The sequence below is a fragment of the Phacochoerus africanus genome, chromosome 5, assembly GCF_016906955.1.
Source record: "Phacochoerus africanus isolate WHEZ1 chromosome 5, ROS_Pafr_v1, whole genome shotgun sequence".
Lineage (NCBI taxonomy): Eukaryota > Metazoa > Chordata > Mammalia > Artiodactyla > Suidae > Phacochoerus > Phacochoerus africanus.
The window spans coordinates 6277018-6332027 of NC_062548.1; the positions used below are offsets into that span (position 1 = coordinate 6277018).

General features: G+C 49.7%; 2 protein-coding genes across 5 annotated transcripts; both read right to left on the reverse strand.

Annotated features, from left to right (window-relative positions):
• Positions 1-4722: 4722 nt before the first annotated feature.
• INTS15 (integrator complex subunit 15) lies at positions 4723-22870 on the reverse strand. Of its 3 annotated transcripts, none has more exons than XM_047779492.1 (6): positions 22852-22870; positions 20532-20753; positions 16487-16652; positions 11091-11615; positions 9974-10013; positions 4723-5493 (listed from the first exon to the last, which is right to left on the reverse strand). In XM_047779492.1, exons 1-6 carry the CDS (start codon positions 22858-22860, stop codon positions 5292-5294), a joined length of 1164 nt encoding a protein of 387 aa, XP_047635448.1. In that variant the 5' UTR covers positions 22861-22870; the 3' UTR covers positions 4723-5291. The 3 variants fall into 3 exon arrangements, with proteins under 3 accessions (XP_047635448.1, XP_047635447.1, XP_047635449.1); XM_047779491.1 differs by lacking the exon at positions 22852-22870 and adding an exon at positions 21160-21632; XM_047779493.1 differs by lacking the exon at positions 22852-22870 and adding an exon at positions 20851-21150.
• Positions 22766-36626, reverse strand: ZDHHC4 (zinc finger DHHC-type palmitoyltransferase 4). Of its 2 annotated transcripts, XM_047779496.1 has the most exons (8): positions 36547-36626; positions 35887-36080; positions 34905-35027; positions 34035-34108; positions 33395-33573; positions 30618-30743; positions 28972-29216; positions 23031-23377 (listed from the first exon to the last, which is right to left on the reverse strand). In XM_047779496.1, the coding sequence occupies exons 3-8, from the start codon at positions 35019-35021 to the stop codon at positions 23087-23089; spliced, it is 1032 nt and encodes a 343-aa protein (XP_047635452.1). In that variant the 5' UTR covers positions 35022-35027; positions 35887-36080; positions 36547-36626; the 3' UTR covers positions 23031-23086. The 2 variants fall into 2 exon arrangements, with proteins under 2 accessions (XP_047635450.1, XP_047635452.1); XM_047779494.1 differs by lacking the exon at positions 36547-36626 and having other exon boundaries at positions 22766-23377; positions 35757-36080.
• Between the last annotated feature and the right edge of the window lie 18384 nt (positions 36627-55010).

Below are 55010 nucleotides of genomic sequence, written 5' to 3' on the forward strand. Positions count from 1 at the left end.
ACCAGACGCAGGCTTCTCTTGCTTAAGTCAGGGGCTGGCTCAAGCCCTTCATTATGACTCAGAATATTTTTAAAATTGAGAATTAAAATAACCAAATGGAAACTTTCAAACTGTACAGACAAGGCGAGGTCTCCTTGGGCTGTCAGCCCACTTGCAGGACCCTCCCCAGAGGTCTCCACTGTCTTCAGCTTGGTGTCTGTCACCTTCTAATGCACTTACATACACAGCCGTGGGCATACGTACCGGTGGGAAAGCTGTAGCATCATCTTGTCTGAGTTTTTATTTTTTTGTCTTTTTGCCTTTTCTAGGGCTGCTCCTGTGGCACATGGAGGTTCCCAGGCGAGGGGTCGAATCGGAGCTGTAGCCGCCCGCCTACGCCACAGCCACAGCCACGCAGGGTCTGAGCCGCGTCTGCAACCCACACCCCAGCTCCACAATGGGAACTCTTTGTCTGAGCTTTTACATTGTACCTGTGTGGCATGAGGTAGTACCCTTTTTTTCTTTTGGCCGCACCTGCAGCACGTAGAAATTCCTGGGCCAGGGATCGAACCCATGCCACAGCGGGAGCCGTGCCAGATCTCTAACCCGCTGTGCCACAAGGAAGTTCCGAGGCGCTACACCCCTCATAATGGTACCCAAGCTTTGACTGAGCAATGCTTCTGGAGGATCTTCCCATGTCCGGAGCCCAACAGGCAGAAAAGGAAATCTGGTTAGTGAGTATGGTAAGAACAGCCCAGGCAGTGCTGTAGGGCTTCGTGGGGAGAAGCACCTGTTAATATAATATGTGGAAAAGCACACACACCCGTGTAACCAGCCTTGTCCAAGTCACGACCCACCCTCCACCACCATCTTCACTTTGAACAGCATAGACTCTTTTCCCAACGTGGTTTTTATTTTTATTTATTTGTATTTATTTATTTATTTTTGTCTTTTTGCCTTTTCTAGGGCTGCTCCTGCAGCATATGGAGGTTCCCAGGCTAGGGGTCCAATCGGAGCCTACGCCACAGCCACAGCCACAACCACGCCAGATCCGAGCCACGTCTGCGACGCACACCACAGCTCACGGCCATGCCACATCCTTAACCCACTGAGTGAGGCCAGGGATCGAACCCGCAACCTCATGGCTCCCAGTCGGATTCGTTAACCACTGTGCCACGACGGGAACTCCCCAACATGGTTTTTAAATTAAGAAAATACAACCCTAAAAATCGTACTTCCATCTTCCCCGAAAACTCAGAAGGCCTGGCAACATTCATTGTCATTAAGCCATGGTGAAGACCAGCTCTGGATGTTCTCAGAACCCAGCCTAGCACAGAACTCAGGCCTCACTGGCGTCTAATTCTGGAAGCTTCACCCATTGACGTCACCCACCTGTTCCTAGAGACGTTGCGTTTACAAGTCCTAGTTGGTCAGTCCTCGACTGATGGCTATTCAAGCTATTGCTATTGTAGACTTTCCTTATCAAAAAATATAACACATCAGCAGAAACGAATCTGACGAGCATCCATGAAGATGCAGGATCGAGCCCTGGTCTCACTCAGTGGGTTAAGGATCTGGCATTGCCATGAGCTGTGGTGAAGGTCGCAGACACAGCTTGGATCTGGCATTGCTGTGGCTGTGGTGTAGGCCGGTAGCTACAGCGATTCGACCCCTAGCCTGGAAAACCTCCAAATGCCGCAGGTGCAGCCCTAAAAAGACCGAAAAAGAAAAAACACGACACACAGCATTTTCATATACGTGTGTACACGTATGTGTGTCTATATATCTCTGTCTCTGAGGGAATCACAAATCTACGTTCACACAAACCTTGTAAACAAACATTCATAGCAGCAATATTCAGAAGAGCCAAAGGGTTCATCTGTCTTATCAACTAATAAATGGATGAACAAAATGTGGTCCATCCATCCCCTGGAACACTACCTGGCCCTCAAAACTCATGAAGAACGGATGCTCTACAAGGTGGATGAAGCTGGTACACACGATGCGAATTGAAACAAGCCAGTCACAAAAGGGCATAGAACGGTATGACTCCATTTAAAGAAAATGCCCAGAAAAGGCAAATCCACAGAGAGACGAAGTAGACGAGCGGACGCCAGCGGCTGGGAGGAGGCGGGGTTGGTGACTAGCAACGGGGACAGGCTTCTTTGGGGGGTGGTGAAGTGTCCTGAGATAGACAGGGGTGATGGCCCCGCAACTCTGTAAATAAACTGAAAAGCACTGAACTGTACGCTTTCAATGAGTGGACTGGGCAGGTGAGCTCTCTCTCCGTGACGCTGTTACTTCAAAAGCAAACAACACGGCCCTGAACAGCCTGCGACGCCTCTGTTTCCAGCGTCACTGGGTCACAGGGTCGTTTAATCTTCGAATTTCCCCAGAGGGGCTAAACCACACACCGTGACCCGTCTCTCCTAACATCCCTGGGCATCTTTTCCACTCTGCGGATTTGATGGGTAAGTGAAAAAAGGGCATCTCGCTCTGTTTCCCTGGTTACCAGTGTTAAGATCTTTTCATATTTATTGGCCGTTTGTTTGTTTCTGTCTTCTGTGCTTTTAGGCCCACACCTGAGGCATATGGAGCTTCCCAGGCTAGGGGTCGAATTGGAGCTGTAGCCACCGGCCTACACCACAGCCACAGCCACAGCCACGCCAGATCCGAGCTGCGTCTGCCATCTACACCACAGCTCACGGCAAGGCCGGATCCTTAACCCACGGAGCGAGGCCAGGGATGGAACCTGCAACCTCATGGTTCCTTGTCGGATTTGTTTTCGCTGCACCACGACGGGAACTCCTATATTTTCTCTTCTGTGAATTTTCTGCTCATGTCCTTCACTCATTTTTTGTTGTTGTTGTTCTCTTTACGGCCACACCTGCAGCATATGGAAGTTCCTGCACCAGGGGTGGAATCTGAGCCAGAGCTGCAAGCTATGTCACAGCAGCAGCAACGCTGGATCCTTAACCCACCGAGTGAGGCCAGGAATCGAAACTGCATCCTCACAGAGACAACGCTGAGCCACAATGGGAACTCTTTTCACTCATTTTTAAAATTCAAATGTCTTGATTAATATGTAGTTTTTACACATCCTGGGCAAATACATTTTACTTTATGCACTGCCTCATATTTTCTCATACATCAATATATATATATATTTTTTTTGGTCACGCCTGCAGCATGTGGAAGTTCCTGGGCCAGGGATTGAACCCTTGCCACGGGAGCAATGGGAGCCACAGCAGCAACAATGCCAGATCCTTACCCTGCGGGGCCACCAGGGAACTCCCTCTCGATGATGTATTTATTTATTTTTTGCTTTTTAGGGCCACACCCGTGGCATACAGAGATTCCCAGGCTAGATTCCCAATCTATAGGAATATAGATTCCCTGTACCACAGCTGCAGCAACACCAGATCCAAGCCACATCTTTGACCTATATACCACAGCTCACAGTAATACCAGATCCTTAACCCACTAAGGCCAGGGATCAAACTTATGTCCTCACGGATACTAGTCGGGTTTGTTACAGCGAAGAGGCCACGATGAGGACTCCCTCATCAATTTTAACGAATGTAAAACACTTAGCAATTGCCTGGCACATAATCACTAAATAGGAGGTAATCATGTTTAATAGGTTGACTTAATTGCCCACAGGCTGCTAAGCACACCACAAAAGAAGTCTGTGGCTCTACTGGCTTTATCCCCTCGGTTTTTTCCCTTCTTTTTTCCCCTAAATTTGGGCACAAATCACCTTGGGCCTGAGGGAAGCTAAGCGCATCTAGCCCTGAACACGGGTGGCGACGGCCACCTTCAGAGACAGAGCCAGGCTCAGAGACCCTCTCTAACCAGGAAGCCATGCGGGAGCTCCCTTTTCAACCTGGGAAACACTTGGTACCAGAGTTAAATACCAAAACCCGGCAGGTGCTCGGCTTCATGGGTGTGTCCCGCCGAGAGGGATGGACGCAGAGACTTGACTTTGGTTCCGGAGCTGACCTCAGTACATTTAGACATCGACAGGCAACACGAGGATAACGAAATTGAACTCCAAGAAAAGGACATTTCCTGTCTGGTGCGTGGCTCTCAAAAGCCAGTGAAGAACAGATTCCTGACCGGCTTCACATGCAGGCCGCGGCCCACGGGAGACCTGAGGACACACGTGGTTGTGGCCCTTGGCAACCAAGGACGCCTGTACAGGGCAACCGCATGGCCCTGAGGAACGCCTTCACCTACAGACAGACAGAAGACACACACAGGTTCGGTCTGACACACACACACAGGTTCGGTCTGGTCGCGGCCCTCAGCCGGCCACACGAGGGGAACCCACCCCCAGGTTAAATTCCATCGCGGGCCTTCACGCCCTGCAGCCCTGGCAGCTGTCGCCAGCTCTCGCCCCTCTCGCCCAGCCTCGGGGTGCCCAGTGGGTGGTTGCTGATTCTCCTCCCTTCCCCCCCCAAACAAGAAAGTGAGAAAGAACTCAAGGGAGACGCCCTCCCATCTTGAGCTAGAGAAGACGCCCCAAGCCTGAGCTTTGCCCCTGAGGGAAGAGACCACCCCCGACCGGAGGCAGACGGGCCCCCGGAGCCTGCCCGGGGCGGGTCGGCGGCGGGGCTGCGGAAGGAGCGGGGAAGCTGCACGCCGTCCTCGCAGCAGGATCTCCGCCGACCGGGAGACCACCAGAGACCCCCGAGGCCTGCGGTTACTGAGATTCTGAAACACATTCCAGACAGTCTATAAAACCGTTTAGAAAAAAATTTATTTGAACATATGAAAGGACAATTTAGAGACCCCAATAAAATGGCCGAGTTCCTTTCCTCGGTGACGGGGCAAGGCTCACAGGTTTCCCCGACTGGCACCCGTGCTGCGGGTAAGCTTGTGATGCCAACGCTTCGGCGTGGAGCTCCCGGGCTGTGCAAGTGGCCTGTGTTTATCGGGGCCGCAGCCCGTTCGCAGGGAGGGAAGCCAGGCGGGTGGACTGCGGACGCTGCTTCCCCGTCGGTGCCCCGACAGCGCAGGCTCAGAGCGTGTGTCTGCAATGACACACCAGGCGACACACAGGCCCACAGACGCCCGCACGGCTCCGCAGACGGCTGGACGTTTTTCCTTTCATCCATCCCGCCTGGACGTTTACGAACGTGGCCGGGTAGCAGGTGCCTGGTTGGCGACGTCGCAGAACTTCTGCCCCAACACAGGTCTGCCAGGGAGGAGGGTCGCCTGCCGCGCCCCCTCCGAGGCCCTCTTCCCCGGGAAGGCTGCCTCCAAGCCAGGCGAGAAGGCACGGGCCGCTCGGCGGTCCTCGGGGCGGCCTAGCGGATGGGCCTGAATGGAAACGTCATGCCCGAGATGAAGGTGTGCCCGGGGTGTGTGGGCAGGGCGGGGTGGGCGGCGGGGTGGGCTGGCACGGCCCCGTAGCCCAGCGGGGGCGTGTGGATGTGGGGGTAGAAGCCGGGAGGGAGCGCCGCGTGGGGCGACTGCTGCACGGGGCCCGAGATCACCAGCTGGAGCAGGCTGCAAACACAGGAGAAGGGTTAGGACACGCCGGATCCACCTGACGCGGGGCGTCGGGCTGGCCCTCGGGACCTGGTGCTCAGCGAGGCGTGGGAGAGAAGGCTGGCACACCCTGGTGACCCCCCCGGCTCCGCAAGCGCAGGGACAGGCACCAGATCGGGCACAGGGCAGGAAGCTTTCCAGTCGGGGCAAACTGAGCCCAGGGAGGATGGGGGGTGGCTCCTGGCCGGGCAGCAGCGAGAGAAGGTGACCTGGAGGTGGCAGGAGCAGACTGGGGCCTGGAGAAAGGGGCCAGGCTGGGAAAAGACAGGACCCGCAGGCAACAAGGGGGAGGTCACAGAAGCTCCGGACGCAGCATCAGCGTCTGCGGCACGGCGACTAGGGCAGGTCAGCATCTGATTCAGCCTTAGGTGTCTACACCTCCGAGCGTCGTGACTGAGGCACCCCAGTGAAAATGACAGAAGGCCACACTCCTCAAAGGCATTTTTTTTCCCTTCCTAGGGCTGCACCTGCAGCATGTGGAAATTCCCAGGCTGGGGTCGAATCAGAACTGCAGCTGCAACACCAGATCTGAGCTGCGTCTGCACCTACGCCACAGCTCATGGCAACGCCTGATCCTTAACCCACTGAGGGAGGGCAGGGATCAAACCCTCGTCCTCACAGACACTGTGTTGGGCTCTTAACCCGCTGAGCCACGATGGGAGCTCCTCCAGGTCTTCTTTTTTTTTTTTTTTTTTTTATCTTTTTCTAGGCCACACTCGCAGCATGTGGAGATTCCCAGTATAGGGGACTAATCGGAGCTGTAGCCACAGACCCACACCACAGCCACAGCAACACGGGAACCAAGCTGCCTCTGCGACTTACACCACAGCTCACGGCAACACCAGATCCTTAACCCACTGAGCGAAGCCAAGGATCGAACCCACAACCTCATGGTTCCTAGTCGGATTCGTTACCCACTGCGCCACAACGGGAACTCCCCTCCAGCTCTATTTTAATGACCGAGTCCTAAGTGAATTCCAAGCAAAGCCATATGAAAGCTGGCATTTCACAGGACCGAGCTATCAAGAATCCTGTACTGGCTTGGACCCACTTTCAGGCCCCCTCCCATCCCCTCTGCCCCCAGGAGCCTAAGTCCCCTCCCCCCCAACCCACCCCCCTTTCGCCCACCCTGTGCCCCCGCCCTCACACTCTTCTCTGTGGTTCAGGACAGGACAGCCTGCCTGCGTCTCCCAGAAGCCTTCCAGCCTCCTGATTTCAATGTCACCTCCAACGCTGGTCCCTTCTGAGACTCCCCAAAGGGTTTCCGCTTATCAGTCTCATCCTTTCTGACGCCACTCTCCCCTCCCGGCCAGCATGATCGGTGTGTAACTTTCTCACCACCTCTAGCTGGTCCGGACTCAGCCTGAACTTAACCAACACCGCTGGTTACGCCCCTTCGGGACAGAAGCTCCTCCGCAGCCCGGCCCGCCCCGCTGCTCCCCCGGCCTCTGCTGCGGACGCACTGGCTCCGCCCCCCCAGCCTCACCCAGGGCCACAGCTCTGGCTGGCTTCTGCGTCTCCAGTGTCTATGCAGGTGGATCTCCCCACATCACCGAGTCCCACCTGCGGGGTCCCATTCATGCCCGCCACTTGCCCCTCGGCCTCCTTTCCCACGCCCTGCACCTGCCCCCTGCACCTGCCCTGCACGGCCAACGACTGCAGCTCCGAGACCAGGTAGGGATGGGGTGGGAGGGCAAGGTCTTTGGCAGAGTGACCTTCACCCTTCCCCGCCTCCAAGTACAGAATCTGGTACCTGGGGCCCCCAGGAGGGGCTCGGGCACAAAACCCAGGCCTGAAGGAAGCTGGCGCCTTTTAGTGGCTCGAAGCTCCTCTGACCCCCTTTTCGCTTACGTTGCTGTATTTTAACTACTCTGGGTTAAAAAGCTCAATCAAATAAGCAGGCAAACAAGTCTGAGGAGGAAGCGGTGTGCAGGTAAAGTGTAGGGCGTATGTTCATTTGAACCCGCGCCCTGCCAGAGACAGAAGGGGTTTCATTCAGCAAGTTTCCGGTCCAGGCGGGAAGATGATTAACACAAAAGAAACTATCACAAGCCAGAGAAGTATTCCAAGCGGCCTGGGCCACGCTCCCTCCCCAGGTCAGGGCCAGTCCGTCCTGGGTGGGGGGGGGGGGCAGCACAGGCTCCTGGGGGTGAGGGGGCCCTTGGGGCTGTTAGAACTTCTAGAGGATTCCATGGGGACCCCCAGTTATAAGACTGACGATAAAGGATTGACACCCTATCACGGTGTTGATGCCCTGAAAGCAGTAAACGTGGGATAAAAGCTGTGCTCCAAGAAGGAAAAGATTATGAAGGGGTCACTGCAGGGAGGGGAGAGGTGCCACTGGCACAAATGATGAGCTCAAGTGCCCAGGGCTTTCTTAGAACCCAGGGGGAAAAAAAAGACAGAAAAGGAGCAGCATGGGCTCCCCAGGGCGAGGTGGCCTCTGGACAAGCCATCCACCTTGCTGCCAGAATACCTCAAGGGTGACACTCAGTGCCCCCAGGAACCACCTCGCCCCCGACTCCCATCACCTACCCAGAGGCTGCCCCGAGCTGCCCTTCCCCCGGAGCCCCACGCTGAGCTCCCGGCTGCAGCTCCTCTGCCGTCAGCCTGGAAGGTAGCATCTGGCCCATTTCTTGGCCTCAAAGGATGCTGTGCTCAGCCTGCCACATCCACCCACACTCCCAGGCCCACACAGGGCTGGTAGGTTGGGCCCCAGGGGCTGGGAGCACACACAGTGCCATGGGCAGGTGGGCTTGCTCACCCTTTGTCCACATGGCCTGCCAACGCCAGCCCTGGAGCCCTGTCCCTGTTAGCGACGTGACTCTGGAGAAAGACTATCACCCGACTAACTTGGCCATTTCACTCCTGTAAACGCTGCCCATGGGCACGCAGGGCAGGGGGCATGGAGCTCTGCCTTCAGCTGTAAACACCTCCTCACACAGCACCCCCGATCCCTATTTCTGGTGGACACGCAATGTTCCCACCTGCCAACAGGTCGCCACTAATTTACTGAGTAGCCCGAGGCTACAGGACCGTTAGGTTGCTTCCAGCCTTTTGCTATAATAATACAGCATTTGCGGGAAGCATTCGGAGCACAAAATTACATCGTTTTTGGCTGCTGCTTCTTTTTCTTTTTTTTTGGAGGGGGACACACCCACAGCATATGGAAGTTCCCGGGCCAGGGATCGAATCTCAGGCGCAGCTGCAACGTACATCTCAGCAACGTTGGATTATGAACCCACTGTGCCACAGTGGAAGCTCCCTTTTTCCTTCTTCTCAGATTCAATGAAATTAAGAGAAACTCCTGGAGTGTCCCCTGCGGCCCAGCGGGATTGGCTGTGTCTCTACAGCACCAGGACACAGATCTGACCCTCGGCCGGGCACAGAGGCTTAAAGAATCTGGCACGGGCGCAGCAGGTCGCAACTGTGGCTCAGAGCCCTGGCCTGGGATTTCCATGTGCCTCGGAGTGGGGCAGAAAAAAGAAGGAAAACTCCTAAGATATACAAGTAACAGTAAAAGCGACAGCAGCTAACACCATACAGCACGTTTTCCAGGCGCTTTCCATCTTTTTACCCCATTCGCTCTCACACAGTCCTACGCCTGGGGCGGGGGAGGGGCCGGGAGCCCTGAGGCGGGTACTATTATTTTCCTGCTTTTACAGAGAAAATGGGGAGAGGGGGGGATGAGGAACCTGCCCGGGGCCGGGTGGACAGGAAGGAGCAAGGCTGGAATTACCAGAAGCTGTGACCACACAGCCCCGCTTTTTACCGCTGCTGTCCCTGCGCCCCCCCAATTTATGACAATAACCACCATTTATGGAGAGGGTCCTGTGCGACCCGGATAAGGAGCTTTGCAAGCACGGCCTCGAGGAACCCTCACTGCAACCCTGGGGGACAGGGGACTTGCTGTCCCCATCTTACAAGGGGGACCGAGCCTCAGCGACAGGCGAAGAGGTGGCCCTGGCGTCACAGCAAACCAGACGGAACCATGCTCGGAACCCAGTCTGATACCAAGGCACCGGCCTTGCCGACACGCTGTGCCCAGCGCTGGCTCTCAAGTGTCTCCCTAAGGGCCCTGCAATTGCAATGCCACCAAGGACGTGGGTGCACCTCCATCAGCCCGTCACACCAGCTGATGCAGCGGCGACAGACACCAGGGTTCGCTCCGGCTTCTTCCTGGCCTCCCGGCAAGAGGCCGCTTTTCCCACCTCTTGGATGCCTTCTCTGCTTGGGCATCCTCTCGCGTGGGTACACTGTCCTATCCACCCCCCCACCCGCTTCACCTTCAGGTTCTTAGGGGGCCCCCCCATATGCAGAAGCCATAGACCCTGCAAACCAGCTCTCCCCCAGGAAGCCAGGACCAGAGGCCATCCCGCTGGGCACCCCCAACCCCACCCGACGCCGGCCCGGCCAGCAATCCCAAGAGGACACTTACTTGTTATGGGGCAGCCTGGAGCACAAGGTTCTGAGGTCATCTGAAATCAAGGAGACCAGAGTAAGGAACAGCCTGGAGACGAGGTGAGACGGTCCCTGACGCTCAAGGACCCGGGGAAGATGTGCGCCTCACACTGCATCTTCCCAGCATCGTTTAGACACGGGTTCCCTTTTCCTTCAATTTTTGCTTTAACGAACTAGCCGCAAACAGAAGCCATGGCTTAGGGAAGGGGGCCGCTCCGTCGGCAAGGTGCCAGTCGGCTGGGCAAGGGCCCAGAGACAGCAGATCCAGACGCCCAAGGCTGAGAGGGAAACCCATCACCAGGGGCCACGGCAGGGGGCCCCAGGCAATGCCTGGGAGCCAACAGTCAAAACGCAACCACAAGTGTGTCATAGTGCCAGCTCATTCTCCTAGGAGAGGGCGAGCACGGAAATGCAGGAGAACCAAGGAGCCCTTAACACGGGTGAAGGGAATGGTTTATGCACTTACACACGTGCATCTCACTGTATGTAAATTATGCCTCAATTAAAAAAAAAAAAACAAAACTGCACAGAGTTCCCCTCGTAGCTCAGGGGTGAACGAACCTGACTAGCATCCATGAGGACACGGGTTCGATCCCTGGCCTCGCTCAGTGGGTTAAGGATCCGGCGTTGCCGTGAGCTATGGTGTAGGTCGCAGGTACGGCCCGGATCCCTGGCTGCTGTGGCTGTGGTGTAGACTGGCGGCTACATTCCGATTCAACCCCTAGCCCAGGAACCTCCATGTGCTGCCGGTGCGGCCCTGAAAAGAAAAAAAAGACAAAAGCCAAAAAAAAAAGAAAGAAAAGAAAAGAAAAACCATGCAGTGAAAGAAAAGATTCCAAAAAGGAAGGCTATTAAGCCATTATTATCCACACTCTGGAGGAGCCCCCGGGCCCAAGCGAGTGCGCCAGGAGGCACAGAGCCGCCGCGTCCACCTGCGATCTGCGACTCCCGCCCTCTCCCCGTGCTCACTAAGAGGAAAGATGTCTTAAAAGCAGCAGCAAACAGCATCTGTCCAGGAGCCCCTCTTTTCTTTCCGACAGGTGGTGCTCTCCCCGCCCCCAGGGAGGCCCGCCTGCCGGCCCGGGACCACCCACCTCTTGTGCACAGCAGGGCTCCGGAGGCCATGGCCACCTGCAGAGCCTGTGCCAGCCGGTCCAGGGAGAGCTCGATCTCCTGGGAGGCGTTGAGGGGGTTCAGTTCATCCGCCAATCTGTTGATCTCCTCCACCAGCGGGACCATGTGGTCAAAGAGGATGAGCCCCAGGCGCCCGTACAGGTTCTTCTCGGTCAAGTGCACCTGCAGCATCATGAGGACCTGCAGGACGCTGAGGTGGAGCTTGGAGTACAAGAGGTGGGAGTCTCTGTCCATCCCCGCCGAGTCCTTCGTGACTTTGGCGGGGACGTGGCCGTTGGCTAAGGAGGGCTTCTTCTTCCGTTTATAAGCCAGAGGGGCCTTCACACACCAGCGGATCAATCCAGTGAGCGGGGTGAGCTCCAAAAATCCTATTGGGAGGTTGGCTGCAATTGGCGTGTTCAAAAAAGTGATGAGAATCAACCGCGGGTCCTCAAAAATCCAGGTGACAATCACTTCAAGCAAGTCCAACGGGGGGATGAGCTCATCTGCAAACCGAGAGGCGTTTGGTCAGGAGGGTTTTCAGCTGCGGGGACAGGAGCCGGGCGGCTGGCGGGGAGGGCGCCGGACCTCCCGGCCCACAGCGCTCACCTCTGACACCCGGGTTGCACCCCACTGTCCTCGTCTGTTCTCTCTCCTTCCCCAGAACGCCCCCTCCGAGAGGCCGGGGTCCGACTCAGAGTGTGGGCCACGGTGCCAGGACTGCCCGGCCGCGGGAGGGCTCGAAAAATGGTGGTTAGGAGTTCCCGTCGTGGCGCAGTGGTTAACGAATCCGACTAGGAACCATGAGGTTGCGGGTTCGGTCCCTGCCCTTGCTCAGTGGGTTAAGGATCCGGCGTTGCCGTGAGCTGGGGTGTAGGTTGCAGACGCGGCTCGGATCCCACGTTGCTGTGGCTCTGGCGTAGGCCGGTGGCTACAGCTCCGATTGGACCCCTAGCCTGGGAACCTCCATATGCCGCGGGAGCGGCCCAAGAAATAGCAAAAAAAGACAAAAAAAAGAAAAATGGTGGTTAAATCAATAATTCCCTAGAACTCCAGTATGCCTTGAGGATCCTATGTTAATTAAATAAAAGTCCTCTTTTTTTTTTTTTGTCTTTTTGTGCAGTACATGGAGGTTCCCAGGCTAGGAGCTGAATCAGAGCTGCAGCTGCCGGCCTGTACCACAGCCACAGCCACAGCCACGCCAGATCCGAGCCGCATCTGCCATCTATGCCACAGCTCATGGCAACACGGGATCCTTAACCCACTGATCGAGGCCAGGGATCAAACCTCAGCCCTCACGGATACTAGTCAGATTCGTGAACTGCTGAGCCATGACAGGAACTTCCACTTTTTTTTTTTTTCTCATGGCCACATCCACAGCACATGGAAGTTCCTGGACCAGGGACTGAGTCCTAAGCCACGACTTAGGCTGAGCTTCGAACTGAGCTGGGACCTATGCCAGATCCTTTGACCCGCTGTGCTGGGCCTGGGGTGGAACCTGTGCCTCTGCAGAGACCCAAGCCACTGCAGTCAGATTCTTAACCCACTGCAGCACAGTGGGAACGCCAAAAGTTTACCTTTTCTGGCTGAAACTACTAGCACACTTGCTTCCCTTGTGAGGAGGTTTTGTCCCTGTGGCTGGGGTCTCCCCCACGGCATGGTGGCAGCTGTGGTGGCTGCAGGGAGCAGCTCAGGGTCCTGTCAATATCTGTCAGCTGCCAAGATCCGTCCCAGCCCCAAACCTGGAAACTTTGTCTAAGCAAAGCCGGGCCACCTGTGACCCCTGAGACCGGGCACGCTCTATGGCCAGACAGAGAACATTAATGCCAAACATAAACACTGACACGGACTCCGAGTTTACGACGTGCCAGGCACGGGCAAAGCCCTTTACCCAGATTAACTCACTCAACCCTCTAACAACCCGTCTATTACACCACCGAGGAGGAAGGCGAGGCACAGAGATGTTAGGTAATTTCCTCTAGACTCATGGAAAGTGTGCAGTGGGGAGTTCCCGCTGCGGATCAGTGGTAACGAACCCGAGTGTACATCCATGAGGATGCAGCTTCAATCCCTGGCCCCACTCAGTGGGTTAAGGATCCAGCGTTGCTGTGGCTGTGGTGTAGGCCGGTGGCTGCAGCTCCGATTAGACCCCTAGCCCTGGAACCTCCATATGCCACGGGTGTGGCCATAAAAGCAAAAAAAAAAAAAAAAGAAGGCATGTGGTGGACCCAGATCTGACCCTAGCGGCTGGGCTCTTAGGCACTAGGCTGCACGGCCACCTGGGACCAGCGCACACTGCCCTTAGGCTGGCTGTGTGCCCGGGACTGGGTCCCCAGCCTCCCATCTCAGGGCTGTGCACCCCTCGACTCAGCTCATAAAAGTGCTTAAGGAGGATGGAGCCCCTCTGGGCTGCTGAGGCCCAGAGCCAAACATAAGGGGGGAGGGGGGAGCCCCAAGTCAGGGCAGGGCCCCAGCTGCTCTTTCTCAGGACACACTGGCCTTTCTCCTGAGACCGTTTGGGGCTGAACCGTCCCTCTCCCTTCGCTATGAAAGGACAGTGACAGGAGGCAGCAGTTGTCTCTGAGCTTTTCCTGGGAAATTACAGTGGTGACTGTGGCCCCTCGATTCCCTGAGATGTTTCTGTGTGGGCAACGCCCGTCTCAGGCCCACTCCTCCGGCACCCAGCCCCTCCCCGCGCCACACACGTCTAAGCTGAGCCTGAGGCAGCGTGTGCACACGTGCTCTGTGTCCACAAGTGCTCAAGTCCTCTGCACGATTCGGGCCAGAGAGGGTGCTGCTTGGTTAGGTGAGCTTCTTCCGCCATGATCTTGGGGACACAGACGCCCGAGGCATGTGCTCCTCTCGAAGCCCCAAGAGCAGTGGCAGCGGCCATGCTGACCGTGGACTCAGACCCGCCGTCTGAGCCACCGCTGGGCAGCCAGGGATTTCCGCATCTCCAAACACATCGAGTTGTGTGTATATACACACACGTGCCGCTGTCTGTATGTCAACCGTACCTCGGGAGAGTGGTGTCAAGACAAAAAAAGAAATCGGTGACATCTCCGACTGGCGAATTGACTTAAGAGAAAAACGGCACGGGAGCGGGGTTCTCTGAACAGTATTGCCTTCCCCCATGTGAGTTACGCCATTCCCAACGGCAAGACCAGTTTCTGTCCTTAACTGATGGCCTGCGAGGGCACCTTCTGCTATAAACTGGGTTTAACAGGATCCTTCCTCCGTGGAAACAAAAGGCCTGAACACAGGTCCCAGCTCTTAGCGGCTCTCAGGAAGCCGGGCCGGACAGCGCGCTGCTGCTGCTGCAAAAGGCAAGTACGTGATTCCACGTGGGCACGACACAACTCAAACGATCATGCTATGTCCACGCAAACTTTCTCAGAGAAGAAAAAGGTCTAGCGGCAAGGAAGGGGTTACAGAGGGAAGGCGACTCCACTGTCAGTGGGGTGCTGGTGGGAGACGCTGCTGAGGGCTGAGCTGTCAGACCTGTCGGCCCTCTGAGCCCCTCTGAGCGCAGAGGAGGAGGAACCTGAACTAAAAAGCGGGCTTTGGGTCTGCCCTGCAGGGAGCGCTGCTCGCCAGGGTAAAAGGCCTATAACTTCCCCACGTGGAAAGCAAGGGCCGCCGCCCCGGGGCAGAGGCCGCACGGGCTGTGGGGGTCACACAAGGACACAGAGGTAGAGGGACTCCGTGCTTGTCCGTGTTCCCTGGAACCACCCCCGGGGGAGGAGAGTGGGTGGGAGAGCCCAATGGGTGGGCTCGGAGACCCCTGCCCAATTCAACCGGGGCTGCTCGATTTGTACCCGTTTTCTTTTTGGGGGAGTCTGCAGAAAATATTCTGAGCAGGGGGCTCAGCTGCTGGACAGGCCCAAGGGACATGGGGTCTCCCAACTGAACGTGGCCTCCCGACGACCTCTCCCGGCATCAGTCTAGGGACGTGGCTCAGCAGGAACGAACCCAACTAGTATCAATGAGGACATGGGTTCGATCCCTGGCCTCGCTCAGTGGGTTAAGAGTCTGGTGTTGCCATGAGCTGTGGTGTAGGTCCCAGATGTGGCTGGGATCTGACGTTCTATGGCCGTGGTGGAGGCCGGCAGCTACCGCTCGGATTCGACCCCTGGCCTGGGAACCGCCATGTGCCACGGGGGCGGCCCTGGAGAAGACAAAAAACAAAACAAAACAGAACAAACATCACCAACAGTGGAACTGACACCGACACCCAAGGTCTCCTGGAGAGAGCAACACACTCGGCCTGGGTAACATTGTTGCCGCAAGCGTTTAACCTGAATCTTTCTTCAGGAAACAATCAGACAAACATAAGTGGAGGCACGTTTTGCAAGGTCAACATGAACTCTCAAAATACCTCAAGGTCATAGGAATCTTTTTAAATCTATGCTAGGGACTAAACGACCCAAGTGACTCGACAACCATCGCTGACTGGATCCCGAATTCTCTGGATCCCTCAGGGGGCGGGCGGAAGCCGAGCAGGGAGATAAAAGACACACTCAAGGAAATCTGAACACCGGCTAGAGAATTCCGTCAGCAAGCAACCTCTGAGATGTGAAAACGGCATCGTGGCTACGTGGGGAAACGCTCTTGGTCTTAGGAGACACACATTTAAGTACCTGGTGCACGAGACGGGCGACAAACTCAATAGTTCAGGGAAAAATCTTTGTGTGTGCGCCTAAGTGGGGACAGAAAAGGAGGAAAAGGGAAACAGAACACACGGCAAATGGGACGAGCTGGTGGATCTCGGTGAGAGAGGGGTCTATCAAGGTTTGGTGCAATATTCTTGCAACTCTCCTGAGCTTTTGAAAATTTTCAAAATAAAACGTGAGGGATAAAAAAGCAAGTCATGGAGTTCCTGTTGTGGCGCAGCGGAAACAAATCCGACTAGGAACCATGAGGTTGCGGGTTCAATCCCTGGCCTTGCTCCGTGGCTTAAGGATCCGGCGTTGCTATGAGCTGTGGCGTAGGTCGCAGACGTGGCTTCCATCTGGTGTTGCTGTGGCTGTGGTGTAGGCCGGCGGCTACAGCTCCAATTACACCCCCAGCCTGGGAACCTCCATACGCCGCAGGTGTGGCCCTAAGAAGAAAAAAAAAAAAAAGAAGCGAGTCATGTCTAGGGAGAGAGCCACCTCTCTCCCAACTCCCAGTCGTTTGCTCTCTATCACCTGGACCATTCTGAGTCAGGCACGTGGGACTGGCTAAGGAGAGGTCCCTACAGGCGAATTCCAAAAGTCCAGGTGGCCCACCCCTTCAGCTTTCGGCCTGAAATAAGCTACACATTTCAGAGAACAAAACACCCAAGTACCTGCTGGCTGGTAGAAATACACCTGGCAACCACCTGTCTGAAGCTTACCTGATGACAGGTCGTACAGCGCAGTGACCGAAGTTATGAACTGGCAGCAGAAGCGGGGGCTGGCACTGAATATCTGCTTCAGCGTCTGCACGGATCCCGGCACCAGGCAGCAGTAGTCGTCTACCAGGGCCCTGGCCAACCTCACACAGTAGACCACGGGCGTCCGCTGCAAAGAAGCCACAGCCCACGTGACCACAGGTGTCCTGAGCCGGAGCGACCAGGTACGCGCGGTGATCACCACTGGCAGAACCCCTTCCACGAGGGGAAGAGGTTAACAGCTTACCCTGAAGCAGGGCTGGGCCGGCTAAAGCCCCCCCCCCCCCCCCCCCGCCCCGCACCACCAAATCCAAACTGCCCCGTTTTTTTAATTTTTTATTTATTACTTTTTTTTTCTTTTTATGGCCATGCCTGCGGCATATGGAAGTTCCCAGGCTAAGTGTCGATTCAGAGCTTCAGCTGCTGGGCTACACCACAGCCACAGGAACACTGGATCCGAGTCGTGTCGGCGACCTACACCTCAGCGCACAGCAACGCCAGATCCTTAACCCACGGAGCGAGGCCAGGGATCCGACCTGCATCCTCACAGACACTATGTCAGTCTCTTAACCCGCTGAGCCACAATGGGAACTCCTGATAAATAAAGGTTCATGGAAACAGAGCCCCAAGAGTTCCCGTCACGGCTCAGCGGAAGCGAATCTGACTAGTGTCTGCGAGGACGCGGGCTCGACCCCTGGACTTGTTCAGTGGGTCGAGGATCCTTTACTTTGAAGTTTACTTGCGAAAAATCATTCCCGGATTCCAGCAAAGAAATGACAACTTTCGTAATGGTTCCGGCAAGACTCTACAGGTAAAAATTAACAGTTGCTGCAACCGCTTTGATGGGGTTTAGGAGAGTCTGAATTATCATGAGACCTAGAGCAGTACTTTCTCAATTTGGCTCTCAATCTTCTCCCAGGATGGACTCTCTTAGTACTTTTTTTCCTTTTCACGGTTGCACCTGCAACATATGGCAGTTTCTGGGCTAGGGGTCGAATCGGAGCTACAGCTGCAGGCCACAGCCACGGCAAGGCCAGATCCAAGCCATGTCTGTGACCTACACCACGTCTGCGACCTACACCACAGCTCACAGCAATGCTGGATCCTTAACCCACTGAGGAAGGCAAGCGATCAAACCCTGCAACCTCATGGTTCCTAGTCGGATTCGTTTCTGCTGAGCCATGACGGGAACTCCCCCTTAATGCTTTTGATCCCTACAACCCCATCCTCTCCTTGTCCCTTCCTGCTCAGATGGCACTCTGCAGCTACACTTAACATCTGCTCAGGATGGCTAGTTCTGGGGCTGCAGCATGGCCTGCAGGGGAAACTGCAAGGGGCATCAGGCCAGGCTGTTCATTCAGGCACCAGACCAGAGCCCCCCACCACCTTTCTCAGGAGGAAGCTGCAGCTCCAGATCCCAGTGGGGCAAACCCTGACCCAAACCACAAGTTCCTTTCCTGCTGTTCACATCTGCTTTCACTTTGCCAAAATGCCAGCACAACAGCATCCCAAGAAAGAAAGGGAAGAGGTTCCCACTGTGGCTCAGCAGAAACAAATCTGACTAGCACCCACGAGGTTCGATCCCTGGCCTCGCTCAGTGGGTTAAGGATCCAGAGCTGTCATGAGCTGTGGTGTAGGTCGCAGACACGGCGAGGATCTGGTATTGCAGTAGCTGTGGTGTAGGCCGGAGGCTACGGCTCCGATTCAACCCCTCGCCTGGGATCTTCCATATGCCTTGGGTACGGCGGCTCCCAAAAATAAATAAATTAAATTAAAAATGTTTAAAGTTTGGAGTTCCCGTCGTGGCTCAGTGGTTAATGAATCCGACTAGGAACCATGAGGTTGTGGGTTCGATCCCTGGCCTTGCTCAGTGGGTTAAGGATCCAGCGTTGCCATGAGCTGTGGTGTAGGTTGCAGATGCGGCTTGGATTCCGAGTTGCTGCGGCTCCGGCGTAGGCCAGCGGCTACAGGTCCGATTAGACCCCTAGCCTGGGAACCTCCATATGCCGCGGGAGCGGCCCTAGAAAAGGCAAAAAGACAAAAAAAAAAAGTTTAAAGTTTAAAAAAAAAGAAAAAGGGAAAATTATATGATGAATTACAAGATGCTAAACTTGACTTCAGGAGGTTGTCAAAGAACAGAGGTAACCTTTTTCTCTGCCTTGATCATCTTGAATTATTATTGGTTGGAAAAATTAGATTTAGACATCAAAGAGGGAACGCTCAATTGTCGAAACCATTATCTTGACACAGTCAAGAAGGAATTCTTGGGAGGTTCCACTGTGGTGGAGCGGCGTTAAGGATCTGGTGTTGCAGCTGCAGCTTGGATTCAATCCCTGGCCTGGGAAACTCCATATGCTTTGGATTCAGCCGGAAAAAGGAAAAAAAAAGAAAAAAGAAAAAATGCTTTTTTTTGAAATATTCCTTTTTTAATATTCCTTTCCATCACGGTCTCTCCCAGGAGACTGGATCTCCCCCCTGTGCTACACAGGGGGACCTTACTGTTGATCCATTCTAAATGTCTAGTTTGTATCCACTAACTCCCAACTCCCCGGCCACCCCACCCTCCTGCCTCCCACCCCTTGGCAACCACAAGTTCCCTTCTCTACGTGTGCAAGTCTGCTTCCGTTTCGTCAATTGGTTTATCTGGGCCATATTTCAGACTCCACATTTAAGGGGTATCACAGGGAGAAAAATAATCTTGAGGTTAAATACAGCCCAAAAGATCAATTCGGATGCCTCAGAAATCAGAATGGGGACAATCAAGACACAGATTTTACTGATATTTACCTGTACACTACAAAAAACAATATATATATACATATATAGGTACATGTATATATACGTGTGTGTATGTACATATACTTTTTTATTTCTTTTGCCTACGCCCGCACATAGTATCTGGGCCAGGGATCAAACCTGCGCTATAGCAGGTCCTTAAACTGCTGAGCCACGAGGGATCTCTCGAATAACATTTACATAAACTGAAAAAACCCAAATGATTTCAAGTCCTTGGGAATGAAGCAGGTTTGAGAAACTGAATTAGTAAATTCTGTTAGCTTAGCTGAGGATGATATTAATCAACATTTTCGGTTAATAATTACTGTAAGTGGATTATCCATTTTTCAAAGATTTTCAGTAATGAAAAAGCAAAACATCTTCCAAAAAAACTATCTAATACAAAATCTACTATAAAAGTCCATTTTCCTTTGATATTTAAAAACACTCTAGAAGCTTTTTTTTTTAATCAAAGTATAGTTGATGCAAAAGGTGCCAGTAGAAGGCTCTCATGTCCTCATCCATTAGAAGAGCCATCAGCTTTGTTAATAGCACCCTGAAACAATTCACACGCTTAGTCATCTAACTATAAAAAACAAGCAAACGAGTTCCCATCATGGCTCAGCAGTAACGAACCCAAGAGGACTCCTGAGGACATGGGTTCAATCCCTGGCCTGCTCAGTGGACTGGGGATCCAGGGTTGCCATGAGCTGTGGTGTACGTTGCAGACGCAGCTCCAATCCCCAGTTGCTGTGGCTGTGGTGTAGGCCGGCAGCAGTAGCCTGGGAACCTAGCCTGAGAACTTGACCCCTAGCCTGGGAACTTCTATATGCCACAGCTGCAGCCCTATAAGCTAAAAGCAAAACAAACAAACAAGCAATGTCACAATCTGACATATAATGATCCTTAAAAAAAAAAAAAAATCCTATTTTTGAGGCTGTGTGCACAGCTGTTTCCGAAATCCTACCTTATTGTTTTCAACTAAGAAAAATAATCTGTCGCTTGTTCTGAAGATGGAACCTTTTAAAATTCACCTACCATTAAGAAACTACTGTTTTCCCAAGTATGGTGCTCACCTGTGAATATAGGTCTGGGTATCAGCAAACAGGGCAGTGAATCAAGGAGCTAACATGTGGAAAGGGCCCCTCTAGAAATCCAATGAAGTTAAAAATCCTGACAGTAAACCCCTCCTCAGAGACCCTCAAGAGAAGAGACTCTATTTCTAGAGAAGTACCTGGAGCCAAGAGGCTGCACACTCCAACACTGGGATTCGACACACAGCTACTGCCATGGAGACCAGTTTTCCCAACAAGCTCATCCTGTTGTCATCGGCTTTGTTCCCTTGGGGGCTGAAAAGGGATGAGAAGATAATCTGCCGGACAGAATCCTTGGTTTGCTCCTGGAAATAATTGCACATGATTTCAAGAAGTTGGAGCTCCTGAAGTGAATTCAATCTCTGCAAAACAAATCCAGGAGAAGCGATGACACATTTAGCCAATCTGTTCACACAGTAAAAACACAAAATACACTACTTTCCCCCGGGAATTGTTCACCTCTTTGAATCCCGGGTCCCCGGAGTGGAACTCTACTCTTAATCTCAGAGAATGTCACTCTATGTCATTACGCATCATCCGGGGGTGTTTTTAGATGACCTACTGCGGCTTAAGATCCTCCGTAACAGGTCTTTAAAGTCTCTTCCTTTTAACACCAAAGAGCCATGGCTGTCACACGCCCCGCAAAACGGAGCAAGGCCAAGCGCGAGAACGGAGCCCCTGATAGCAAGGGAGTGTGTGGTCTGGCCGATGCATGTCACCGGGAGGGGGAAAGGGAGCCCGAGTTGCTGATCCGGCCGCCCGCCGCACCTTGGGCTGCGCGCCGCGCTCCTTGGGCACCTGGAACACGAACTCCTCGAGCAGCTCCACGGGGCCCTTGTCCACGATGGGCAGCGGCGCGCTCTGCAGCTGGCTGCTAAAGTAGATGTCCAGGTGGTACAGCACCTCCTTGGCGGCGCTGAGCGCGTCGCGGCGCAGCAGCGAGTGACGGATGTCGCTCATGGTGCGGCCGCGGCGGCCCGGGGCGCCGGGAGCGCGTCGGGACTTCCGCCCCGGGCCCCGCGGTCGCGCCCGCCGCGGCGGAGACAAAGAGGTCGCGACCCGGACTCCACCCGCCGACCCCGTGCCTGGGCCGCGGCGCCCGCCCGCCCGCCGCTACCCGCTCGGGCTTGCTCAGGGGGCCATCGCCGGCGCCGGCGGCCAGCGGGCGCCCCGGCTGTGCGACTGCGGCGCTACCGAGAGCACTGGGAACCCGCCGCCGCTGAGCCGAACGGCGGCGGAAGACCGAGCGCGGCGACGGCGGCCCGCAGGGGCCAAGCGAAGGCGGGGGCGAGGGCCCGCCCTCGGCAGGGCGCCACCTGGCGGCGCGGCCCGCGGGCGCGGAAGGGGCCGCCCTGCGCCTGGGTTCCGCGCCGCCCCGCCGAGCTGGGGTGCCACACCCACCAGTGAAGGCCCCCGGGTCTTATCGATCCCGACTCCCGCAAGAACCGCCCGAGGCTCCCCTGGCTTCCTCTGCCTGGGGTTCAAAGCATGAGACTGCAGCGAGCTTTTCCAAGGACAGGGATGGGCAGCAGGGCCCTGGCTCAGGCCTCAGCCATTCGTCTTAAAGGTGAAGATTGCATCTCGTCTGAACTCACAGGACTGCAGTGACAGATAATGCAGCCTATCACAGAGTCCCTATTCCCCAGTCCCCTCCAGAGGCCCGGCCTAGCCTGGGAGAGCCATGGGAATCAGGTGTCCTGCTCCTGAGACTAAGACCGGAAAACCTAAAAACCCTCGGCACTTTCTATGAATCTCTTCCTGCCTTCATCCTCTGCAATCAATTCACTGGATGGTTAGTTTGGGATTTTAAAAACAGGGCGGAAATTACGTGAATGTGGCCGCAAGAGGCCAGTGGAGGGCGAGCAAGAAGCCACAGGAATATGCCTTCTGTAAAGGCCCATTGTGGCCTGAGGGTGGGCCTGGGTGAGGATGCTGGATGTGGTTAAGATGAAAAAGAGTCTAGGGGTGGGGGGGAGCCAAGGCCTTTCCCTGGGAAAGATGGAAAGGACATCAAAGAGGGCGCAGCCAAGAGCACCTCCAAGGCACTGAGGGCCTCCGGCCTGTCAGGGGACACAGCCCTAAGGCTCCTCCTGTCCAGGAGCCTAGCAGACCAGAGTCAGCTGGAACCTCTGAGAAGCCAGTGTTGATCCCCTTGGCACCAGGACTTCAGGGATGCTCCTATCCATCTGGCTGAGTGAGCAGAGGGTAAGCAAGCGGCATTTCTGCCACAGGATTTATCAGCCTGGCACCTGGCAGGGATGGAGCCCTCAGCGGACACTAGTTTTCTTTTCCCCTCCTTAGCCACTGAAAGCCGATTCCTAAGTATAGCAGAAACGAGGAAAAAACCCAAAAACCAATGCTTAGAAAGCATACATATGTATAAATAATGTAGACTATATTTAAAAGGCAGTAACACTCTCCCACCCACCCCCCTTTTTTTTCCACTTTTCAGGGCCGCACCTGTGGCATATGGAAGTTCGCAGGCTAGGGGTCCAATCGGAGCTGTAGCCACCGGCCTACACCACAGTCACAGCAACGCCAGGTCTGAGCCGTGTCTTCAACCTACACCACAGCTCACGGCAACGCCGGATCCTTAACCCACTGAGCGAGGCCAGGGACCGAACCCACGAGCTCAGGGATATTAGTTGGGTTCGTTAACCACTGAGCCACGAAGGGAACTCCACTCTTCCCATTCTTATTTCTTCTTCCTTTCATAATGTGCAGCAGCAGGTAGAAAGATCTCCTGAAGGTTGCTCCAAAGCCCACGGCAGTACGTGTTCCGGTAAACCCGGGGCTCTGCTGATGGGGGCCGGGCCATGTGGGGGCAATGCTGGCACCAGGCCCGGTCGCCTCGGTACCACTCGTTCGTGGTCTGGTTGGTGGCAGCCAGGTAGAGAGCAAAGCACAGGTAGCCCCCCAGGAGGAAGCTCAGCACCATGACAAAGCCCAGAAGGAAGACGATCCTCGGGAAGGTCAGGAACAGGTACTGGGGACGAAGAGGAAGCAGCACGTTAGGCAGCTCGGCTGTGACACGCGGCAGGGCCAGCACCCACCAGCCGCGGTCTGATCCACACATCTGCCTCCCCAGCTCCACCTCCGCACACATCCGACCCAGCGACCGCCAGTCAGAACCATCAACGGCCCGGCAAGAAATCCTACTACGTACAGGAGTCTCACATGGGATAAGTGCAGTATGTACAGAGAAGGAAATGGGAGAGGCAGGATCCTCTGCCGGTTAGCTGTTTACAGAGTAAACCGAGAAATAAATGTAGATCTTAGTTCACGCGTTAACGTGAAGTCCAGGTGGACAGAAGAGATCATTTTCTCTGAAAACAATCGGACCACAGAAATATGGGGACAGGGGTATTCACTGTAGCACTGATTTTGTGTGTGTGTGTGCTTTGTCTTTTGAGGGCCACACCCACGGCATTTGGAGGTTCCCAGGCTAGGGGTCCAATCAGAGCTGTAGCTGCCGGCCTACACCACGGCCACAGCAACACAGGATCCGAGCCCAATCTGCGACCTACACCACAGCTCAGGGCGACTCTGGATCCTTAACCCACTGAGCGAGGCCAGGGATCGAACCCACAACCTCATGGATACTAGTTGGGTTCGTTAACCACGATGGGAACTCCCACTGTAGCACTGATTTTAACAGTCCCTCTTTCTGAAAGAAACAAGTTTAATACCCATCTACGGAGTGGCTCCATCACGGTGCAGTGGAAATGAATCTGACTAGGAAACATGAAGTTGCAGGTTCGATCCCTGGCCTCGCTCAGCGGGTAAAGAATTCGGTGTTGCTGTGAGCTACGGTGTAGGTCACAGAGGCGGCTCGGATCCTTCATTGTGGCTGTGGTGCTGGCCAGCAGCTGTAGCTCCGATTGGACCCCTAGCCTGGTAACCTCCATATGCTGCAGGTGCGGCCCTAAAAAGCAAAAAAAAAAAAAAAAAATCCATCCACGAGGAAGAGAAAGATGCTGGACAGTCATATGATGGAACAATAAGGAGACATTACAATGAGATCAATGTCTGTGTACTAATGTGGGAAAGATGTTGGTGATATATTGCCCAATGAGAAAGACAAGATGCAAAAAATCACCATGGAATCCTATTTATATAAAAACAAAAGAAATTCAATGAAGGCGTATGGTATATATACACAGAAGGAAAAAAGCATTAAGTACACACACCAAACTCTACCAACGGTTGCCTCTGGGGAGTGAAACTGTTGGGAGGGGAGGGCCATCACTCCCAGCTTTCACTTCAGTGGTTTTGCAAAATGTTTTCAAGTTTCTTTTTCCCCAGCTTTACTGAGATGTAACTGACATATAATATTGCGAAAGTTCAAGGTGTACCACGTACCACATAAGGACTGCGTATCAGCTCATTAGTTAACACATCTGTCACCTTACAGAGTTACAATGTGTGTATGTGTGTCTGGTGAGAGTGCTTAGGAGCAAGTGTGGAATAGACAGCAAGCGCTGGTAACTATGTTGCGGTGCCTGCCGGGACTCCAGGACTCACTCATCTTCCCGCGGGACTCTGTACCCTCTGACTGCCTTTACTTATTTTTCCCATCACGCCCCCCTCCCCATTTCATTTTAAACTGTTCTGGACCCCTTGCATTTTTTTTTTTTTTTTTTTGCTTTTTAGGGCCACACTTGAGGCATATGGAAGTTCCCAGGCTAGGGGTTGAACTGGAGCTACAGCTGCCGGCCTACGCCACAGCCACGGCATCAGATCCGAGCCAGGTCTGAGACCTACACCACACCTCACGGCAACGCCAGATCCTTACCCCACTGAGCAAGGCCAGGGATCGAACCTGCCAGTTCACGGTTCCTAGTCGGATTCGTTTCCCCTGCACCACAATGGGAACTCCCACTTGGATTTTTACAAACCATTTTTTATGACAGACAAAATAAAGATGTTTGAAAGAGTTCAGTATTTTTTAAAGTTAGCAGAAGAGAAGCAGATATTTACCAAAATTATTTATTTATTTATTTATTTTCGTCTTTTTTTTTTTGCCTTTTCTAGGGCCACTCCCATGGCATATAGAGCTTCCCATGCTAGGGGTCCAGTTGGAGCTGTTGCCACTGGCCTACGCCAGAGCCACAGCAACTCGGGATCCGAGCCGCGTCTGTGACCCGCACCACAACTCACAGCAATGCCAGATCCTTAACCCACTGAGCAAGGCCAGGGGTCGAAACCGCAACCTCATGATTCCTAGTCGGATTTGTTAACCACTGAGCCATGACGGGAACTCCACCAAAATTCTTGATGGGGGAGTATTTTCTAACTGAAGTTACAAAGAAAAGAGATGTGATGAGGAAAAATGTCTAAATATTTTTATACAAACACACACACAAATAGAAAACAGAACAAGAAAGAACTACCATTACAATACAGACTTTCGATCAAAAGTTATCCTAATATCAAATAGATAAACAAAAGATATAACTCACGGAGTTCCTGTCGTGGCGCAGAGGTGAACGAATCTGACTAGGAACCATGAGGTTGCGGGTTCGATCCCTGGCCTTGCTCCGTGGGTTAAGGATCCGGCGTTGCCGTGAGCTGTGGTGTGGGTCACAGATGCGGCTCAAATCCCGCATTGCTGTGGCTCTGGCGTAGGCTGGCAGCTACAGCTCTGATTCGACCCCTAGCCTGGGAACCTCCATATGCCGTGGGAGCGGCCCTAGAAAAGGCAAAAGGCCAAAAAATAAAAAATAAAAATAAGACATAACTCACAAATAAGTGACAAAGAAAGTAATCAAAAGCAAAGAAAGGAGTGCTTGCTGTGGCACAGTGGGTTAAGAATCAGGTCGCTGGCGCGGTGCAGGTTCAGTCCCCGGCCCAGTGCAGTGAGTTAAAGGATCCAGGGTTGCTGTACCTGTGGTGTATGTTGCAGCTGCAGTTAGGATTCAATCCCTGGCCCAGGAAATTGCATTGTGCTGCAGGTACAGCCATTTAAAAATAATAATAATAAGAGTTTAAAAAAGATGCAGGTTTTAAGACTATTGTATGTTTTCCTATATGAAGACAATATCTTTAGTTCCTATAGTCTAAGTGCTTTTCTTACAATGGGAATTGAATTTTGTGAAAGGCTTTTCATTTTTATTTATTTTATTTTTGTTTTTTGCCTTTTCTGGGGCTGCTCCTGTGGCATATGGGAGGTTCCCAGGCTAGGGGTCAAATTGGAGCTGTTGCTGCCAGCCTACACCACCACAGCCACAGCAATGCGGGATCCTAGCTGTGTCTGCAACCCACACCACAGCTCACGGCAACGCCGGATCCTTAACCCACGGAGCGAGGCCAGGGATCGAACCCGCAACCTCATGGTTCCTAGTCGGATTCGTTCACCACTGCGCCACAGCGGGAACTCCAAGGCTTTTTAGCATCTAGAGAAACAGTCATGTCATTGTTCCTTATACTTAATAACGCTGTATAAAGTATTCAATGATTTCCCAATACTGAACCAAACCTGCATTCAGGTAATGCATCCCAATTGCTCATTTTACTTTCTTTGAAACAAAAAAGAAACAAACAAACAAAAGAACCACTAAAGGAGCTATATAACAAAAAGACTGCTCATAAGCAACTGGCTATAAATGAAATAGAAATCTCATATCAATCAAATGAGTCTTTAAAAAAAAGGCTTCAGCTTTTACATTATGGTAAATTAATTTTTGAAAAGCTGTCAAAACAATTCAATAAGCAAAAAATAGCCTTTTCAATAAATGATACTGAAACAACATATCCACAAACTAAAGAATAAAGGTGTAACCCTACCTAACACAATATGTAAAAAGTCACTCAGCGTGAACAAAGACCTAAATGTAAGAGCTAAAATTATAAAACACTTTGAGAATATTTAACTGTAACTCTTCATGATCTTGGATTAAGCAATCATTTCTTGGCTATGACACTAACACAAAAGCAACAAAAAATAAACTGAACATCAAAATTAAAAATTTCTGTGTTTCAAAGAAAACTAACCAAGAAATGAAAAGACAACAAACAGAATGGGAGAAATATTTATAAGTCATGTACCTGATAAGGGCCAAGTGTCCAGAATATAAAAAGAGCTCTTGAAGTTCCTGTCACGGTGCAGTGGAAACGAATCCAACTAGGAACCATGAAATTGTAGGTTCAATCCCTGGCCTTGCTCAGGGGGCTGGGGATCCGGCATTGCCGTGAGCTGTGGTGTGGGTTGCAGACTTGGCTCGGATCTGGCATTGTTGTGGCTGTGGCACAGGCTGGTGGCTACAGCTCTGATTCGACCCCTAGCCTGGGAACCTCCATGGGCCGCAGGTGCAGCCCTAGAAAAGACATACACACAAAAAGTGAGCTTTTTCTTCTCCAAAGAAGATATACTAACGGCCAATAAAAACATGAAAAAAAGCTCAACATCATTAGTCATTAGGACAAATGCAGATCAAACCACAATAAGGTATCGCTTCATGCCCATAAAATGGCTATAGTAAAAAAAAAAAAACAAAAAAACAGATAATAAGTATTGATAAGGATGTGGAGAAATTAGAACCTTCATAAATTGCTGGTGGGAATGCAAAAGATGCAAATGTTTTGGAAATCAGCCAGGTAATTCCTCAATGATTACAACGGAATATTATTTAGCCATAAAAAGGAATGTAGCAGTGATTCATGCTACAACATAAATGAGCTTTGAACATATGGTAAGTGAAAGAAACCAGCTCAAAGGCTACACAGTGTATGATTCCATTTATGTAAATGCCCAGAAAAGGTAAATCCATAGGACAGAAAGTAAATTAGTGGTTGCCAGGGTCTAAGTTAAAAGGAAGGAGGAGTGACTGACTGATTATGAAAAAGAGTGTCGTTTTGGGATGATAAGATGTTCTGAAATTAGGCAGTGGTGATGGTTACATGACTATGTGGATATATTAAAACCACTGAAATTTTTTTTTTAGGCCACACTCATGGCATATGGAAGTTCCCAGGTTAGGGACTGAATCTAAGCCTCAGCTGCAACCTACGCTACAGCTGTGGCAACGTCAGATCCTTAATCCAGTATGCCAGGCCAGGGATGGAACTGCCGCCTCTGCAGCACCATGAGCCACCACAGAGACAATACCAGGTCCTTAACCCAGCAGGCCACAGTGGGAACTCCAAAAACCACAGAATTTTATGGTATGAGAATTACATAGCAACTTTTTAAAATTATATATGAATTTTTTCTAAAGGAATGCCCTCATTTGTTTTCACTGAGAAGACAAATGTCCTTTTTCCATTTTTTTTTTTTTCTTTTTAGGGCCACACTGCAACATATGGAAGTTTCCAAGCCAGGGTCGAATTGGAGCTGCAGCTGCCAACCTACATGACAGCCACAGCAATGGAGAACCTGACCCGTGTCCGCGACCTACACCACAGCTCATGACAATGCCGGATCCTTAACCCACTGAGCAAGGCCAGGGATCAAACCCACGTCCTCATGGATACTAGTCAGGTTCATTAGCACTGAGCCACAACGAGAAGTCCTTTTTCCAGTTCTGAAACCTGACCTCAGAAACATACAGCCCACAACACAATTACTTGATAATTAATTACCTGAATGAGAAAGACAGTGTCGACAACCTGCGAGCGTCCAAGGTCATCAATGTAAGTCTCCAGGTACAAGTCTGACCCCATCACCAACCGGACCAGAAACACGGTGCTCACCACGGCCATGGTGGCAGCCGAGGCCGTCAATGTCAAGAGGTAGAAGAGGAAGTACCTGGTGTTCCAGGCTCCGATGCAATTGTTCACCCACACACAGTGGTGGTCAAAACGGTGCACGCACCGGTTACACACACCTGCAAAGAAACGGGGCGGGGGGTGGGGGCACAGCTGCGAGCTGACTCCTGATAACAGCCCCAGGCAGACCTAGAGGGGGTCCCACCCACGGACACCAGCAGCACGAGCTAAGGAAACAGTGGCTGCTACCAGCACACTCTCGGAACTGCAGGGTCCAATACAGAAGCCCCAGGCCACGTGAAATGTGGCTACAAGAAAAGCCTGGACGAATGCTTTGTGACATTTATAATTTCATAGCTGTTTTTCCACGTATGTAACCCTCCAGTGAGCTCACTAACACTGAGATGACAGTAGTGAGTGAACTCACCTTGGAAGGACCTAATTTTAATACCGATGCTTTTGCTTAAAGTCAAATCACTTTTTCTGACAAAGATGAACATTATGTCAATGCAGATGTGGATACTAAAGGAAAATGATCTTTCAGTACTGATTTAGCCACTGAAAAACTTTTAAGAATGTCTAAAAGAGCCTGGTTATGTGAATCTGCTCTTCCAACTGTAAAGTGTATGCAATCTAAATACAGATCAAGTATTTCCAATAAAAACTTAGTGTCTCGGAGTTCCCGCTGTGGCGCAAGGGAAACGAATCCAACTAGTAACCATGAGGTTGCAGGTTTGATCCCTGGCCTTGCTCAGTGGGTTGGGGATCCTGCAATGCTGTGAGCTGTGACATAGGTTACAGACACAGCCCGGATTCTGCATTGCTGTGACTGTGGTGTAGGCTGGCAGCTGTGGCTCCAATTCGACCCCTAGCCTGGGAACCTCCATGAGCCGCCAGTGCAGCCCTAAAAAAGAGATAAAAAAACCCCACAGAATTTAGTGTCCTAATTGAGTTGTGCTGTAAATATAAGATACATATAGAATTTCGAGGAATTATACGAAAAAGGAATATAAACTATCCATTGAACTGTATTTTTACATTGCTAATGTTAAAATGGTATTTTAAATAGGTTAAACAAAACACATAATTAAAATTAATTTTGCCTCTCTTTTACTTTTGCAATGGGGCTACTCAAAAATTTAAAATCACACATGTGGCTCGTTTCTCTTGGACAGGACTAATCCAGAATCCTGTCCACTCTGCAAAGCAGTAGGCCCTAGCACAACTAAAGTCTGCAACCACAACACCCCACAGAAAATCTCTTGGGCAGCAAGCTCTCCATGTGGCCAAGGGCGGGCTGTTTGGCCCAGAGCCAAAGGTTGCCCACTACACAAGAACATAAGGCTTCACCTCCAGGCACCTCAAACCACTATCTAGCCCCTACTGGCAGTGGCCGCCTCACGTCTGGGGGTCAAAGGGCCCTGCTCCTGGATTTACGTAGCGTTCCCTCGCAGACGAAGGACGAAGCCCACGTGTCTGCCGTGCGAGGGCAGAGCTGGAGCGGCCAGAGCCGGACTCACTGCAGTGCTTGGATCGTGCTGGTTTCCTCAAATCGCAAGTAGAGCAGCTCACGTTCTTCGGGAACATCACTTCATCAAATTCGTAAACCCGAAGAAACACCGATTCATTTTCTTTTGTTATTGCACCTGCAAAAAGGAAGGACAAAAGTCAGTTTTGAGCAATACAGTGGACGGGATGTTCAAACAATCTGTCCTGGGAGTTCCCGAGGTGGCTCAGTGGTTAACGAATCCGACTAGGAACCATGAGGTTGCGGGTTTGATCCCTGCCCTTGCTCAGTGGGTTAAGGATCCGGCGTTGCCGTGAGCTGTGGTGTAGGTCGCAGATGCGGCTCGGATCCTGCGTTGCTGTGGCTCTGGCGTAGGCCGGTGGCTACAGCTCCGATTCGACCCCTAGCCTGGGAACCTCCATATGCCGCGGGAGCGGCCCAAGAAATAGCAAAAAAAAAAAAATCTGTCAAAACACAATCACAACCGCTACATTTAATTCATTTGTTATTAAATGATTTACTAAATAATTTTTTTTACTAAAAAATTCATTTTTTAACTTTTATTTTTTGCTTTTTAGGGCTGCACCCACGGCACAGGGAAGTTCCCAGGCCAGGGGTCCAATTGGAGCTGCAGCTGCCAGCCTACACCACAGCCACAGCAATGCAGGATCCGGGCTGTGTCTGTAACCTATGCCACAGCTCACAGCAATGCAGGATCCTTGACCCACTGGAGCGAGGCCAGAGATTGATCCCGCATCCTCATGGATACTAGTCGGATTAGTTTCTGCCTGTGCCACAACGGGAACTCCCATAATTTATTTTTTAAATCAACAACTTCATTCAGATAATATTCATAACCTCAACTCACCTATTTAGAGTGGACAGTTCAATGGCTTTTATAGTCACAGAGCTGTACAATCCTCACCACCATAAGCAACACCCCAGAAATATTCGCATCACCCCAGAAAGAAATCCGAGCACAGTCCCTCTCCATTTCTCTCTCATCCCACAGCCCCTGGCAACCATGGGTCTCCATTCTGTCTCTCTGGATTGGCCTTTTTTGGGATACTTCTTATAAGTGGATTCATACAATATGTGGTCTTTTGTATCTGGCTTCTTTCATTCACCATAATGTTTTCAAGGCTCATCTGTGTTACAGCATTCAAAAGTACTTCGTTCCTTCTTATTGCTGAATAGCGTTCCATCAAATAGGTAGATCATATTTTATCTACCTGTTCATCAATTAATGGACACTTAGTCCTTCAAGGATAGAAAAGGTCAAAAGTAAAAGGATGAAGAAAAGAAAAACAAGCAAGTATCAATCAAAAAATATGTGGAGTTCCCATTGCGGCTTAGGGGTTAACGAGCCCAACTAGCATCCATGAGGATGCAGTTCGATCCCTGGCCTCACTCAGTGGATTAAGGATCCGGCCACGCTGTGAGCTGTGGTGTAGGTTGCAGATGCGGCTCAGATCCCAAGTTTTTGTGGCTGTGGTGAGGCCAGCAGCTGTAGCTCCAATTGGACCCCCAGCCTAGGAACCTCCATATGCTATAGGTGCGGCCCTAAAAAAATAAAAAGACAAAAAATTTTTAAAAAGGGGTAATAAGGGAGTTCCCACTGTGGCTCAGAGGTAACGAACTCAACTAGCATCCATGAGGACGCGGTTTGATCCCTGGCCTCGCTCAGTGGGTTAAGGATCCGGAGTTGCCGTGAGCTGTGGTGTAGGTCGAAGACTCAGCTCAGATCCCGAGTTGCTGTGGCTGTAGAGTAGGCTGGCAGCTGCAGCTCTGATTCTACCCCTAGTCTGGGAACTTACATTGCCGTCATGGGTGCAATCCTATAAAGACAAAAAAAAAAATAGTGTAATAATATTAACATCAGACAAAGGAGACTTACGAGCACAGAGTATTACTAGTAATGAAGAGGCTTGCTCTATTTTGAAAAGTGACTCAAGAGATAATACTAACTCTAAACTTGAATACATCTGAGTGCGTATAACTATTACACACACTCATGTATGTAATAGCTTCAAAATCCATAAAGGAGAAAGTCTGTCTAATCTACCATCAGAATGAGCTCACATACCTCTCTAGTTGGCCAAAAAAACCAAAAAATTAGTATGAATATACAAGATCTGAACATAATTAACATCCTGATCTGATGGATTTATATGGTTGTCTGTACCCAAAACCTAGAAAACATACCCTCTTTTCAAGCACATATGGATCATTTACAGAAATTGACCACATGCCAGGGCATAATGCAAATATCAGAACAATTTTACTTACTTATTTTTAGGGCCACACCCACCGCAAATGGAAGTTCCCGGGCTAGGGGTGGAATCGGACCTGCAGCTGCTGGCCACAACCACAGCCACATGGGATCCGAGCCACGTCTGCAACCTACACCACAGCTCATGGCAACACGAGATCCCTGACCCACTGAGCAAGGCCAGGGATCGAATCCACATCCTCATGGATACTAGTCGGATTCTCTTCCACTTCACCACAACGGGAACTCCTCATAACAATCTTAAAAAGGAGAGTATCAGACAGACTGCAAGCTCAGTATGTAACACAATGAAGTAAAAGTATTTAAATAGTTGTAAGTAATCTGTGGCACAATGAAGAAAAAAATAAAATTGGAAAACATTCAAAACTGAAAGATCATGCAAACCCCTACATATCAAGTTTTTGGCAACGTCCTCAGAAGGATCGCTACTTGACAGTAGCCCTATCAGTAAGACAGTTCTACTGTCACCTCTTTCTATACTAAGAGCCTCCACTTACCAGGGTCTGTTACGCAAGTTAGGGCAAAAAAAACCAGGTTGATAATCAGCAGCAGGTAAGGCAGAAAAAGGTAGTACAAGGAGAACTCCAGCTCTTGACAGAGGCCGAATATTTCCCAGGTGTATTCAGTATAAACCATTCCTTGCAAGACGAGATGCAGGATAACAAAGGTGTGGTTTCTGAAAGGAGACAGGTACATGACTTGTCCACAGGGGCTTCTCTGTGAAGAAGTCACACCATACTACGGAAGGGAACCAAGGAACAACCACTTCCTTTGGGCTTGAGATAATAGTAAGAATTACAAAGAAATCTAGTGAGACATTTTGCATGCCGCCTACAACAGAGTAAGTACTCAGCAAATGTTATCTACTGTCATCATCCATAATCTTTGCTGGGAATTGAAGTCTCGGCATCAGTGTTTATTTCCTTCTACAGAAATGCGTGTCCATACTTTCTCATTCCTTAAATATTGCTATTTAAAATTAGATATGTCAAAAGCCTGGAGACAAAAGGCAGATTATCTGCGAATAGAGGTTCTGAACCCTGGACGCCTGATCCCTCCTGCACCCTTCCTTCCCTGTACCATGCTGGAAATCGAAATAGAAAAGAAGGTAATATTTAAACTCTGAAGTATAAATACCGTGTATGGAAGAGGTAATGAAGCAATCGCAGCAAGGCTCTCTGAACGCATTCTGGAATTAGATAGGAAAATATCTGGAAAAGAAGAAATGAAAGAGTCGGTTTCATTTCTCATTCCCCCCACTTCTCAACAAATTAGATGCTTCCCTTTCAGCCGGCAATACTGGAGATATTAAGGTGCGTTTCTGCACAGGAGTAGAGAAGAGATTTAAGGGAGAAGAAAGAGAAGGGCTTCCCTCAGCTGGCCTTCCTGTGATGCCAACTCCTTCATTTCCATCCTGACCCCAAACAAGGCACCAAGTTGGGATCTTCAAGCAAAGGGAGGTGAGCAGAAGGGATGGATAAGGTGATGCTAATGCGAACCGTTCAGGTAAACTTCCCTGCCGTGGGTTCAATCCTAGGTTCCGGAGTCCACCTCCAGACCACTGGGCATTAACCCAGGCGCCTCCCGAGCCAATCCCGTCCCAAGGCTGCTCACCCCAATTCTGCTCACTTTGATCCCTGGAGGAGTGTGGGCAGCGCTGTGTTTCCTGCTCATACAACCCCCAGTTTTACCCATTGGGCCCCTCCAGGCAGACACCGCCCACAACCATGCCCAATTACAGGCATCAAAGCCACAGAAAAGCAGCCAATCGTGAGAATGCTATCTTCTCTCAAGGTATCATCAAAACATTACTTTCAACAGTAACAAAATAAAAACAGAAAGACTTTCAAATATTCCACAATTCTCACAAGTGAAAGAACAAGCGAACAAATAAATAAAAATGAAAAAAATTTTTAAATCTTTTGTTGTTGTTGTTCTGACAGAAAACTGGTGAGCCTTGGAAACTGGTGGTATTCCAGTCCCGTGGTCTCTAAGCATCACTGTTACCTGTGCTCCTCCTCTGACCAGGCCTTTCAAGCAATGGATTTTCGAGCAGATGCAAACTGTAATAACACCAATTACCAACAAAGCCAGGTAGAACAAGAAGAGAAACAAAAAGTCCATCCTGGGCTACAAAGGAATAGAAAGAGTGTGACTACTACTGAGGGTTATATTCCAACACATATTCTCAGATATCAATTTCCTAAATGGCTCCCCAAACAATTCACCAGCCTTCAAGCACACACTGTCGGAGTTCCCGTCGTGGCTCAGTGGTTAACCAATCTGACTAGGAACCATGAGGTTGCGGGTTCGATCCCTGGCCTTGCTCAGTGGGTTAAGGATCCAGCGTTGCCGTGAGCTGTGGTGTAGGTTGCAGACATGGCTTGGATCCTGCGTTGCTGCAGCTCCGATTGGACCCCTAGCCTGGGGACCTCCATATACCGCGGGAGCAGCCCCAGAAAAGGGAAAAAAAAAAAAAAAAAAACACACACTGTCAATGGGGCTTCCCAGCTGGTCCTCCTTCAAAAGTTTCCTAATCAAACCACTGTGGTCTGCTCTGCAGCATCTCCTGCCTGAAAATACCAACATTTGAGGGGAATAATATGCAAAATGCACTTGCCTCCCCTGCTCCATCAATAAATCATTCTTTTACTTTCCCAAATATAAATATTCTCAAGGACCTTGATGCAAAATGTACCCCTAAAGAATTTGCTGACGATACTATTGGAAGAAGCATCCACTAGGGGCAGTCAGAGGCCCACAGCCAGAATAAGGCATGGCGTCCCAAAAAACATCCTTCCAGGAAGGGGACCACAACAATCCAGCATCACCCACAGGGACCAAGGCCAACACACAGACCTGTGTTAATAAGCTGGAAACGGTTACTTTTGGCCTTAGCAAATATTCTGGGAGGGACTTCCAACTGAGATAGCTAAACTTAAAAACTCTTCATGAGATAAGATAGGAAACAAAGAGCAGCAATTCTCACGAGGTGATTCAGGATCCCCAGCCTATGTATTTATTTTGTTTGCATAGCTTTCAGCCGGCAGTTCGGACATTCCTCCTTCGAACATTCACTGAGAATTCAAATGGCATCTCCTCTTGTGCAGCGGCGTACGCCTGGCACAACAGGTGGCACCCAAAACTTCAGGAGACATGATTCCTCTAGGAGACTGGATCGGGCTGCAGAGACATCAATTCGACACTCACATAACGTGACAGGCTAGGAGTCAGGGGCTGAATACAGTGTGGACAAGAATCTGGAAGTTGCGGGGGGGGGCGCTGTTGAGACCCCGCAAGGTGAACAGAGTTATGAGATTTCGAGTGGAAAAGCTAATTGGGAGCTTTTGGATCTCTGGTGTTTATTCCTATGCCTGAGGAGTTCCCGCTGGGGACCCAACAGAAAGGCATTTCCAAGGATACTCTTGGTCCGAAGATCCCAGCAGGTGGGCCTGGCCCGTGCTTCCCCGGGGAGCTGGAACCCGGACGGGTGAGAAAAGATTACGCGGAACACTGGAGGTGTTCGGGCGCCGGGCGGGGCGAAGGCGGAGCTGCAGCCCCACACAAAAGAGGGAAGGGCGGGTCAGACAGGGAGACCAACCCCCCTGAGCCAGCAGGGGTACCTAAAAGCTAGCAGAGGCGGACTTACCGCCGGGATCCGCCAACTGCCAACTGCACCCCGCCAGCGCCTCTAGGGCGCGTCCCCAGACTTCCGGCGGAATCGTGACGTCACACGCGACGCTTGGGGGGGAGTCTAGCCCGACTTCCGGTGGCACGCCGCGGAGGGCTGTGGGGCGGGGCCTGCCGCGTTCGTCCCGCCCCTTCGACGCTTCCCGCTGGGGCACCTCCAGACCGCGGTCAGGTGTGACCGCTGGGAGGTCCAGTTTTACAGAACTGTTGCTGGGAGTCTTCTAAAAAGATTGTCATGGGCCTGTGTGGCGAGGACGCCGAGGTTGTGGAGCGGAAGATGCCGCCCAGCGGCCTGGGTAGAGCCCAGTCAGAGCCCGGCTCCTAGCCGAGCAGGGGCCCGGGCGGCCCAGAGCGGGCACATTTGCGGGGCTCGGACACTGTCTTCGTGGTGAACAGCTTGCTTTGCGTTCTGCCAGTCACACCGCTGGGATGTGTCCGAACCGTCCCAGTGTCTTCACTCCTGCTGTCTCGGAACAGCTGTGAACATACTGCTCCTGGGAGCAGGACAATCGCTTGACTCCAAACCTGGGGAATAAGAGAGAGGGCTGTTGAATGATAGTTGAACCTAGAGTGAGAAGAGCTGCTTCCACACATAGCCTTGAGGAGTCCCCTGTGGGGTGTTCATATGCCCCGAACGCCTCCGAATCTGCTGAGACCACCTATTCTCAAAGGCCTCTGAACAGCTGCTTGTAACTGAGCCAGGCCAGTCCTCCCTTTGAGAGGAAATGTCTGATCTCCAAACACGAGCATTAAAGCGCCCCGCTCTTCCTGTTTTTTTGCTGCCTACCCCAGCTTCTTAAGTCCTTTTTTAAAAGCATACCAACCTGGGCACCTTCTGATACATTAGGTAAAAGGCCTGCATGAACTTGTGGACACAGAACTGAAAAACAAAAAGCAAAAACCAGAAAATGTGATACCACCAGGGAACCCTGTGGTTATGGATGGAACCTCATCACCTATTCAGAGGGGCTGGATTTCATCGTGTCTCAGCTGATCTTCACCCTGCTGGTTAATTCTGAGCTGGTGGTTAAGTATTTTGATTAACTTTCTTCACTCATAAATGCAGAACTTTATTTTTATCCCCATTTGTTTTTCTCTGGATGGTTTCAGTTGAGCCTAACTTTAAATCTTGGTTGGTCCCCTAGGATATTTTGTGCTGGGCCACTTTTCTTTCATTTTTAAAAATGTATGCAACTAATGCGATATTATGTTCTCCTGGTAAGAGTCAAACTATATGAAACAAAACCAGAATCTCCCTTGACCATCACTCCTTCCGAATCTCAGCCCCTTGACAGAATTAATCATTTAGTGTGTATCTCCCAACACTTTTACACATTTCTATATATGTACTTATTCAAGACATGTATTTAGTACCGGTATATGCCATGCACTCTTTTAGGCACTGGAACATAGCAATAAAACAGATAAAAATCTCTGAGCTTCAGAGCTTACATTCTTGTGTAAATATACGAATATACAGTTTATTGGTTACCAAAACGGAATTATTTTATACATAGTGGTTCTACGTCTTGCTTTATTTTTTGCACCCAACAATATGTCTTGGTGGTTTTTCCACACCACTACATATAGATCTATGATACTGTGTTTATCTCATTATATGCATTTCATTATTTAACTGAGCTGTAACTCAGCTGTCAGGGTCCAAACTCAAGGGCCTACAGGGGATTTGCAGATAGCAAACCAGTAAAGTGACAATGTGGAGCAGGTGTGTTTTGTCCTAAGCGGAAGTAGATATTTATACAGACCCAAAGGATTGTTCACTTGAATTCCAGTGTTTTAGGAGTATTTGAAAAAATCTAGATTTTTATGACATAAATCTAATTTCCGTTGGCAACTAATTCAAGATTATGAAACACCATTCCAGTTAAACACAACACACCTGCAGGACAAATTTAGTCCATGGGCTGCCAGTTTGCAACCTTTAATATAATTTCCTATTACTAAACATTTCGGTTAATTTCAGTTTCTACTGTCACAAACAGGGCTGCAGTGGAAATACCTCCCTGACTTCATCACCCACAAATAGGTCTATTTTTCTAGGACAGCTACAGGAAGTAGAATTTCTGGGCCACAGAATACATGGGCATTTTTAATTTTAATAAATACTACTAAATTGCACCTCGGCTACACATGTGTGAGAGAGCCCATTTCTCCAAACCCTTGGCAATATTTAATAGATCAGTTCCTTTAATACATACATTCTGATGAGTGAACTGGCATTTTATTTATTTATTTACTGAACACACACTTATGTAAGACTTGTGTTCCCCAGGTACTAAGTAGTTTAAAATATCATTTAATCTTTATAGTAACTTTAGGGGATTATTGTTATTATACCACTCTTATAAGTGAGGAAATAGAGGCATAGAGAAGTGAAAATTTTTCCTAGGATCGTAGAGTTAGAAAGTATTAGAGCCACAGGGCTTAAAAATCAGTGTTCTTGAGGGAGTTCTGGTTGTGGCTCAGCAGAAACGAATCTGACTGGTATCCATGAGGATGCAGGTTTGATCCCTGGCCTTGCTCAGTTTGTTAAGGATCCAGTTGGGAGTTCCTGTCATGGCGCAGCGGAAACAAATCTGACTAGGAGCCATGAGCTTAAGGGTTCGATCCCTGGCCTCGCTCAGTTGCTGTGAGCTGTGGTGTAGGTTGCAGACGGGGCTCAGATTTGGTGTTGCTGCGGCTGTAGCCTAGGCCAGCGGCTACAGCTCTGATTAGACCCCTAGCCTGGGAACCTCCAAATGCCATGGGTGTGGCCCTAAAAAGACTAAATAAATAAAAATAAAATAAATAAATAAATAAATAAATAAAGGATCCGGTGTTGCCATGAGCTGTGGTGTAGGTCAAAGACGCAGCTCAGATCCCATGTAGCTGTGGCTGTGGCTGTGGTGTAGGCCAGCAGCTGCATCTCCGATTTGACCCCTAGCCAGGAAACTTCTATATGCTGCAGGTGCATTCCTAAAAAGTAAAAAAAAAAAAACTGCTCTTGTTTACTTTGCTGGGCTTTCTTAATTACAACTGGCAGGCTTTTGATGATGTTGAACATTTTGTGTGTCGATTGCCCAATCATCTTTTTCCTATTGTGAATTGCTTACAGTTATCCTTTGTCATTTTTATTTGGTTTGTTTACCATCTTCCTATTGCTCTGTGGGACTTACATATTTGATGTGTTTGTTAGGGAACAGGCTTAGCTGCTTCTCTTAGTTTAGGTTCCTCAAGAGCAAATCCCAAGACAAGGATTTAGTAAAAGTTGTTTGTTGGGGGAGATAGTCCCAGAAAACATGATAAGGTGGGGGACGTGAGAAGAAAGAGTGGAAAACCAAGAAAGCAGATGTTGGCCACGTGGGGCTCAGTCCCCCTGAGGGTCCTCTGAGAGGCTCCATGGAACATGCCTCGGGAATTACGCCACTAAGGGGTAGATTGTTCCAGCTGGGATAGTCATGCAGCTTCTCCTGGGGGGGGGGCAGTAACTCCCTAATCCTTCTGATCTGCCCACACATAGGCCGGCCCAGCCCCAAGTAGAGAGCACACCCTCAGCAGACACTCAGGAAGCCCTCAGCATGTACAGGAATGGTCTGCAGGTGACCTCCATGGGAGGCTGTGGGGTTAAGTGTCTACTGTGCTGTGATAACAGAGAGACTCCAAAACACAACAGCTTCAATAGCAAAGAAGTGTACGTCTTTCACAGGCAATAGTCCAGAAGACGTAGGCAGTTCTGCTCCAGGAGATCCACATGTTCACACAGATGAAACCATACAACCCACCACGGGACTTAGTGTAGTTCAGGTTCTCTTTGTCTCCGCACAGCAAGAACTGAGTGAGAGAGAGTGTGATGGGTAAGAAGTAGATTCATGAGTATAGGACACCTGGGAAGCAGAAAACAGGCAGGCAAGAGAGCTCTTTCCCCGAGAACCAAGGTGGCCACACTTTGGGGAGGGACCACCTTCTTCTTCTTCCTTTGTAAAGATGTTGTAGGAAAGTGGGGCACAGAGGATGGTTATATGGAGTGGCCCCAATGGGGTGGTTAGTTTTGATGGCCTGGGTAACTTCAGAGGGAAATGCGTGGGAGGATTATTCCAACTATTTTGGAGGAGGGGGTGGAGATTTCCAGGAATTAGACCATCGCCCACCTTTTGGCCTTCGTGGTCGGCCTTGGAACTGTCAGGACCCCTGTGAGCAAGTCCTTTAGCGTGACGATGTATCCCAGTGAGCGGATAACGACGCTCAGCCTCTGCTGGAAGTCAAATCTTGGGCCTCGCCAGTTCCAACCAGGTTTTGTTAAACCCCAAAGACTGCGTCATTCTTTTACTGTTTGTTTGTTTGTTAGTTTGTTGTTTTTTCATTTTTGGTGGCGCCGAAGCATAGGCAGTTCCTGAGCCAGAGATCGGATCTGAAGCACAGCCATGACCTAAGCCACAGCTGTGGCAACGCCAGATCCTTGACCCACTGTGCCGGGCCTGGGATGGAACCCTCGTCCCAGTGCTCCCAAAGAGACACCCATCCTGTTGTCTCACAGCAGGAACTCCTGTCATTCTTTAAAAGTGGTGCCCTGCCTCCTTTCTTCCTGTCTCACAAGGACCCAGATTCTTCCTAGCTAGTTGCCCCTCCACTAGGTCAAACTTTCCAAACTTTCTCTAATTATAACACCTTCAGTGACTTAGAAATCTTTTTTCACAGAGCTTCTTGGCCAAAAGAAATATCTAACAATCTCATCTCTTAAATAATTAATCTCTGAACAACTTCATAAGTATTTACGTCCTGACGACTTAGTGGCCCTTGCACAATTTATCATACTTTAAAAACAGATTGAAAACTACCATTCTCTAGGAGTTCCCGTCATGGCTCAGTGGTTAACAAATCCGACTAGGAACCACGAGGTCGTGGGTTCGATCCCTGGCCTTGCTCAGTGGGTTAAGGATCCAGCGTTGCTGTGAACTGTGGTGTAGGTCGCAGAGGCAGCTCAGATCTGGCGTTACTGTGGCTGTGGTGTAGGCCAACAGCTACAGCTCCAATTCATCCCCTAGCCTGGGAACCTCCATGTGCCATGGGTGCGGCCCTAGAAAAAGACCAAAAAAAAAGAAAGAAAGAAAGCTACCATTCTCATGCCTGCTCAAAGTAGATATTAATACCAGCAGCACTTGCTTTCCAAATCCATCTTCACCAAGATCAGGAATTTATCCATCTAATGCTGAAAATGTGCACTTAAGATAGTGTTTTATGTACAACACAGTTATTACTTTGTTTCCTCAAATTTTTCAGATATCCCATAGCACCCCCATGAGTTTGTTCTGGCACCCGGGGGGCACTTGGGACACAGTTTGGAACCACAGCACTAGGGTGTTGTCCTTACCCCAAGTCACTACCTCCCAGCCCCTGAGTAGGAGAAAGAAGGGAAAGAAAAGCTGTTTCCTTTCAAGAAAGGAACTTGCAAATTGCACTTAGCCTTTCCTGCTCAGATCCCATTGGCCAGAACTTATTCACATGGCCATACCTGGCTGCAAGGGATGCTGGGAAATGTAGTCTCTGGCGGTACTGCCATGTATGCAGCTAACACTTGGAAGGTTATTATTACTAAAAGGAAGAAATAGAAATTCTTCTCTATCACATTCTGTTTATTAATCCTTGTCTCTGATATAAACTCCAAATATTTTCTCCTACAGGCCCTACATCTGTTAACTTTGTTTATGGTGTCTTTGTCATACAGAAGTTTTAAATTGGGAAGTACTTATATATTTATCAGCCTTTTCTTTTGTGGCTTTTGTTTTTGTATTGTTTTAGGAAAATATTCTTTACTCCAACATTTACATACACCTAAAAAAAAACACAACACACTACACACACACACACACATTCTCTAATGTTTTCTATTAGTTGATTAATACTTTTATCTCTAATTCATCTAGAGTTTCTTCCCCAATAACTGAGATCATTTCAGAGGGGAAAGGAGATATTTTAAGTGTGTAGCCAAGGCGTTATGTATCTACATATCTTCCTTGACTTATAATGGGATTACCTTCCAATAAAACTGTCATAAATTGAAAATATCGTCAAGTTGAAAATGCATTTGGGGAGTTCCTGTTGTGGCTCAGCGGTAACAAACCTGACTCGTGTCTGTGAGGACACAGGTTCCATCCCTGTCCTTGCTCAGTGGGTTAAGGGTCCAGTGTCGCCGTGAACTGTGGTGTAGGTTGCAGATGCAGCTCGGATCTGGCTTTGCTGTGGCTGTGGTGTAGGCCAGGGGCTGTAGCTCTGAATCAACCCCTAGCCTGGGAACTTCCATATGCCCTGGGTGTGGCACTAAAAAGGCCAAAAAAAAAAAAGCATTTAGGGAGCTTGGGTCACTGCTGTAGTGCAGATTTGATCCCTGGTCCAGGAACTTCCTTATGCCATGCCCTGGGTGTGGCAAAAAAAAAATTCATTTAGTACACCTAATTTACCAAACATCCTAAGTTAGACTGGCCTACGTTAAATGCCCTCAGAACACTTAACATTAGCCTACGGCTGAGCAAAATATTCCAACATGAAGTATATTTTATAATAGTATTGAATGGTATTGAATAGCTCTTGTAATTTATTGAATACTACACTGAAAGTGAACAACAAGATGGTTGTGTAGGTACAGTATGGTTGTAAGTATATCGAGGCTGATTGGGAGCTGCAGTTCTCTGCCACTGCCCAGCATCACGAGAGAATCAAACCATATATTGCTAGTCCAGGAAAAGATCAAAATTGAAAATTCAACATATGATTTCTACTGAATGCATATCACTTCTGCACCATAATAAGTCGAACCATTTTAAGTCAGACTATCTATATTAAATTTTGAGGAGTTCCCATCATGGCTCAGTGGTTAATGAATCTGACTAGGAACCATGAGGTTGCAGGTTCGATCCCTGGCCTTGCTCAGTGGGTTAAGGATCTGGCATTGCCATGAGCTGTGGTGTAGGTTGCAGACACGGCTCGGATCCCGCGTCGCTGTGGCTCTGGTGTAGGCTGGTGGCTTCAGCTCCAATTAGACCCCTCGCCTGGGAACATCCATATGCCACAGAAGTGGCCCTAGAAATGTCAAAAAGAATGAAAAAAAAAATAATGGAGGTAGAATTCCTGCTCAATAGTCCCTCCTCTCCCTTAGATTAACTAACGCCTGTGGCTTCACTTCCCATAACCTGGAGCTGTGAGGAAGGGCAGCCTGAGGATGAAGCCTACTACATACTAGGAAGGGAAGACCCAAGAGAGGCATGGGAAAATGAAGTTAGAGCCCTGATCAAACCGTGCCTGAAGCCTACCCCCACCTCTGGATTGGCTAGTTAGATGAGCCAAAACTTCCTTTTATTTTTTTAAACTGTGCTGAGTTACATTTTCTGGAGTTCCTGTTGTGGCTCAGCAGTAGCGAAACTGACTGGTATCCATGAGGACATGGGTTTGATTCCTGGCCTCACCCAATGGGTTAAGGATCCGGCATTGCTATGGGCTGTGGTGTGGTTCGAGGATGCGGCTTGGATCCCACTTGTTGTGGCTGTGGTGTAGGCCAGCAACTGCAGTTCCCATTTCAACCCCTGGCCTGGGAACTTACATATGCCTTGGGTTTTTTAAGAAAAGAAAAAAAAAAGACTGTAACTTGGTGTTTTTCTTTTTCTTTTTTTCTTTCTTTCTTTCTTTCTTTTTTTTTTGTTTGTTTGTTTGTTTGTTTGTTTTTTTGTCTTTTATCTTTTTAGAGCCGCATCCACAGCATATGGAGGTTCCCAGGCTAGGGGTCTAATTGGAGCTGTAGCTGCCGCCCTACACTACAGTCACAGCAAAGCAGGATCCAAGCCTCGTCTGGGACCTACACCACAGCCACGATGGGGACTCCACAGCTTGTCTTTCTTACACTCACTTCCCTTTGTCATTTCCCCGTATGTCTATGTGAGCCATCTCCAGTCCTGCCTGGAATAGACAGCACCTGTCCTTAAACACGTGGAGGAGAAGAGCCTGAGATCTTGAGAAGTCGCCCTTTCATCCCTGATACCCATTGCTCTTCCACCGGTCGTCAAGGTGGCTTTAGATGGAAACTCGGGGTGTGTGTAGAAGGATTTTGCCTTAAAAGAGCCTTTTTGTCTTTCAACCACCCAAATAGACTTTAGTGTGTCTGTTGAAAAGATTAAATTCTGGAATAAAAAATATTTTGTTAGTGTCAAGGTGGGGATTTTATTTTATTTATTTATTTATTTGCTTTTTAGGGCTGCACCTGTAGCATATGGAGGTTCCCAGGCTAGGGGTCGAATTGGAGCTACAGCTGCCGGCCTATACCACAGCCACAGCAATGCTGGATCTGAGCCATGTCTGTGGCCTACACCGAAGCTCAGGGCAATGATAGCTCCTTAACCCACTGAGCGAGGCCAGGAATTGAACCCACAACCTCATTGTTCCTAGTCAGATTCTTTTCCGATGCGCCACAACAGGAACTCCAATTTTGCTTTTTAAATTTAGCTTATCATAAATGCTTTTCCTTTATTTAGGTAATTTTAATTATTATTCAGAGGTGCAACGTAATGAATTTAATATTACCTTATTGTTAGACATTTTATTATTTCCAATTTTTTAGTATTTTAGATTGTTTTGTAAGTATTCATATTCATAGCTTTTTTTTTTTCAGTTGAATTATTTTCTCAGGACACATATCACAGTGACCAGGCAGTTCCTGAAACTCATGTGTTTCTGGCATTTTATTTTTTTCCCTCTGTTCTTCAAAACCTCTAAGCATGAACCTCAACACTTGTATTTTATAAGTAGCATATGAGAATACACACTATTTAAGCCTAAAACCAAAAATGTTAATTCAAGTGTGGTAGAAAGGATTGTACCACCTCTGAAACACACAGCAAAGAATCCCTCTTTGGAGCGTCCCTAAGCCCTCCTGTCAGCCCCTGAAACTGGACCTGTGGTATCAGTTTTTTACCTGCTACAAGATCAGTTGACAGGATGAACCACCTTTTATGGCTCCATCTCTTGTCCCCAGGGGAATGACTGTGGCAACACTTTGGAAATGGGATAGGGGATTTCATAGGCACTCTTGCAACAGGCAAATATAGCACATGATGCATGTTCACAACCAGTGACTTATTGGTCAGAAGGGATTTTACAATGGGGGCGGGGAGAAGGAAAAAAATGTAACGGAACATGACAAAAATATTTTTGTCGAAAGGCAAGCTTTGGGTCTGTATGTGCTTACTATTGTATCAGTAGCGTCTATTTTGGTACCTGGTTCCTATGAGATGCTCAATAAAAATGTGTGGAATGAATGAAAGAGAAAGGATAATTTGTACCCAAGGAAAAATCTGTATTCTAGACAGCAACCAAAACCAAGAATTTTTCTGGCCAGTAGGTGGGGCCATAGCGTGTCGCCATTAACCACCTGGAAGTAGAACATGGCTATGGCCAGATTTACACTCCCCCATTTCCACTTGGCTTTTGCTACCTTGATAGCTGCTCCTTAGGCACCCGTGTTCAGCTACCAGGTCAAAGGGATTGTCAGGGCAGAATCTCCATTTCTGAATCACTTCTGAACTTGTCTTAAGCCAGGGCACTGTTCAGCTCTCTTCATCTCTAACCCCCTGAGCAAGGCCAGGGATGGAACCCGTGTCCTCATGGATGCTTGTGGTGGTCATTCACCACTGAGCCACCATGGGAACTCCCTGAACTTGTCTTAAGCCAGGGCACTGTTCAGCTCTCCTCTCTTCAAATGCTCTGTGACTCTGATCACCATTACTGCCGTTCACCCTTAGCTATGGTATCTCGCACATCAGGGCATAAATATACTAAGTAATTATCCATTGTTACCTGAAAGTCACATCTAACTGGGCATCTTGTATTTTATTTGCTCGATCTGGGGGTCCTATCTCCAGCTACCTATCTTAATGCCTCCCAACAGAGACTCTGGTTTTCTACCCCAGTTGAGACCAGGAATTAGGCTTGCAGTTGGCACCTGGTCACCCTTTGGCTGGCAGTGCTAGAGCAGAAGGAGCAGCCAACCTTGGACATGGAGCTTAGGCTGAGCTGTCTCAGAGGGCTCTCTGACGCATTTTCAGAAAAGAGAAGCCACCTGACAACCCAAAGAAAAGGCAGACAAGCAAGAGTACAGGCCAACTGACGGAGGATGGTCCATTCCTTTGCATGATGTGCACAGTTTGTTCTACACTTGTTTTATTTGTATCTGACACAGAAAGAAGACAGAGGACAAGGGATGATACTCCCTGGAGCCATGGGGGAGAAATGAGGGGCACTTTTCTTCTTGATGCTCTCGACACCAAGTGACTCAGGACTGACATGAGTGTCCTTCCAGGAGGAAATTCAGAATGAAGATACTGGATGGAACGTCATGTGGGAGTTAAGCATATGAGCTCAGGAATCTGGCTTCCTGGGGTCCAGTCCAGGATCCATCTCTTCTAGGCAAATGGTTTTTACTTAACCTCTCTGGGTCTCAGTTTCCTCATCAGTCAAGTAAGGATAAGAGACTCCACCTCAAAAGGCTGTTGTGAGAATTAAATAAGATCATGCATGAGAAGCACATTCTTTCAACACTGGCCGCTCATACCGATGCAATATTCAAAGTTACCAAATATGATCACTACAGGAGAACAGAGTGGGAATGAATTTCTGACACAGGAGGTATGGGGTATCCGAGTTCTTTATGTTGCGAGTAATAGTAAGCCCAAGTCAATTTGGACTGAACCGCAAAGGAGGCTTCTTGGCCTCTACCAATGGAATGTCCAACAATGAGGCAGGCTTCAGGAATGGTTTGAATCAGCAGTCAGCGCCATCATCAAGGACAGTTCTTTTTGTCCTTTACCCTGTCACCTGAGTATCAGCTTCATGCTGAGATCTGCTTTCTTCCTGGTGGTGGGATGCCTGGCACCCTCACTTCCAATGAGGAGAGAGTGGGGAGGTTTCGGCTGGCCTTCCAAGTGGAAGTGCTGAGACTCACCCTGGCTGGATGGAGGCACAGGCTCACTGCTGCACCAGGAACAGGGCCAGGAAAATGCAGCATGCCCTCTAGTGAGTTAAACAAGGCTCCCTTTTAAAGCTGCAGGAGAATCAATTTCTCCCAAATCGCATGAGCTGCTCAAGGGAGAGGAAGATTCCAGATGGAGGTATGGGTAATACAAGAAAGGGACATGGATGCCTGGTAGGCACTAAGTAGGCATCTGATAAGTTGTTCTGTCTGGAATGATGGGAGCAATATGTCAAAAGTGTCCCCAATTAAGGGTGGGCCCAGGGTGAATGAAGGTGTGGCAGTGGAAACATGGGATGCAGGCGGTGTGGCATGAGGTTTTGGTGGACGCCCTTCATCTTTCAGACTCAAAGGCAAATCTGTTAATAAAATATCTTCCTGGCGGAGCTGTCTCCTGGTGTAGGTTCAAGAAAATGTGCATTCACAGGAAGAGGGAGGAAATTCTAGACTCAAAGTTGCAGTGTCGCAGCTCTGCAAGGTCACCCAGAACGGGCACAATTCCTTAGGAAGAGCAAGAGGGCGTAAAGAGAGAAGAGGCAGAGGCTCTCTGACATCCGGGATGGCAGGAAAAGAGATGCTGGCAGAGACAGCCAGGTTGATGGTCCACCAGGAGAACCGCCGTGGGAGCCAAAGAGGAGGTGTTCACTTCTCTGCAGGAAGCCTCCAGCAGGGGAAGTGAGGGAGAGCAATCTAAAACGAGAGACCCACAGACTCCATGAAATGTGTTTGGGAAAGAGAGATTCCCCCTATCCTGGCACCAGCTTCTGATGGCTCCTCAGGTCTCCGAGCCACCACAGCACCTCCTCTTGCTATAGATGGTGCATCGCTGGCCAGGAGCACCAGAATCCTCAGGATTAGCAGCTTACAAACTGCAGCCTGGAGGTGGGGCACCCAGAGCCTTCTGTCAGAGGCCAGGGGGCCAGAGGAGAGTGTCTGGGATGCACCGTGAGATTGTCACAGCAGCTGGCTTTAATCACCCTGACCATCCCAGTCCGATGGTGTTCCCAGGGGTGGAGCAGGACATCAAGAGGGGAGGGTGGGCAGTGGAGAGCAGTTCAAATTGCCCCAGGGTCCACTGTGCCACATGCAGCCTCTGTTTCCCCATAACTGGACTGAGCTTGGCTCCTGTGACCCGTGGTCCAAATGGACAGTGTGTCTGATCCTCCAAGCCTCCCTCCTTGCCTGCTCCTCAAACTCTTATTTTTCTTGGGTGTGAAAGAGGCTCTCAGTCCTCGTGCATGGTGTCCACTCTATGGTTTATGATGTAAACTGTAAGCTGTTTTTTGTGGGGTTTTTTTTGTCTTTTTTTATGGCCAAACCTATAGCCATAGCAGGTTCCCAGGCTAGGGGTCGAATCAGAGCTGTAGCTGCTGGCCTACACCACAGCCACAGCAGCGCCAGATCCAAATCAAGTCTGTGACCTACACAGCAACACTGGATTGTTAACCCACTGAGCGAGACTGGGGATGGAACCTGTCCTCATGGATACTAGTCAGGTTCATTACCACTGAGCCACAACAAGAACTCCTAAACCATAAGCTTTTTTTTTTGTCTTTTTTGTCTTTTTGCCATTTCTTGGGCCATTCCTGCGGCATATGGAGGTTCCCAGGCTAGGGGTCGAGCCAGAGCTGTAGCCACCGGCCTACTCCGGAGCCACAGCAACGCGGGATCCAAGCTGCGTCTACAACCTACACCACAGCTCATGGCAACGCCAGATCTTTAACCCACTGAGCAAGGCCAAGGATCGAACCCACAACCTCATGGTTCTTAGTTGGATTCATTAACCACTGCGCCACGACGGGAACTCCCTAAACCATAAGCTTTTGCAAAAATTTTCTGCTTTTCTAAAATCGTCACCTTGGAGTTCCAACTAGGAACCATGAGGTTGTGGGTTCAATCCTTGGCCTTACTCAGTGGGTTAAGGATCTGGCGTTGCCATGAGCTGTGGTGTATGTCGCAGACGAGGCTCGGATCCCACGTTGCTGTGGCTGTGGTGTAGGCCGGTGGCTACAGCTCTGATTAGACCCCTAGCCTGTGAACCTCCATATGCCGTAGGCTTGGCCCTGAAAAGCAAAAAAATAAAATAAAATCCCCACCTTGACACTAATAAAATATATTTTATTTCAGAATTTAATCTTTTCAACAGACATGCTATAGTCTACTTAGGAGGTTGAAAGACAAAAAGGCTCTTTTAAGGCAAAATCCTTCTACACACACCCCGAGTTTCCATCTAAAGCTACCTTGACAACCGGTGGAAGAGCAGTGGGTATCAGGGATGAAAGGGCGACTTCTCAAGATCTCAGGCTCTTCTCCTCCACATGTTTAAGGACAGGTGCTGTCTATTCCAGGCAGGACTGGAGATGGCTCACATAGACATACGGGGAAATGACAAAGGGAAGTGAGTGTAAGAAAGACAAGCTGTGGAGTCCCCATCGTGGCTCAGCGGAAATGAATCTGACTAGCATCCATGAGGACATAGGTTCGACCCCTGGCCTTGCTCAGCAGGTTAAGAATCCGGTGTTGCTGTGACTGTGGTGTAGGTCGCAGACCCAGCTCAGGTCCTGCGTTGCTGTGGCTGTGGTGTAGGCTGGCAGCTCCAGCTCCAGTTCAACCCCTAGCCTGGGAACCTTCATATGCTGCCCTAAAAAGACCAAAAAAAAGACGAGTTGTGCCAGTGGGCTGATTCACTTCCGCCATGGAAGCAGGGGTGCTGGGAGAGGGCCCCACCAGCAGGTGGCTCACAGACCCGCTGTCACACAACTTCAGGCCAAGGCCAATGACGGGGCTGAGCAGAGAGTCAGGTCTGGACCCGGACACGACGGACAGGACGGCGACTTCGTCCTTCACGCTCATATTGCTAATGCTCCCCATGTCGCGGGGGTGGGATTTACAGTCCCAAACGCAGCTCCTCGAAACGCACACCTCTCCAGAGAGCACCCCCAATAAGCCGCACCCTTAACGCACACCCCCTTGGTCAAGTAAGCCCCCCAACATATGCCCTGTTTACTGCTAAGCCAACTCTCCTACTCTTTTCTTAGGTTGAAACCCCTGGGGCCGCCAGCATCCCCGACTCCCGAGGCTGGGTCTCCACCCACCAGCTTCCCCCACATCTCAACATTTGCAGGTTACGTAGGAAAATGACTGCCCTCATCTATGGGAGGAACAATGCCAGGTGCTCACCACGTGGCTTCCTCTTTCTGGGCACAGGGGAAGATGACATCTCCCAGGCTCCTTTGAAGTTTGTTCTGGACATTGAAAAGCAAGCAGAAGAAATGCAGGTCACTTCTAGACTGTGCCCTTAAAACATTCTTGCACACGCCTCTGGCAACCTCGTCCCCTTCTACAGCGACCCTCTACAGAAGTGACCACAGGCTTAAGATGTGGTCATCACGAGATAAGGATCTAGAACCCCGTGTCTTCTCCTGGAGGTAGCCCCTACCCCCAGCCCAGGACAGTCACTCAACCCACCCTGGACTATGATGTAGGCAATAAATAAAACTTCACTATATATATTAAGCTGCGGAGACTGCAGGTCGTTTGGTACAGCTGTTAGCATGAGTCACCCTGACTGATACGCTATCCAAACTGATGACCCCATGCCAATCATCAGTCCTGCCCTCAAAATTCCTTTACGGCCTTGGTCAACCTCAGCTCTCATGTCACGGGGATGGACGATCATCCGGACCCACCCCTTTGCCCCCCCAGTAGGCTGTCCCTGACCCCACTGCCTTTGTACCCAAGGTGCTTGAGGACACAGTGCAGATATACCCTGGGGCTTTGGGCAGGAGGTCATGATGGGACTGCAAGATATTCATGCCCAGTCTGGACCCTGTCTCCTCAGTCCAGAGCAGCTGGACGTGTCAGGGTAGACTTGGCATGGAGAGAGGAAGATACCAGCCAATTCTAAACCGATGTCTAGGTCTAGCCAATCAATCCCTGTCTGCCGATGTTTGCCCTCATTGGCCAAGGCCACTTGCCCAGCTCTGAACACATCCTGAATGAAGAGCCTTTTAACTACATTCTGATGAAATCTCACTACGGCAATGCATAAGTCTGCTAGGGCTGCCATAAAAAACGTACCACAGACTGTGTGGTTTAAACAAGAGAATTTTTTAAATTTTTTACTGTAATTTTACAATGTTGTGTCAATTTCTGCTGTACAGCAAAATGACTCAGTTATATGTACATATACATTCTTTTATTTTTAGGCAAGAAGTAGATTTATGAAGATAGGACACTTGTGAGAGATAAAGGTGGGCAGGTGAGGAGGCTCCACCAACATTCTTTTTTTAAAAAAATGTTATTTTCCATCATGGTCTATCCCAGGAGGTTTGATATAGTGCCCTGGGCTATACAGTAGGACCTTGTTTATCCACTTTAAATGTAATAGTTTGCATCCATTAACCCTAAGCTCCCAGTCTATCCCATTCCCTCCCTCACCCTTGGCCACCACAAGTCTGGTCTTTATGTCTGTAAGTCTGTTTCTGTTCTGTAGATAGGTTCATGTGTGCCATATTTTAGATTCCACATATAAGTGATATCATATGGTATATGTCTTTCTCTGTCTGACTTACTTCACTTAGTATGAAAATCTCTGATTGCATCCATGTTACTGCAAATGGCAGTATTTTGTTCGTTTTCATGGCTGAGTAGTATTCCATTGTATATTCCATCTTCTTAATCCATTCATCTGTCGATGGACATTTAGATTGGTTCCATGTCTTGGCTATTGTGAATAGTGCTGCAATGAACATAGGGGCACATGTATCTTTTTGAATTATGGTTTTGTCTGGGTATATGCTCAGGAGTTTGCTGGATCATATGGTAATTTTAATTTCAGTTTTCTGAGGAACCGCCATACTGTTTTCCGTAGTGGTTGTACCAACTTACCTTCCCACCGACAGGAGGGTTCCCTTTTCTCTACACCCTCTCCAGCATTTGTTATTTGTAGACTTGTTAATGATGGCCATTCTGACTGGGGTGAGGTGGTGCCTCATTGTAGTGTTGATCTACATTACTTGAAACAAGACAAATGTATTTTTGCACCATTTCGAAGGCTGGAAAGTCTGAGAACAAGATGTTGGCATGGCTGGTTTTTCCTGAAGCCTCTGTCTTTGCCTTGAAAACAGCCACCTTCTCCTGGTGGCCTCACGTGGTCTCTCCTCTGTGCACACGCATCCCTGGTCACTGTGTTGTGTCCAGATGTCCTTTTATAGGGACACCTGTCACACTGGATGAAGGGCCACCCTGACGGCCTCATCTTAATTTAATCACGCCTTTTAAAGACTTCATCTCTAAATACAGTCACCTTTAGAGGTACTGTGGGTTAGGAATTCCACATTTGAACTTGAGAGAACACAATTCAGCCCATAAAAAATAGGACCCATTTTGTGGTCTTCACAGTCATACTTCTAAAGATTATTTAAGGAGAAAAAAGCCTCTTCTTATGGGACAAGTCAAATCACCTACAGCGTACTCTTAGCAGGGCACCGGGGTTGGGCTGGATATTTCCAAGGTTTGCTATAAGAAAAACGTTAGGAGAAAATGTACACAACCATGAAGCTGGTGATGGGCTTCTAGATACAACACCAAAAGCATAATCTCCCCTCAAAAAAAAATTTTTTTTTTTTGGTTGGGACCTCAGCATGTGGAAGTTCCCGGGCAAACCCGCGCCACAGCAGCGACCTAAGGCACAGTGGTGACAACACCAGATCCTTATCCCACTGAGCCACTGGGGAACTCCCCCCCACACACACATTTAATAAACCAGACCTTATTAGAATTTAAAACTTTGCTCTGTGAACAACACTGTTAAAAGAATGAAAATACAAATTACCTACTGGAGAAAATATGTGTACATCACCTATCAGTTAAAGGACTTGTATGTAGAATACACACCAAAAACCTCTTAAAACTCAACAGTTTAAAAAAATCTAAACAGACGAGATATCTGAACAGACACCTCACCACGGAAGATCCTTGATGCAAATAAGCATGTGAAAGAGGGTCATTACCGTTTGACATTAGGAAGAAGCACATTAAATTCTCACTGCAAAACCGCACTACGCCTATTGGGGCTAAAATCCTAGGTAACCAATGGTCTACAGGGGTGTGGAACCGCAGGGCCTCTTGCTCGTTGACGGTGGAAATGCAAAATGGTACAGACCCTTTGGGGACCGCTTGACAAAGCTAAACTCTGTCTTACCATATCATGCAGCAATTGGGTATATTTACATACAGCCACTCCTAGGTATTTACCCACGTGATTTAAAAGTTATGTCTACACGGGAGTTCCCTGGCGGCTCAGCGGGTTAAGGATCCGGTGTTGTCACTGCTGTGGCTTGGGTTTCGGGCTTGCTCCTTGACCTGGGATCATCCCCATGCCGCAGATGCAGCCAAAAAATGTTTAGTGATGCCTCAGATAAAAATTGGATGAGGGAGAGTGTAAGTGTGGCCTGCACAAGGATCGCTCCAAATAGCTGAGAAGACAGGACCCATGTTCATTGGAAACTTCCCTCCAGGTGCCTTGACAAACTGAAGCATGATATACACAGACAAGATAATAATATGTTAAGGGTTTTATTTTTCAAAAGTTATGGCTACGTGAAAACTTGTATGCAAATGTTTATAGCAGATTTATTGATAATCACCAAAACCAGAAGCAACAAAGATGTCCTTCATGGGTGAATGGGTGAGGGCCCATTCAGTGGAATGATGTACAGAAATAAAAAGGAAAGAACTGGAGTTGCCTTCGTGGCGCAGCGGAAATGAACCCGACTAGGAACCATGAGGTTGCGGGTTTGATCCCTGGCCTTCCTCAGTGCGTTAGGGATCCGGTGTTGCCGTGAGCTGTGGTGTAGGCTGCGGACATGGCTTGGATCTGGCATTGCTGTGGCTGTGGCTGTGGCCGGCAGCTGTAGCTCCGATTCGACCCCTAGCCTGGGAATCCATATGCTGCAGGTGCAGCCCTGAAAAAAAGAAAGCAAAAAAAAGAAAAAGGAATGAGCTACCAAGACACAAAAGTGTGCATAAATCTTAAATGCACATTACTAGACGAAAAAAAAAGCCAGTCTAAAAGGCTGTATACTGGAGTTAGTTCCCTTGTGGTGCAGGAGGTTAAGGATCCAGTGTTGTCAATGCAGGGCCTCTGGTGGCTGCTGTGATGCAGGTTTGATCCCTGGCCTGGGAATTTCCACATGCCACAGGGCGTGGCCAAAAAGAAAGAAAAGAAAGACGGCTATACACCGTTTGATTCCATTTATGTAAGACAATCGGAAAACGACGAAACTGCAGAGACAGTAAAGGGATCCGTGGTTGCCCGAGGACTAAGGGAGCAGAAGGACTGATGAAAAAGAGATGACGCCTTAGGGCAGTGAAACTCCTGTAGGATACCGTAATGGCAGACCCATAACATT

What these genes read in the sequence shown, in the direction of transcription:
- ZDHHC4 (XM_047779494.1), bottom strand. Translation starts at nt 35,021, where the DNA reads ATGGACTTTTTGTTTCTCTTCTTGTTCTACCTGGCTTTGTTGGTAATT. An exon ending in AACTTGCGTAACAGACCCTG is followed by an intron (nt 30,744 to 33,394) that starts GTAAGTGGAGGC and finishes TCCTTTTTGCAG; the next exon opens with GTGCAATAACAAAAGAAAAT. An exon ending in ACACTGTCTTTCTCATTCAG is followed by an intron (nt 23,378 to 28,971) that starts GTAATTAATTAT and finishes CTTCGTCCCCAG; the next exon opens with TACCTGTTCCTGACCTTCCC.
- INTS15 (XM_047779491.1), bottom strand. Translation starts at nt 21,351, where the DNA reads ATGAGCGACATCCGTCACTCGCTGCTGCGCCGCGACGCGCTCAGCGCC. An exon ending in GTGCAGCCTCTTGGCTCCAG is followed by an intron (nt 16,653 to 20,531) that starts GTACTTCTCTAG and finishes GCTTCTTTGCAG; the next exon opens with CGGACGCCCGTGGTCTACTG. An exon ending in GCTGTACGACCTGTCATCAG is followed by an intron (nt 11,616 to 16,486) that starts GTAAGCTTCAGA and finishes CTCGGTTTGCAG; the next exon opens with ATGAGCTCATCCCCCCGTTG.